Below are 71,129 nucleotides of genomic sequence, written 5' to 3' on the forward strand. Positions count from 1 at the left end.
CATGGGCACAGACCTGTTCCATTTCCACTTCCTTGCATCTCACAGGAAGGTTTGGCCGGTCAGAACGAGCCCTGGCTTCCAGAACCTGCCTCATCCAGAACCTCTGGGAGAGGGTCTCAGCAGCAGCTGAGAAACCACTTCCAAAAGCGCATCCCTTTCTGAGCCTGGGGTCTTTGTGAGGCAGAAACTCATCTCCTGATGGAACTTCTGGAGAAATTCTCCGTTGCTGTCATCCCACTGGATGCTGGCTCCCACGCAGCAGCAGTGCCAAGGCAGCGAGGCTGAAGGAGCAGCAGGAAGGGTGAAGCTGAGCTCACCACCAGCAGCCCGCTCAAGCTTTGTGCCCTCGCCTTGCTCCCGAGTCCTTACCACGTTGTTTTGACAGGAAAACAGCGAGGAATGAATTCCTGCAGAAGTAGGGACACAGAGGAGCTCACTGCCCGAACTCAATGGAGTTGCCAAAGCTGGTACAGAAAATTGAAACCCTTCTCTGGTGTAAAGCAAACAGCGGCAGGGAGTGCCCTGGGGGGCTCAGCACCCTGCTGAACAGAATTCAGAATGGTTTGGGTTAGAAGAGACCATAAAGCCTCTAATTCCAGCCCTGCCTTGGGCAGGGACACCTCCTGCTGTCCCAGGTTGTGCCAAGTCCTGGCCAACCCACCCTTCTCAGGCACTGCCCAAAATGCCTGTGTCCATGGAAGAGGCTCCCTGGGCTGCAGGAATGCCTTCGAGGCACAACTACACACCTGGGGCCATTTGCCATGGAGGTAATGCCTCTCAGAGAGGAGGTTTTGGGGCTGGGGGTCTGCAGAGTGGCAGCTGGGGCTGGAGCAGCGCGGGGACAGTGCAGGGACAGTGCAGGGACACAGAGAAGGGACACAGTGCAGGGACACAGTGCAGGGACAGTGCAGGGACACAGTGCCATCCCGAGACACAGTGCCATCCCCAGACACAGTGCAGGGACACAGTGCCATCCCCAGACTGGTTTCCAGCAGCATTGCTGGTGCCTGGGGATTTCTCCTGGGGTTAGAAGACAGGCACGTGTCAAACACGTCAGGCACGCTCCAGCACCGTCTGCTCCTGCAGAACAATAGTTACTCTTCATGTTAGTTCAGTTACAGATCAAATAATCTGAAAAATTCACAAGTGGCTGCGGATACAAATTAACTTAACAAAACATTTTGAAAATGGCGCAGTCCTGGGGAGAATACAAATGTGGCAGGCACCGGTGGGAGAGCAATCCAAGTGTCTGCACCGGACTCCTCCCATCCCCATTTTCCCCGCGTCAGATAACACAGAAAGCAGCTGAGGCTGGATGAAATATAATAACCACGCCGTCCAAGATGGAGCCATGCCATATGGAAGCCCAGGGAAGTTTTCTCCGCTCTTTGCTCCGCTGATGTTTTTCAGCTGTGTCATTGGTACTTTGCTTTATCAAGAACATTATGGGCTGAGTTCTGTCTGTGCAGTGAAAAATGACAGGCTGAGCTTTGCTCTCCATTGCACCAAAGTCATCGGTGTTGCGGGAAGGTAAAGGACACAAGTATTTGGCTTGTGGTCACCGTTTCGTAACTGCAGAGCAAAAGCTATAAAATCCTGATGAATCTTTTCAGCTTTGGAGCCTAAAACAGCTCTTTGGTTTCCAGCCTGGCTGGGTGCAAACGTGGGTGCTGTGGATGAGCCCTGATGGCCAGTGCTGGTGGGAACTTGTTACCCACAGGAATTGCTCTCCTGGGGCAATAACCCAACAGCTGCTTCCCCTCGGGGCTCACTTCCAGCAGGGATGTTCCCAGCCCAGCTGCTCAGAGGGGCTGCAGCTCACCCTCTGTGCCGTGGTAGCTGGATCCAGATCGCTTTGGTGTGGGGAGAGGAGACTGTGGGATAAAAAAGGCTTGGGCTAAATAAGGCAGAGCTGTGTGGGATGCTGCGAACAGCTCGCCGCAGATGTAACCCACTCCATATGGAAGGTCCAAATCACCCACGCTGGGTTTGGCTTTCCCCACGGTGAGCCAGAGCTGATGGGGAGCCACAGCACGGTGGGGGGACCTCCCAGAGGGACTTCCCCACCACCAGCTGGACCCGGTGCTTTATCCTCATCTTCCTGCTTCCCCTGGGCTGCTCCCAAGCCACGCTCACTTTCCCCGGCTCAACACAGAAGGATCCTTGAAGGACTGAGCCAAATCATTCCTAAATCCCTTTCCCCAGTGCACCCCGAGGTCCCACTGAGCTCCAGCGGCCCCATTCCTCCTGCCCTGTACTCAGGGTTCTGGAATCACAGGGCGGTTTGTGTTGGAAGTGATTATAAAGATCCTGCCGTTGCAGCCCCCTGCCATAGGCAGGGACACCTTCCCTAGACCAGGTTGTTCCAAGCCCCGTCCAGCCTGGTCACCCCACGGAGCTGCCTCCAAAATCCCGGCCCTGGGGCAGCCCGGCGGGAGCAGGAGCCGCCCCCGCTCCCGCTGCTGCGGGAATTGCGCTCACTGCTCATTATTCCCGCTCCTCCCCAGCCGGAGCAGGCAGCAGAGGCTTTTTGTCTGAATGAAATGAGAACAAAACTGGATGGAACGGTGCGGGGAGATTAGTCATTAGTCATTTCACCTTCCTCAGGAGCTGCTGCTAATTGAGGCACTCAGGTACTGCCGCGGCTGAGTCACCCCGGCCCCGCTGCTCAGACCCCCCTGCCGTGCCCGTGGGTGTCGGCACCACTTCGGGTCCGGTCCTCACGGGCCCTGGAAACGAAAAGGGGAGGAAGCAGAAGAGAAATGGGTCCATCAGTTCCAAAGGGCCGCGGCAGAACATCGCAGCTTGGCCGGGCTCAGCCCGGGAGGAGAGGAGAGGGGATCCCTGCGTGCCCGCGTGGGGCACAGCTGCAGATCCAGCCCCGAGGCTGCCGCCAGCCCTCACTGCCCCGGCACGGCGGCCGAAGGATGCCCGGTGCTCCTCCGGCCCCATCACCATGGCAGCCGCACCCCGGCAGGGCCGAGCCCGCCCGCAGCTCCCCGTGCTCTGCGGGGCTCTGCAGGGCCAGCTCAGCACCGAGGGCACGCTGATGTCACCCCCGGGCTGGCAGCTGGCTGTGGGCAGGAGCAGATGATGCTGCACCATCACCTCCTCCGTGCCTTTGGTCCGGCAGAGCTCTCTGATGCAGCTGGTGCCTTGGGAGGAAAAGTGCGCCCAGAGGAAATGTGTGTGTGCACATGTCCTGTAGGATCTGTGACCTGCAACATGATCCCACGGCTAAAAAAGCCCAGCTCTGATCCTAGGATTCCTCTCCGCGGGTCTGTGGCCTGTTGGAGTGTAGAGCCTGGTGGGGAACCGCTGTGCTTGGGGCAGGGAGAGAAGCTTTTGTTGGAAGTGGATTCAATTATCCAGAATATAAAATAGGAAACAATCTACTAAGGCTGGATGAGATGTGCCATATGGGACTCCGTGATCCCTGTGCCAAACAAATGAGGTCTTAATGCTCTGCCAGCCCTTGGGGAGGAAGAGATAACTTCATATATTTATAAACTTTATATATTTATATTCCTTCCTTCCTTCCTTCCTTCCTTCCTTCCTTCCTTCCTTCCTTCCTTCCTTCCTTCCTTCCTTCCTTCCTTCCTTCCTTCCTTCCTTCCTTCCTTCCTTCCTTCCTTCCTTCCTTCCTTCCTTCCTTCCTTCCTTCCTTCCTTCCTTCCTTCCTTCCTTCCTTCCTTCCCTCCTTCCTTCCTTCCTTCCTTCCTGGAGCTGGTGAGCAGTGAAGTGAAGGTTTTCCCATCCTGGAGGAAGTTCCTGCATCCCAGAGAGCTGCAGATGGGAGACAGGACCAAGCTCTCTGCAAGCAGCTCCTTTTCTAATTGAATTTCTCCCCGACGTGGGTCCTGACGCTTTGCTGGTGCACGGGGGAAGCAGAGTTGAAAAGGGAATTTCTGTCTTTTATTTCCCTGCCAGCGCAGGCGGGTGGGCGGGCGAGGCACTTGGAAGGATGTTTTCCTTTCGTTTTTCACTCTCATTGGGCCGCTATATTTAGGTCAGTTTCTAATTTTCTGGCCTTAATTAATGAGCTGAAGTTTTCACGCACAGGCACTCAAACAGCTTGGGAAGTTCAGCCTGGTCACTGAGCAGGAAAAAAAAAAAATTGTCTTTCTTCTGTGCTAGTGCTGGGAAGTGACCTGTGGATAACCCCAGAGGAAACATCTCTGTGGGATCACTGGGACACGCCAGCCCTGACCCTTGGGCACGCCGGGCATTGCCCAGGTTTGTACCTGTGATGGCACCTGGGCATGACACAGGTTTGCACCTGTGATGGCACCTGGGCATGGCACAGGTTTGCACCTGTGATGGCACAGTGCCCACCTGCATCCTGACGTGGGGCTGTGCTGGGTGTGCTCCCAGCCCCTCCAGGTGCCAGTCCCAGGTACCCCTGACCCTGGGATGTTCTCCCTGTGCTCCCACCAGGCACAGTCACACCAATACACCTGGATGCCATCAGAGGCACACAGGATGCTCTCCCTGGCACATCTGAGCCTCCAGAGCCCTGCAGAGGTTCCAGGCTGTTTCTGCCTCTCTCTGGAAGGGGCTCAGATGCCCCATGGCTGCACAGTGGGTACAAGCAGTCCTGCTCCTCCCTGGCACCCGGCCTGTGCCCATCTCTCCAATCATGTAAAAAGGTTTCAGAGTGCAGGGCGGCCGTAAATCTTTCGAGTTTTGAGCCCCTTCCCAGCCTCAAGTTGCCACCTGGCTGCTTGCCCAATGGCTTGGCTGATTTTCCTCTGGACGTGCCAGCTGCTCTTGGAGCAGCTCCCAAGGCCCATTGTCCATTTGTCCATCTCCCCTGCGTGGCTCTCAGCATTTCCTGGGCTGGGGTCACAACGCAGTGCCAAAGGCTGCTCAGGGGTGGGTGCACAGCCCTGCCCACCCCAGGGTCCCTCAGGCAGGCTGGAGATGAGGAGCCAGAGCAGAGCTACCCCTGGCATTTGCTGGTGTTCCCCAGCTGAGCTTCTCCCGGCAGCACCCACGGGGTTCATGCTGTGGCTGCCCTGCTCCCTGCCCGGTCAGCTCTGTCAGACCCTGCTCATCTGCCAGATGTGTTCTGGCTGAGCCCCCCACATCTGCCAGATGTGTCCCTGCCCCCTCTGCCCCCTCTCTGTGTCACCAGGGCCCCCGTGGCACAGGGAACACGCAGGCGCTCCCCCCCACCCCAGGATGGTCTTAAACGTCCTGGAAAATCAGGCTAAGACAGAGGGAAATGAGGACTGGCAGGGGCTTTGGTGGGGATTATTTTGTAGTTCTCTTCTGCCCTGGTGTTGCCTAAAAACAGCCATGGCATTCGAGGGTGGCTTTCCTCCTGGCCCTGTGAGGATGTCACCCTTCCCTGGCACTGCCATGGGCACTGACAGGAGTGTCACACAGGCAGTGTCACACATGCAGTGTCACACAGGCGGTGTCACTCTGGCAGTGTCACACATGCGGTGTCACACATGCAGTGTCACACAGGCAGTGTCACACATGCAGTGTCACACATGCGGTGTCACACAGGCGGTGTCACACAGGCAGTGTCACACTGGCGGTGTCACACTGGCAGTGTCACACAGGCGGTGTCACACATGCAGTGTCACACATGCGGTGTCACACAGGCAGTGTCACACAGGCAGTGTCACACAGGCAGTGTCACACTGGCAGTGTCACACATGCAGTGTCACACAGGCAGTGTCACACAGGCGGTGTCACACAGGCGGTGTCACACATGCAGTGTCACACAGGCGGTGTCACACAGGCGGTGTCACACAGGCAGTGTCACACAGGCGGTGTCACACAGGTGGTGTCACACATGCAGTGTCACACATGCGGTGTCACACATGCGGTGTCACACAGGCGGTGTCACACAGGCAGTGTCACACAGGCAGTGTCACACACGCGGTGTCACACATGCAGTGTCACACAGGCGGTGTCACACAGGCAGTGTCACACAGGCAGTGTCACACATGCAGTGTCACACAGGGCAGTGTCACACAGGTGGTGTCACACAGGCAGTGTCACACATGCAGTGTCACACAGGGCAGTGTCACACATGCAGCGTCACACAGGCAGTGTCACACAGGCAGTGTCACACACGCGGTGTCACACATGCAGTGTCACACAGGTGGTGTCACACAGGCAGTGTCACAGAGGCGGTGTCACACAGGCGGTGTCACACAGGGCAGTGTCACACTGGCAGTGTCACACAGGGCAGTGTCACACATGCAGTGTCACACAGGCAGTGTCACACTGGCGGTGTCACACAGGCGGTGTCACACAGGGCAGTGTCACACAGGCAGTGTCACACATGCAGTGTCACACATGCAGTGTCACACAGGCGGTGTCACACAGGCAGTGTCACACAGGCAGTGTCACACAGGCAGTGTCACACAGGTGGTGTCACACAGGCAGTGTCACACTGGCAGTGTCACACAGGTGGTGTCACACATGCAGTGTCACACAGGCAGTGTCACACAGGCGGTGTCACACAGGCGGTGTCACACAGGCAGTGTCACACTGGCAGTGTCACACAGGGCAGTGTCACACATGCAGTGTCACACATGCAGGGTCACACATGCAGTGTCACACAGGCACAGGGAGAGCAGCAGCTCGGGGCTGAGCCACCCCTCACTCTGCAGCCCCTGCCCAGCACAGCTCCCACACTGGTCCCAGTTTGCTTTCCCAGTCTGGGAGGCAGCAGGGAGAGCTCTCAGCCCTGCTGGGGGCTCAGGGATCACAAGCCTGGCCTCCAGGCGTTTCTGAGTGGCAGTGGCACAGATCCCCCCATGGACACACACACACACTCTGCCTCACTTCCCCTGGCACCAGCACCACCTTAAAATAGATCTGCCTTAAAATAACACCCTGCTAACCCCAGGCAGATGTGTAGTTTTTATTTTCCAGCAATCAGGAGGTTGGTTTGTTGGGTTTTTTTTTCCAGTGAGGAACTATTTAGCTAGAAATAGACACCGGGAGAGCGGGTTGGTGGCACCAGAACTACAAACTGCACCCCGAAGCCAGTGGCTAGCTCACCCCTGGCTGCTCCGACTGAGCAGCCCCCAGACTCTTTTGAGTTGAAATCACTCAGATTTGTGGGCAAGGAGGACATTTCTGGCACAGGAGGTGCTATAGCAACCACCTGAAGGTGCTTGGAAAAAACTGAGAGGGGAAATAAATAAAATAAAAGCTTTGGTGGAAAGCCTTTTGATGAGAACTTCCTCCATATCACATGTGATTTTATTTTTCCCTTCCCCTCCCAGCCCTTCCCTTGCTGCCAGGGTTTGGCAGGATTAGTTCAAGATAAAGTTACCCTGAGTGACGGCCTTTGCTTTTGTGTTCTCCTTGTCTATTTTCCACCTGGCTGAGCCCAGAAAAACTCCAGAGGAATCCTGCAGCTCCCGGGCCTGCCAGGGGGCCCCGGCTCAGCCGACACTCATCTGCCGGCGCGGCGCTGGAGCGCGGAGAGAGCCCCAGCGCCTTCTGACAAGGGTTATTTTTATTTCTAATGAAAAGCAGAGCCTGCTGTGCACAGGTGGAGTGGGACGGATGGCAGGAGCCGAGGTGCACACATCACAATGATTGAGGGCTCACATCCCCCGGGGAGGCTCTCGGGGCTCAGGGGGAGAAGCCCCAGGCCGCTGAGGTTTTGTGGTTTCTCAGCCTGGTTGGTGATAAAATCTCCCTTTTTTGGGAGGGGGGCAGGGTGAGGGGCTGTGGCTGCACCATCACTCAAGCCAAGCCTGTGGTTTGTATTTTGCAGCTTGATTGGTGACAAAATCCCCCGTTTTTGGGAGAGGTGCAGGTGAGAGGCTTGGCTGCACCGTGGCTCAAGCCAGGGCTCTGGTTTGTGTTCTGCTGCTTCCACAAGCACGGGTCCATTTGTGGCATAAATATGGGGCATAAATCACATTCCAGGGGCATGAACATGAGCCAGGGCTTGCTGTGTAAAACACAGGCAGGGGCAGAACCTGGCTGTCCCTCAGCAGGGTCCATGGTGGTTTTCCTCCTCGATGCAAGGCTGTCCTGACCTGCAGGGCTGTGTCCAGCCCTTAGAAAAGGATGAAAATAATTCAGTTTCAATAAGTGACTTTGATCTGTGTAAATGTCCAAGGCCAGGCTGTACAGAGCTTGGAGCAGCCTTGTCTAACAGAAGGGGGTAGATTGGGATGATCTTTTGGAATTCCAGCTTGTCCCTGGCCGGTTTCAGGCAGGGGATGGTGGCACACAGAACTGGAGCTGGGCTCCCATCTCATGAGCTCAGTCAGTTACTGAGCTCTGATATTACTTTTTTAACATTTATTTCTGGACTCGCAGCAATTATTTCTCCAGCAGGGTGGAGGTTATTAGGATAACTGCTCCTGTGGTTAGTTTAGATTGGTTTGAGATGGAGGAAGGCAGAGGGAAGCTGCTGCTTGGAAAGCAGTGTGGTTACCCATCGGAAAGGGCAGCTGGGGGAGAAGGCAGGGAAGTCCTGCTGCCCCTCCAGGCTCCACAGGGCCACGGGAGGGTCCAGTCCCCCTCCTCACCAGGGCAGGGGGGCACATCCTGACACACAGACCTGGGCAGCAAACCCTGCTGGCGCGGCTGTGGGGCTCAGCCCCCTGGACTGGCACATGTGGGGCTCAGCCCCCTGAACTGGCACATGTGGGGCTCAGCCCCCTGGAACTGGCACATGTGGGGCTGAGCCCCCTGAACTGGCATATGTGGGGCTCAGCCCCCTGGACTGGCACATGTGGGGCTCAGCCCCTTGAACTGGCATATGTGGGGCTCAGCCCCCTGGAACTGGCACATGTGGGGCTGAGCCCCTTGAACTGGCACATGTGGGGCTCAGCCCCCTGGAACTGGCACATGTGGGGCTCTCCATGCAAACCCTTGACCCCACCAAGGGGGGCTGCAGCCCTGCTTGCCCCCAGGAAGGCTCTCCCAGCTTTCTGCAGGTTTCCAGGCCCAGGAGTCGGGGGTGTTTGTTGACACTCCCCCCTCCCAGCTGCATTCTGCAGCCCCAGTAAATGCCCTTTCCATCTTGCTCTGATCATTAGCTGGGAGCATTCCGCTCCAGAGCTCTGCAATAATGAAAGGCACTGAACTTGGGGATCTCAATTAACTATAGCAAATGCTCCAGATCCTGGGAAAATACTTTGCTCAAATTATATTGCAATAATAATGTGTACATGCATTTGCTCCCGGGAGCGTGGGCCATGGATCTCAATCCTGCTCCCTCTCACACCCTGAGCTCCAGCCCTCCATCTCCCTCCTGCCCACTGCACTGAGCCATTCCCAAGCCCTGGGCTCCTCTGCCATCTCCCAAACCAAAACTGAGCCCTAATGCAGCATGGCACTCCACCTCCCTCCTGATGAATGCATCCCAGCCCTTAATGAACGACACCACGTTGTTATAATTAACGAGCAGACGTGCCCAGTCCTTGGGCTGCCAGCTCCCTTAATTGCAAGGCTGCCACTGCAGCAGTGAGATCCTCCCAGCTCCAGAGTCACGCTGCAGGGCTGGGGGTGCTCTGGGGAGGGGCGAGAAGAACCAGGATCTGCAGCCTTTGGATAAGAAAAGGGAAGGGGGCAGGGATGGGGAAGGGTCTGGGCAGCTGCAGGGTCCCCCCGTGCCAGGGCTGGGGTTCTCTGGGGACAAGGGCAGCAGATGGGTTTGGTTTGCCTGGATCCACGTGAGGCTGGGCTGGAGGTGGTGCCTGTGTGGGGTGTGATGGCAAAGCCCTGCCAGAGCTCTCACCCAGCCCTACAGAGCTGCCTTCCCAATCCCAACCAGCCTGCAGGAGTCTAATAAAACAAGTCCACACGTTACAAAATCAATTTCCTCTCTATTAATTTGGGTCTCTTAAGATTTATCATCATCTTTCATCACCAGATTAAAAGCAATTGGCAAAGTCTCAAATAACCTTTTAATTCTGAATTGGAGGCCAAGATCCAGAACCGTGGAGCTGTGTCCTCTGGAGGGGCACTGGCTGGGCAGGATGGGGCCCAGCACCCCAGTTTGGGACTGGGCATGGGCACATCCATCCTGTGAGTCCCAGTCTGGGGCTGGGCATGGGCACATCCATCCTGTGAGTCCCAGTTTGGGGCTGGGCATGGGCACATCCATCCCTGCCCTGCCCACAGTGAGTCTCAGCCTGGCTCTTGGTTTGTGGTGGAATTAATTACAGCTCTTCCTCTGCCTTCAATCAAAGGCTGCACTTTGATATTTATGTTCCCAGTTGTGGGCTGTGGCCTTGATTCATTAAGATTTGCATAGTAATTGTTTTCTTCTAACAAGCTGGGAGGATGGCACCGTGGGGAGACAAGTCCTGCACACGTGGGCAGAGATCTGTACCTGCATCACCAAACTGCCAATTTCTGCCCCAAAATGTGTCTGGCCTCTCCTGACCATGGCAAAGCGATTTGGGCCAGCCCAGCCACGTCCCTTCAATAATCAGTGAAGATCTCAGTGCTGCCAGCCCTGCAGAGTGAGATTTGATCCGTGCTGCTTCCCCACAGCCTGATCTCAGCTGCCTTCTGCTTTTCTAGCTTTTATTTATTTTCTTCTTTCTTTCTTTCTTTCTTTTTTAATAGAGGGGTTAAGCCTGGCCAGCAGCCTGACAGAGCAACTCCCAGGCTGCAATTTATCCACGGCTGTCACAGAATCCCAGAATGGGTTTGGAGGGACCTTAAATCCCACCCAGTGCCACCCCTGCCATGGCAGGGACACCTCCCACTGTCCCAGGCTGCTCCATATCCCATCCAGCCTGGCCTTGGGCACTGCCAGGGACCCAGGGGCAGCCCCAGCTGCTCTGGGAATGCCATCCCAGGGCCTCCCCACCCTCCCAGGGAACAATTCCCAATTCCTGTGGCAGTGGGAGCCATGCCCTGTGTCCTGTCCCTCCACCCCTTGGCCACAGTCCCAGTGAATGGGTCCCCAGCAGTGCAGGGAGCCCATGGGATGTGCCAGGGGCAGGGACAGGTGTGCCCAGGTGTGGCCATGGGCTCCACACCACACTGAGAGCAAGCAAGAGCTGCCCCAGAGCTTGCAGAGGGAAGGGCTGCACAGCTCTGCACCGGCAGGAAGAGCCCATTTAAACCCAAGCAAAGGTTAATGATATCCTGACAGCGGCAGAGGATTCGCAGCTCCCAGAGTGGGAAATTGCAGCTGAGTGGCAGCTGTGAGAGCTGGAATGGCAGGACAGGCCTGGCTGGGAATCCAACGCCCAGGGACAGCAGCACTGTCTCAGCTCTGTGGGACGGACAGACGTGCATTTGTGTGTTTTCCTGACCAAGGGGAGGGCACTGTGTGGGTTTGGCAGGGGAAGGGCAATCCTCCTCCAGGTGTGCTCTGCCTCCTGAGGGGAGGGTACAGAGCAAGGGCTGGAACCAGCTCTGCTTTGCTGCTGGAATCCAGTGGCTGCAGAAGAAGGGTGATGATGATGATGATGATGATGATGATGATGATGATAATTTTGTTTTCTCATCTCTGTACCCATCTGTTTGCAGATTTTCCCTCTCCCAGGGCAGTGATGGATGACCAGTGATCTCCTGATGGGGTCACATCCAGGCGGGAGCTGATGAGTTCCAGGCACCTCTCACCTGTGGAGCTGCTGCCTGGGGCTCTCCTCCCTGCCAGTGCAGAGGTCTGTCCTCCTTTTGCTGCTGCTGGAGGTGCCCACAGGTGCCCAGGGAACCCCAGAGCCTGCCAGGGCCATGGCCCCGGGTTTGGGGTCCAGGCTGGGCGGGCACTGCCCTCACAGGGGCACTGGAGTCAGCTCAGTCCCCAGGGAGAGCAAAGCTCTGGGTTCAGCGTTAAAGAGAGCCCCCAGCTTCCCCAGCCCTTGCAGCCCTGCCTGCTTTTCCCCAGGCTGGCTCCCGCCCTCCTTCCACCCTCATTAGACACTTGGCAGCTCCCTGAGCTGCTCCTCTCCAGCCTCCCGTGGGATCCCAGCCCGAAATTCCTCCTTTGAAGGGCCCACACCAAAGCCTGAGTGGAGCTTTGAACCTACCCCGTGCCACTGCCTGGAATAATCCGTGTTAAACATCTGCTGGTGGTGGCGTGAGGCCAGAGCTGCCCCCTCTGCTGGGACAGGGACAGGGACAGGGACAGGGACAGGGACAGGGACAGGGAAGGGCTGGGAGCGCCTCCTGTGAGTCTGTGGGATGGCCCTGGGCCTGCAGAGCATTTCTATTAAACCTTCCTATTCAACCTTAACCCTAAATTAAACTTTGGCAGGTAAAATTCTCTGCTAAAGCTGCACCAAGTGTCTCCCACAAGCTGTCTCGGGGCTGGGGGGCTGGAAGAGAGGAGCAGCAGAAGCAGAGTGAGAAGAATTCAATATTTCTATTTGTTCTTACCCAAATAAATTGAGATGTATTTGTGGAAGTGTCAGAGGAGCCCGCAGGAATGATACTATAAAATAACACAGCTGCTTCACGAGTGTGTGACAGACAGCACAGATTAATGTACCAGCGTTTTTATGGTCTGTTAACAACTGATATGGGTTTTAAATATATTATCTCCCATTGTATTGTCTGTCATTTTAAAAACTGCTCATGTCTATTGTGTTTGCTTTTAAGAGGTGCTTACGGAACAATCAGCCAGTTGCTTCCTGATCTCTCCTCTTCCCTACTTCCTAGATATATCATTATCTCACCCTCTTTATCTCTCTTTTTTTTTTCCCTAGATAGTTTTTCCCCAGCACTTTCATGGGCAATTTATTCCAAAACCTATCGAAGCCCCCTTGTGTTCCTTAATTTCAGGAGCTTGAAAAAGCTTTTCCACCTTCACACCTGGTTATCAGTGAGATGTGGGTGAGCCAGGGGAGGGCTCAGGAGGGTGTGGAAGGGGAAGGTGGGCACCAGGGCTCAGGGATCTGCTCTGCTGAGTGAGTTCTGGGCTGGGACAGTGAGGGTGGGTTTTACTGAGCTCTGAGAAACACGTGTGGGGTTCTGAGGTGGGGAGGAAGCCCTGCATTGGCTCTCAGGGCTTGCTGGCCCAGCAGAACCTGGGTTTCTTTCTGGCTGGGGCTCGGGGAGCGTGGGGCTGCCCCAGCAAGGAGGATTTCAAGGCAGACTCCCCTCCAAGCTCCCCAGGGACCCCAGGAAACGCTCCCAGGCAGAAGCTCCCCCTGGCTTTGCCTTTGCCTCCCTTGGCCACTCTGTCCATCCCTGTCACATGCGTCACCTCCTGCCTGTGGCCAGCCGCCAGCAGCAGCTCCTGCAGCTCTGCTGGTGCCCCCCGGGCCCTGCACAGCCCCTCACAGGGCAGACACCACGAGACCGAAGGCTGAAGATGGAAACATCCGGGAGGAAACAGCTGGAGCCTCTCCCGGCATCTGGAGGGGAGCAGCAAGGCCAGCTGAGCACATCAGCAGGGGCAGCGCTGCCCGTGTCCCCCACGGAGTCACAGCATGCCCAGCGATGCTCGAGGCCTCCCCTGCCTCATCCCCACCCTGCGCCCTCAGCCCCCAAAATGTCATTTCCCCCACTTTGCACCCCTTACAGCGAAATGGGGCAATGTGGGGGCGCTTCGCTGTCCCAGAGCAGCTGCAGGGCCCCTGTGGGGGCATTTCTGGGGCACTGAGGGACGTACTGCATGTGTGTTTGTGCCCATAACTTCTCAAAAGGCTCGGATTGCTGTATTTGGAATTGTATTAGATTGCAAGAACAAAGATGCCCTTTTGATGCTTTGTAGCAGCGCTGGAGATAATGAAAGGAGAGGAATTTTGATAAGGATGAAAGATAGCTTCCCTCAGCTTCCCGTGGCTGACAAAGTGCTGCCCAGATGAAGAGAGTTTAGAATTAAAAGAGCCACAAAAGTAAAACAAAGTAAACACTGCCCAGCGCTTCTCTAACAAGATAAAATTACAGGACAATGAAGAGAAGCACTCCAGGCAGCAGGGAGGGGGACGGCAGATGGGTTTGGGCTGGGGGCAGAGGCCCTGGCAGCTGTGCTGGGGCAAACAGCAGCAGGAATGTGCTGGAGGTGCGAAGGGTGGGTCTGCAGCCCCCCCTGCCTGCGCAGGGAGCAGCCCCTGGGGCTGGGGTGGGGGTGAGGATGAGGATGAGAAAGGCAGGGCCGGGGTCAGACCCTTCTCTGTGCCTGCCAAGGGGCAGAGGAAACCGAGGGATTTCCGTGCATGGTGGGTTTAGTGGGGTCAGGGTGCTGGGCAGGCAGCTGGGTCCAGCAGAGAGCCCTGGGCAAAGGCGGGGCTGGGAAGGGCTGGCCAAGAACCTTCTGGAAAGGGGAGGCCAAGAACAACCTGGGAAGGGCTGGCCAAGAACCTTCTGGAAAGGGGAGGCCAAGAACAACCTGGGAAGGGCTGGCCAAGAACCTTCTGGAAAGGGGAGGCCAAGAGCCTCCTGGGAGCTGGTGAGCAGAGACCTCCTCCCTGGAATCATCACAGAATCATGAGGCTGGGAGAGACCTCTAAGAGCATCGAGTCCAACCTGTGCCCTCACGCCTCAGCGAGAAGCGGCGGCCAAGGAGCTCTGGGAGCTGTGCTGGAGCTCCTGGCTGGGGATGGGGTGTCCCTGCTCACAGGCAGGGTCCCAGCCCAGCCCAGGGCCCCGGGTTTGCTCTCCCAGAGCCTCTCTGCAGTTTTGGGGCCGCAGTTTTGGGCTCTGGCTGGGTGTGGCCAGTGCTGGCCTTGCTGGAGGCAGCGCCTGTGCTGCCATGGCAACCAGGGATGCAAAACGGCTGCTTAAATCCCCAAACAAACAAATCCTGCACACCTCCAAAGACAAGGCATCCTTCCACCTTGCTCCCCACGCTGCTTCTTCTCCTGGGAGCTGCTGGGGAGCTGCTCCTGGCTGGGGACACGCTCACACCAGGGGTGTGACACCCCTGTTCCCCACGTCCCTGTGTCCCCAGGCCTCAGGCAGACCCTGCTGCGAGTGCATTTATCAAAAGTGCAGATTTTCCCCCCATGTTTTGCACTTTCCTTAGTGCAGAGGAGTATCCACCTTGACCACTGAGCTGCTACAGTTCGGGGTGTGCTCCTTGCTTTGAGAGCTTGAGAGGGGGAAAAGACCCCCCTCCAAAAAATGAAACGGCCAGTGACACCCTGACCAAGACTTTCCCGTCCAGGTCCCCCTTGCAGGGTCCAATTTCCCATCCCGGAGCCCCTCTGAGGGGCTCAGGCTGCCCGGGGGTGTCCAGGAGGGAGATGCAGTGAGCCAGGGCAGGCCCAGAGCTGCAGGACCCTCAGGCCTGCACACAGCACAGGAGAGCACTGGGACACCAGGGAGCAGGTGTCAGTCATGGACACAGGTTTTAGGTGTTTGGTCTGCGCCAAATCTGGTGTTTACACACATGACAACTCCTTGTTTGCCTGAAAATTGAGATTTGTTTTTCATAACAGGAAATATTCAGCTTTTCACCTTCATCAGTGCTCACTGGCTGGGTCCAAACACCCAGCTCAGGCAAAGCCAGGCTGAGTGGCTGCTGTCAGCTCACCAGCCTGATCAGATCTCCCAGAAAAACCCCATGTGGGGGCTCCAGGCTGCTCTGGGAGCTGCAGGGAGAGAGCTTAGACTAATATGAGTTACTCCCTTGGGAATCCTGGTAAGTCCTTATGAAGGAAATCCTGAGAGATGCTTGTAATATTTAATGGGGATAAAAACCAATGGGTGTCCATAGAAATGATCCTGTAGGGAAAACAGCCCATCTCCTGTAGGAAATGAATCTGTAGAAATCCTGGAGGATCATGAAGATCTAATTATATTTCTCTGAGTATTTTAAAACCTGAGGGGTGGGGTGAACACAAGGGTTTGCCTTTAATTGAATGAAGCTTTGGAAAAGAAGGTGGAGCAGCGACAAAGCGAGCACTGGAGCCAGAGGATCCCTCAGTCTGCAAGGGGACAAGTTGTGGTTGAAGGACTCTGCAGGTATTTTGGGCAGCTTTTAGGGAAAGGCCCTGAGAGGCCTCCTGGCTCCATCCCATCTCACTGGGACAGCAGGAGGGTGATTTCTCCAAACCCCTGGGGTGACACACGCTGCTCCAGAGCTTCCTCTGATGGCAAAGGAGCCAAATCCACTTTTGGCAGAAGATGGGGCAGCACAGGATGGGAATGCTTTTCCTGGTTTGAAGTTCTCTGGTGCATTGGACAGGTCTCCTCGGGACGGGAGGACATGGGGGTTGCTGCAGAAGGGAAATAAATATTTCCAAAGGCAACTTAGAAGAAAAGTTCTGAGCAGATTACAGTTTAATCATTTGATCTCCCAGGTAAATATTAACACTGGAAAGCCATTTGTTTTGTACTCTCCAAATGCCTGAAGCGTTCCCAACCAGGCAGGATTTAAACCTGCCCTTATCAAGCTCTGGGATCTGCTTTGGGTCAGTTCCTGCTGGGATCAGGAGCAAAAGGGCGAGGCATGGGCTGGTCCCCAGCCAGCCCTGGGTCTCTGGGATCCAGGGGACAGAAAGCTCACCAAGGTCCTCATTTGCCTTGGAGCTGCTCTCTCTGTGTCTCAGGATGCAGGTCCGGGGAGGTTTTGCTGCTCCCCCTCAGTGCTCCTGCTGGTGCCATGGCATCCATCCTAAATTTTGTGGCAGGGAAAGGACACCTGGGTCTCACCAAGGGATCAGCACGGTGGGGAAACCCTCTCCATGCCCTGTGTGCTGTGCACAGCAGGTTACAAAGCCCTTGGCAAATCCAAAGCCAAGGGATCAGCAAAGTGATGGTGACAGGAGAGAGGAATCCTGCAGAGAGGGACTGAGACTGCTCCTGGAGAGAAGTGATGCCTCCTTTGGTACCCATCTCCTCATCCAGCCCCATGATCCCACCACTCCCAGTGATGGCATCAAATGGAAAATGAAGTTATCAAAGCCTTTCTGCACTGATTTCTTCAGACTTGTCTCCTGAAGTCCCCATGTTCTTGAGAACATGTGAAAATGCAGAGGGAACAAACAGCAGAAACAGCCTAAACAAGCCCAAACAGATTGGAAACCTCAAATCTCACAAACCTTATGCAGCTTCACGCTTCAAATCACCTTAAGCATTTGCAGCACGCACCAGGATCTCCTTTCTATCATAATTAAACGTGTCTGTCTCCAGCAAAGGGAGGAGAGCTCAGGGGAGTTGTCACCTCCTTAATCTCAGCTGCCACTCCTCAGCAGCGCTGTCACAGCAGCTTCAAAACAGGGGCTTGGGGTAAAAAGCATCTTCCAGGACAGACTTTGAGAAATGTCCCATCCTTCAGTCTGCCTTGGTGTTTGAAAGCAGCGTGGATCCAGCCCGGGGAGGTGCAAGGTGGAATCAGAGAGGAGGAGCATTTTGTAGAGCATTTTGTGGAGAATTTTGTGGAGCATTTTGCACTGGTTGAGTTGGACTCCTGGGCATTTTGTAGAGCTGGGGTTGCACTGGTTGCACTCCTGAGCATCTTTGGGAGCTAAGGAGGGCGGAGATGGGATGGGGATGGTGAGCACGGGGTGCTGAGCCCCCTCTCTCCATGGGCGAGGAGCCAGTCCTGTGCACGCAGTGGGGAGCTCCAAGAGGAGCTGTGCTGGTGCCTCAGCCCTGGCCCTGGGCAGGAGAAGCTCCCCAAACCCTGGCACCCATCAGGCCCCATCCCTGGGCAGGAGAAGCTCCCCAAACCCTGGCACCCCTCAGGCCCCATCCCTGGGCAGGATGCCCCAGGCTGGGCAAGCCCTGTGCCTGAAGCTTCCTCCTCCTCCTCCTCCTCCTCCTCGGTGGGGCAGAAGGTCTCACCAGGGGAAGGCGCCTCTACACAGAATTTTCACCGGTAAAAAAACGGGGCTGGCTCGGAGCAAAAGTGCCACTGTGATTCCTCCAAATGGGAAATCAATAGGAGTCCAAAATTAATTAACCGTGCCTGCAGTTGGGGCAAGCGGTGAAATAAAGCTGAATGGAGCCTTTCAGCCCGCAGCTGGGGCAGGATCCTCCCGCCGGTGCCTTTGGCCGTCCCCCTGCGTGGCCCGCTCCAACCCTGCTCCCGCCGGGAGATGCCGGAGCCGATGCAGGGGAAGGGACCCGAGGGCCCCAGCAGGAGCTGCTCAAGGTCAGAGCTGCTGCTGCTTTCCGATGGGGCGGGCTCCAGAGAGTAAACAATAATTAACCTTAAATTAAAACTGCTTGTAATCTTTGATTACCCGCCTGGTTCTGCGATGTGCCAAAGCCCATTTTGTTTCTGGTTTCCTTGGAGATACCACCCGGTCTCCCCATCCCCTTCCAGCTCCGCTCCAGCTTTTTTTTTTTTTTTTTTTTTTAAAGCAGGTTTAAAAACAGCTATTAGGAGAGCTTGTTAATCATCATCCCAGGCTGCTAATAGCACTCTGGCCACGGTTAATCACAACGAGCTGCAAGGATGCTGCAAATGCTTTCAGTGGAATAATTGCCTCCCTGTTCCTTCCCCGCGCTGCATCCCCTTTTCCTTTCATGCAGAATTCTCTCCTCTACCCAGGTCGGGAAATTTGGATGCAGGACACTTCTGGCTTTTTCGATTTTGGCTTGGCTGGTGGTGACACCCTGAGGGAGCCGGGGAAGGGCTGTGGGGACCCGTTTGAGCTGCAGCAGCTCCTGCGCACCGGGTGTGCAGCAGGAGAGGGGATTTGGGAGCGTGGGGCAGGAGAAAGGCAGGGCCGAGCTGCACATCAGAGCTCCCCGGGGATGTGGATGCTGTCAATAACAGCTACGGCTGCAGTTCGGCCTTGCCAAACCTCCGAGGAGCTTTTCCACCCATCGGTGCCCCGAGGCGCGGATGCGCTGCAGCAGCCTCGGCTCCCGGACCGTGAGAGGAGGGGATGGACGGGAGAGAATTTCCGAGACCCCGGGCTGGCTGCATCCCCAGGCATCCCTCTCCCCTTCTGGAGCTGCTCCAGCTCCCTGCTGCTGTGGGTGGAGGAAGGTTTGACCTCCCGGCTCTTCAATTTGTAAATCAGCTCAGCACTTTGGTTTTTTCTGAGTTAAGCAGTTGCTTGAAGCCTTCCCTGTACCAGCCCAGGACATCGGGCTGGGGCAATAAATGAAGTTTCTTCTGTACCCGCCTCCGGAGATGGGGCTGGGGCTGTAAGGGAATGCCCCAGTTTCCTGTCCCTGCAGCCTCCTCCCCGAGGGGCGGCCCGGAGGGCCGATCCCCAGCTGGGATCCCCAGATCCCTGTCCCTGAATTCCCTGTCCCCGGTTCCCTGTCCCCGAGCTCCCGATCCCCTAATTCTCTATCCCCATTTCCCTGTCCCCGAGCTCCCGATCCCCTAATTCTCTATCCCGATTTCCCTGTCCCCGAGCTCCCGATCCCCTAATTCTCTATCCCGATTTCCCTGTCCCCGAGCTCCCGATCCCCTAATTCTCTATCCCGATTTCCCTGTCCCCGAGCTCCCGATCCCCTAATTCTCTATCCCCATTTCCCTGTCCCCGAGCTCCCTGTCCCCAGCTCCCGATCCCCTAATTCTCTATCCCCATTTCCCTGTCCCCGAGCTCCCTGTCCCCAGCCCCTAATTCTCTATCCCCATTTCCCTGTCCCCGAGCTCCCGATCCCCCAATTCTCTATCCCCATTTCCCTGTCCCCAGCTCCCTGTCCCCGCTGCCAGGGGCTGCTCCAGCCGGGCCGATCCCAATTAGCGGCGCTCGAACCTCGCCCCACCCGTGCGGGGCTTAATTGTGGCTCTGGCTGCTCCTGCTGAAATGACAGATAGGGGACAATTCTGCCGGTTGACAATAATTGTTCTCCTAATTACAGCAATGACATTTACTGGAAAGCCACCGCAATCCCATTACCTCCTTATGCTAAATTCTGTGACTTTCAAATTGCATTCCCTGCCTCCTCCTCCTCCCGGTGTTTATCCCTCTGGATACAGGAGTGTTCACCTGCAGCTTGGGGTGTCACAGATGGCGCTGGGGGCCCTGAAAGATGCCGTTCATTTGAGTTTGAATTTTTGGGGTTTTTTAAAGGGGGATTGATACTTTTTGCCTGTCTTATCCTGCATTTTTTAACCCATCACCTGGATGGGGGATGCTGGAATATTCAGCTGGCTGGGGAGGTGACAACACCCAGGCACTGGCACCCCAGAATTAATGCATTGCATTAATCCACCACCCCCAGAACAACAGGGGACACCAGGCAGAAGGAGTTTGACAACAGCATTTCTTTTTCTGTATTGCAGGTAGCGAACCTGAACATCCCCATTCTCCCCCACCACCAAGAGAAAGGTGCCTGGAAATAGTTACTTTTTAGGACCCTTAATATTTTATAAATGGTTCTAATGAGCCGATGTTCTGTTTTGTTTGGCTGTTTATGTGTCGTTAAGTCTGTGAACAAGATACTTTAATTTAATGGCTTGCCCTCAAAAATATCTTTTAATAAAGTACTATAGCTCTTCTCTGGAGAGAAGCTGGTTAAGCTGGATAAATGATGATGAAGATGATGTCTTTCAATAGCTTCTTCTTTCCTCTCTTCTCTACTTGCTTCACACTGAACCAGCTCAAGTTAATTATTTAAAAGGGAGGAAACTCCAATTTTCAGGGTTGGGAAAGCTGAAGTAGGGTCGTGCACAAGAGCTGGACAGAACCACTGCAGAGAAACAGGTCCCTTCCCTTTGTGCTTGGAGAAGCCAAAGGGGTTGGCCCACCTCCAAGGCAGAGAGGAGCAGGAGCACCATCTCCTCTTTGAATTATAGTCCTTCCTTTCTGAAATAAAAATAAAAAGAGAAAAAAAGAGCTTTTTTCTGTCTCCAGGATGACTCCTGGGAGGTGATCATTTTTCTTTGAGAAACTGAGGCTCCCTTGCAAAACTTATGGAGAAATAAGGTCATTTGTCAATTCAAGTCATTGTCTTCCACACATAAAAAACATGGCAAGTGCAGCTTTTGTAAAATCTAAATTGAAAGTAAATAAGGAGCGGGCAGTCCTTGGTGATAAAACCTCCCATTCTGTAGATTTCTGGTACAATATTTATTTTATCCTCTTTATAACTACAAGGGCTGTCTCTGTGTGTTATTAAAGTAATGCATTTGCTTAACCTGCACTTAAATTCCCTCCCAACCTTCCCTGATTGTACATCTCACTGCTACATGTTCCCAGCCTGCTGGTCTCAGCTGGACAATTATATTAACTGCTCCTATTTGCAATTACTATGAATCATAAAGCAAGTCTGAACGGATTGTTTTTCTTTATTGAAAATGTTTAAACTTAATGCATCGCAAATGTCACAGCCATGGGGCTGCTCCTCGGTGCTTTGGGAGGTGCCTGGCTGCTGATGGAGCACTGGGGATGGAGTTTGTCATTTCCTGCCCTCTGCCCACCCCTTCCCTGCAGTGCTGAGTGTTCCAGGCTGGGTTGGGGTGACCTGCTCCAGGGGAAGTGTCCCTGCCCATGGAACACAGCGAAATTTAAGGTTCCTGCCAGCCCAAACTGCCTTGGGATTCTGTGAACACACTGCAGCACAAAAAACCCCAAACCTACAAGCAGTTCCCCGGATATCTCTGTGAGAGGGGTGAAGGCTCCCTTTCCAAATGCCCCCAGGTGCTGGAGCGAGCTGCATTCAGAGCAGGCTCGAGCCTGAGCTCATCCTTTGGCTCTTCCCCTGGCCTGACTGCAAGGTGGGATGTGGTGCTGCGGAGATGTTCTCCAGGAAAGTTTGGAAAACACCAGGGACAAGCACAAGGCTATGGGCTGCAGCCACAGGGAACACTCCTGCTGCTTCCCACTGTTTGTTCCAGGTGTTCTTCAGCCCTACCAACCTCATTTGGGGTTTCCCTTCAATGTCCCCCCAGGGTGCTCCACCCCAATTTGGTAGGACAAAGTTTTGGGGGTCTTGGAGGCTCCTGAGCACCTTTGGTGTCTCTGGGCACAGAGGCAGGTGAGGACCAAGGGGATGATGGATTTTGTCCAGCAGGAATTGGATGATATCCCACAAAGCACTCTCATTCCCACAACTCATCTTGCAGCCTTCAGCTCTACTTCACTTTTTTTCAGTCCAGCCAGGACAAATTCTCCTTGTGCTGTGGCTCTGCAGTGGCTGATGGCCCTGGATTCCCTGGTAAGGGGATGGAGGTGACCCAAGCCCATGGAAAATTGGGATAGATAAGAACATTTGTGGTGATGGCAGGGCTGTGGGAGGGTTGGACAGGGCAGGCTGTGCCTGTGGCTGACAGGGACAATGGGCTGAAGGGGAGGACTTGATTTCTCAATTATTGTGAGAAATAAGGTTTGCTTTTCTGCATTTCTGACACCTCAGGACTTGCACCGAGGTGGAGCCGTGCCAGCCCTGAGCATCACGGTGGGCAGAGCTGCTCCTCTGAGCTCACTCCTGCTTCTGCCACAAACTGGGAGTAACTCCAAGGACGTGGGAGAGGTTGGACAGTGGAGAGCTCGTTCAGGATGAAGCAAGGCTGGCTGGAAGCCAAAGCAAATCCAATTTTCCTTCCACCCCTGAGACAGAAATTTGCGGAGCTGAGTTCAGATTCAACTTCGTGTTTTGGTTCAGCCCGAAGTGCTCCCTCATTTTTAGTCTCAACATCGTCAAAGTCCCCTTAATTAGATTTGTATCTCAGACACATTCCTTTGCAGCGTGTTGCCAATGCATCCAAAATGGCAACGTCCCACATCCCATAATACTCACAATTTTTAAAGAATTATATGCGGTTTTTCCTTGTTTTTAAATCACTTTTTAGGTCCAGACAGGGCAAGATAGCAGCAGAGATGGAATCAGTAGTACACAGGAATTACCCAGCCCTAATAAACGTCACGCGCGGTTTCCTACTGCAGCCGTACATCAGCCCAGACAGACAGACAGACAGACAGACAGACAGACAGACAGACAGAGGCTGTGCTGGGAAGGTGCTGCCTGAAACAGGGGGGCTCTTAAAGGGGTTACAGATGATGCAGCTTTCACTGTTTTCGGGTGCTCTGGCTCCTTCCTATGCTTTGATTGTGCTCCTGATGGTTTGCAGAAGGAATCTTTCCCCAGACAATCCTGCCAGAAGTCGCTCCCAAGCGCTGCTCCTCCTCTCAGGGCTGGATGCAGAGTCCCTGTGCCCGGCCCTGCTCTGGGTATTTGCGACAGTTTGGGAGGGATCAGTGTTGATATTCCCCCCAAAATGGGAGCCTCCATCTCCTCCCAGCAGCTGCAGCATCCTCCGTGCAGGCGGCAGACACAGAATCAGGTCCCTCTTCCCCTTCCCGGGGGAGACGTGGGAGAGATCAACGCACCAAAGCAATTAAAAAATAATAATCACAGACCAGTAGAAAAGGAAAAAGCATAAAAAGTGGGACTAATTTTATGACAAGAAATGAGGCTGTAAAACCAGGAGCAATTAGAGCACAAAGGCAATTAAACCATTTCAAAAGGCTCAGTGAAATTTATTTACTTCTTCCGTTTTTTTCTTTTTTTCTGGGAGGCTTTTGGGGACTGGGGACAATTTTTTCCCCAGTGCTGACAGGACCTGGCACCAGGAGTTTCCTTTTTGCCTCCAGACCTTAACTCTGTGTTTGTGCAGTTTAATTCTTTTTTGAGGAAGAGAAAAAACGGCAGGTGCTTCCCCTGGAGCAGCATCAGCCATCCCTGCTCGGGGAGGTTTGGGTCCTCTGCTCCTCCCAACACGTCTCCAGGCAGAGATTTGAGGCAGTTCTGCTCCTCACAAGGATGGATTACCAGGGAAGAATGCACCATGGTGGGGGCAGCCCTGGCACGGGGTGCCCAGAGCAGCTGGGGCTGCCCCTGGGTCCCTGGCAGTGCCCAAGGCCAGGCTGGACAGGGCTTGGAGCACCTGGGACAGTGGGAGGTGTCCCTGCCATGGCAGGGCTGGCACTGGCTTGTTTTAAGATCCCTCCCAACCTAAATTTCAAGAGAAATACAAGTTGGATATTAGGAAAAAGAGTTTTACAGGAAGGCTGATGAAGTTCTGGAATGGTTTTCCTGGGGAGGTGATGCAGTGCCCATCCCTGGGTGTGTTTAACAAAGCCTGGATGTGGCACTGGGTGCCAGGGCTCAGCTGAGCTGTTGGGGCTGGGTTGGACTTGATCACCTTGGAGGTCTCTCCCAACCTGGTCATTCTGTGAGTTCTGTGAATTCTGTGAAACCATCCCATGATCTTACAAGTGATGTTGGGGGGATAAAGCTTCTGTGCCTCCCCAAATCATGGGTTGTGTCAGGGTTTTGGCACTGTGTGTGTTGGGAGCCAAGGCGCTGGACTAGAGATGAGGACGTGGATTTAAACCCTGGATTAAAAACGCCAAGGTTCCAGAGGAACACCAAGAAAGTCCTCTGGTGCAGCCAGGGAGAAGAGACTCCCTCATGGAGAGCACTGGTCTCTGCATCGAGCATCAAACACCCTGGGAATGTGTCCTTGAGCCTCCCAGCCCCTATTTTGGGCATCTCATTACCGCAGCTACAGCGCCTAAAGTGCATCTCTGGATCTCACCCTAAATCCTGGGGAACTCAATAAGTGCTCACATGTGATGATGATGAGTTGCCCATAATTCTCCAAACACGTCTCTATATTTATCTCCATATTCCCTCCCAGGATGGAACCAGCTGCCTGCAGGATTTATTGCTGTGTTATTGATGCTCTGAGCTCCTGCAGGGGGACAGACCCTGCTCCCAGCCCTGGGGATTTGTGCTCCTTGGGGGAATGTGGAGTGCTCAGCTCTCTTCCACAGCCTGTGATTGGAAATCTTGTGGAAGATTTGTGGAAAGTCTCCAAATGACAGCCTGGCCACAGATTTCCCTCTTCAGCTCTGTTAAATGGGGACACTTAAATGCATTTTGTGGACAAGTGGATGGAGTGTCCCTGATCCCAGCGAGGTCACTAAGAGAAACTGGGGAAAACATAATTGCCACGTGTTTTAGGACCTCAGTGAGATTTCTTTTGCTGGAATTGCAACTTTTCAACTCGAAAATTACCTTGAAGAGCTTGAACATACTCGGCACGTCACTCTCCTTCTCTGCAAAATGGGTCAAACCACGGGGAGTGGGAAGACCTGGCTGGGAGCATCCTCAGGGCCCCCAGGGCGCTGCTTTATCACCCTGATAAGGACCCCTCATCACCCTGATAAAGATCCCTCATCACCCTGATAAGGACCCCTCCACCTCGGCCAGCAGACCCTAATGGCACAGAGGCAGCACAAACCCCCCTGCTCACTGCAGTTAAATCCTCTGCTGCACAAACCTCATGTCCTGACTTTGGCAGTCCCAAAACACCCCTCTGGCTGCTCATGAAGGTGCAGAGGTTGAAATGACCCCAGTTATGAGCACTGGTGCTGCAGGGGATTCCCTCTGGGGTGGGCACACAAGGGTGAGTGCCCCTGTTCCACATCCATCGGTGATAAATGATTAAATGCTTCATAAAGGAAAATGTCCCCCAAATTCAGGGCTGTGAGCAAAGAACCTGCTTCGTTCCTTGGTGCCCAACCTAAATTTGGCTGAACCTCTCCTGATTTCTCTGGATGATTTCCTGGTTCAGAACTAGAAGGAAATTAGGTTTTGAAGAGGCCATAGCCTGAGATTTATTCCATTTCTGTTCCCTTTGAATCAGGAGCCATCAATAGTCATGGTGTGTCACAGGGTATCCAAATTACAACGCACCATTTCAGCTGCCTAATTGGATGAATGAATTCTAGAGAAAATTAATGAATGGTGAAGAGCTCATTTTTTAGTCTTTTTTTTTTCCCCAGCTTTTTTTTTTTTTTCCCTCCCCATGCAAATTCCTGCCCATGTAAATCAATTGTCTGCGCTTGAAATTCATGAGGCATCGAGGGGATCCCCACAGCTTTCCCAGCTCCCTCGTGGCTGCCTTGGGAACTGAAGGATAAATACAGCCAGCCAGAAACGTTGGTTTGCTGGAACAGCTTTACAGATGGCTCTTTGGGCTGCTTCTCCTGCTCCTTTTCTGGCCCAGAGAAGGAGAATCTGCCTCCTCTCCTCCCCCAGGAGCCTGCAGCAGCCAAGGATGGGAGCGAGGTGGGTGCAGCGAGCTCTGAGCTCAGTTCATTGCTTTGGGCTTTTGCTGGGTGTAAAGCAACAGCCAAGTATATCAAGGGATATTTATATGTGTGATATATATATATATATATATATATATATGCATAAAGTAGTCTACCAAGTGGAAAAAGTAATAGAATGTAAAGTAAAAATATCTATATGTATATATATATACTTGAATATATGCATATAAGTGTGTGTATAAATCTATTACACATGTATATATAATATATATATAATATATATAATATATCTATTGTATATAATAGATATTATATTTCTATATTATATATTATACATTATATAAAATATATTATATATTATATTTCTATATTATATATTATATATTATATTTTATATATTATATATTATATATTATACATTATATATTTATACCTATAATAATTTTATATTTATATTTATATTTATATTTATATTTATATTTGTATTTGTATTTATATTTATATTTATATTTATATTTATATTTATATTTATATTTATATTTATATTTATATTTATATTTATATTTATATGATGTTGGAACTAGATGATCTCTGAGATCCTTCCAGCCCAAACCATTTGATGCCTCTCTCTCTCTAAAGAGCTGTGAGTGTTCACTCTGCCCACAGAGGGTCCATGTCTTGCTGCTTTAGGGCTGCTGTCCTGTCCTGTTTACCAGGGGGAGCAGGGGCCTCTGGGTGATGCTCAGTGCTGATGCACAGGGGGCCTGGATTATTTCTGGAGCTTTCTTCAAGGTTTCTTTTCTGCTTTATTTATTTTATCCTCCTGGAGAGAGGGGGGCAGTCTGGACAGGGCGGGAATGGGGAAACTGATGGTTCTGGGCAGGAATCTGACCCATTTCCCCAGTCATATTCACACACAGGGCCTGGTGTGCTTATTGCTTATTTCCTCTCAGATTTAATGACTGAAAGGGAAACAGGACCCAGATAACCGACCTGGTTTAAACCACTTTGTAGGATTTTTAACCAAAAAAAAAAAAAGAGAAAAAAGAAAGAAAAGTCCCTTTGGATTTAAGAAAGTTCAGCTGAAGTTTCACCACTTGGAGCACATTTGAATCTCACCAGGTAACTTCATTTGGTTTCCTTAATGAAGGCTGCACAGCGGGGTTAATTCTGCTTTCTATGTAAAAAGATTAAGTAGTAGTTGGGTAAAACACTTCATCACTGAAGTGATTTTCAGGATGTACTCACTCCGAAGGCACAGATGTAATACCTGCTTTTAAATTCAATTAGCTCTGACTCAGTTGTGTTGCCTGAATACATTACCACAGCTTGAGACAGTCAGTGTTATTCTTTAAAGCTGAAAAAAAGGGAAGCAGAAGAAAAAAAAGACAAGAAAAAAAAAAAAAAAAAAGGAAAAGACCTATTTGGAGATTTCCCTAAATGTGTTACAATTCCATCAATATGTCAGCTGCCTCCCCAGCTCTGGGTTTTCCCCTTCTCTGGCAGCAATTCCCACCCTGGCACAGAGCCATGGGGGGCCCCTGGGTGCTCAGATCCCTAATTCACAGCTTTTCCCCTCTTTTTGGACACTCTCACTTCTTACAAGTTCCAGGATTTGGGGCTTTCCCTCTGTGCTGGCCATCCTCCTGTCCCAGAGCAGGTCCCTGCCTCTCCCAGCACCTGTTTATTAAATCTTTATGTGGCATCAGAGGGAAGGGCTATTTGAGAGCTAAATTAATTAATGCTTGTAAAACCACGTGGAGTTCCAGGCATGAAAGGAGCAATAGAAATGCAATTTATTTTATAATTATCGAGACAACCCTGAAAGACAACGAGGCTCCTGTTGGCGTGGGATATTTTATTTTAATTAAATCCATGGACAGGAACCTCCTGGGGATGATGCCTGTCCAGCAAAGCACTGGGAGGATGGGGCTCTGGCAGCCCCAGGTGTGTGAGGGGAAGGATTTTTTTGCAGGACAATAAGGGCTGCACCCAACTTTCCCTGTAAAGCACAGGAAAGAGAGTGGGGCAGCCTGCTCCTCCATTTGGGATGGAAATAGGCAGAGCCTTCACGTGCTGAAATAGAGGGGAAAGCCCCAATTCATAGCAGTTTATGAATGAAAAGAAAAAGTGTATTTTAAGGTTATTTGAGCAATCCTGAAGGTCTGGCTTTTGCTGGCTTTCCCCAGCCCCTGCACTCAGTGTTTGCCTGTTTCTCTGGGCTATAAACCATCTGTTTTCTCTGTGAACACACCCATGCTCAGGCTGCTGCGCACTCCAGGCCTGCACTCCCAAATATTTCTGCAGGGATTTGAATGATTTTCAGGGACCCCTCACCCCCCTCCTGCCCAGGGCACCATGGGTGGGTTGCTCTGGGCCTGGCGGCTTTGTGGTTAATACAGACGGTTAATACTTGCCCTAAGAAAATCAGAATATCAGGCTCTGGACAAATTAACTACTCTCGGACAGAGTGTAGTTTAAAAAACCACCTTTTAAAATGTCATTTAAAAATGCCCCTTGTTGTGTGTGAAGCTGAGGCACATTCTGGGTGACACAGAGCTTTTGATGCACCCACTGCTGTGGGATCCAGCCCTGAGTTGAGCCTTGGTCCTACAGAGCCAAAGGAGAGCTGGAATCCACAAACACCAGCATTGCTCCTTAAAATGTTTCCTCTGGGGTTGATTTCTGCCAGCTCCCTGCCTGCCATCCTGATTTCCCCACCTTGCTTCCACTGCAGTGGTGGAGCTGGGATCAAAACCAGCTCTGCAAACTCCCCGAGACAGCCCTGACTCTGAGAGGGAGGCAGGGGAGGAGAAAAGAGAAGCAAAAACTCATTGGATTGCTGGGGAAGTCGAGGCAGGGAGAAACTGCCGTGAGAAAAACTCCATCAGAGGCAGGAGCTGGGGCTGATCCTCATCTCTTCATCTCCATTTGTTCTCACAGCCAGGCGGGGTTTCTCCTCCTCGTGCAAAGCTCCAGGTCCACCTCAACAGAGGGAGATACAGGCAGGCTTTTTGAAATCACTTCTCCCATCATCACTTCATTCCTCCACGTCCTTTCTGCCAAAGACAGCGGGTTCTCTGCCTCGGCTGGAGGAATTGTCATTAAAACTGTTTTAACAGCATTTCATTTCTGAGAGCCTGGTGGGGCATCCCAGATCAGAGCAGGGGCAGGGCTGCCTGCAGAGGAGGAGGCTGCAGAGCCCCTCGGCACACCCAGCCACGAGTGCTGCTCCTCTAATGAGCCTCCCTGGCTTTCCTGGCTCTGAGGATCCTCTAAAGCAGCACCACAACAGAGACACCCTGGTAGCTGTGCCGAGCTGAGCAGCACGCACGTTGGCTCATTGATTCGTGCAGCTTTGCTCCACACAGCTTTTACTTGGAGCTGCTCACTGGGGAGCAGGACTGGGGAGGGTGGGCAGGGATGGGGGAGCTGACAGCGCCCAGAGCCCCAGGGAGGGGGGCTGTGATGGTCTGTGATGGTCTGTGGCAGTAAATCCCACCTGAGGGGACACCTGCACCCCACACGGTCTCCACCCATGGATCTTCATCTGAATTTGTTCTTGCAACCAGGCTGGGCTTCTCCTCCTGGGTCTGCACGTTGTGAACAGCCCCAGGTCCAGCTCAGCAGAGTGAGGAGCACTGGGGACCCCCTGCCCTGAGGGGCTTTGGGCCCTGGCTGCAGTCAGCAGCCACTGCCTGGAGCTGAGTGAGGTGCTCAGGGACAAGCTCATCCCTTTCTGTGCCAGTGATTTTCCCTCACTGGGGCTGCTCCACTGCAGCCCCATCACCCCGGGGACATTTCCAGGGCCAGGCTCCTGGGCTGGAGGAAATGCCCAGATGGAAGGAGCCCCTGGGCTTCTGCAGGGCTGGGGGAGCTTGTGGCCCCAGCAGCTGCTGCAGGGGACATGTGCTGGGAAGCAGCAGCAGCTTTCTCTGCTGTGGAGAATCCAATTAAGCTCTTATTAAATTAATTTGCTTTTTTTCCCCTGTCCCTAAGTTGCTTTTAGAGCCTTGGGCTGGAATGTTCCTGAAGGAGCCTCTGGTGGTGGTGGCTGGGTCCTGGCAGAGGCTCGGCTCTGGGGCAGGGACGTGGTGGGACACGAGGCTCTGGTCACCTGCACGCCCCAGCACTGCACATTCACAGAGGGGATGGGGCTGGGAGGGACCTCAGAGCCCTCCAGAGTGAGATTTGATCCGTGCTGCTTCCCCAGCTGCCTTCTGCTTTTCTAGCTTTTATTTATTTCCCTCTTTCTTTTTTAATAGAAGGGTTAAGCCTGGCCAGCAGCCTGACAGAGCAACTCCCAGGCTGCAATTTATCCACGGCTGTCACAGAATCCCAGAATGGGTTTGGAGGGACCTTAAATCCCACCCAGTGCCACCCCTGCCATGGCAGGGACACCTCCCACTGTCCCAGGCTGCTCCATATCCCATCCAGCCTGGCCTTGGGCACTGCCAGGGATCCAGGGGCAGCCCCAGCTGCTCTGGGAATGCCATCCCAGGGCCTCCCCACCCTCCCAGGGAACAATTCCCAATTCCTGTGGCAGTGGGAGCCATGCCCTGTGTCCTGTCCCTCCACCCCTTGTCCCAGTGCTGCAGAAATCTCTTGGAGAGGGGACAGCCCTGTCCCCAGCTCCATGCTGGGGCTGCCTGGGCCCCCAGCCCCTTCCCCTCTGCTCATGCCAGGGATAAAGGAGGGAAGGGTTTGGGTGCCAGCCCTGCTGGCCAGGACAGGGTGTCCCCAAACCCTAATGGAAGCGTTCACAGCCTGCCTGGAGCTCCATGGAGAGAAATATTTGATTTATGCTATGAGTCAATGGTGCTTCTCTGCCAAAATGCATCAAAGGTACAGGCTGATGAGTCAAAGGCAGCTCCATCTACATAATGGATCTGCTGCTGCAGGGGGGAGGCAGGGATGGCTCCACAACCTCCCCAAAAGGATGGGAAGGAGGGGCAGAGATTATATAGACATATTTATATTTACCAACAACTAAATACATCCTTAACCCAGCACCTGAAGTGCCAAAGCAAACCTGCAGCTCTTCGGGGAGAAGCACAAGCCTTGGATTTACCTTCCAATGATCCTCCCAGACGCGGTTGCTGCTCTGACACCACGTGGGATGTGTATCAAAGGGTGCAATTTAACCTCTGCTTTAAAAAATAAAGTGGTTGTGCATCACTCTCATGATTCCTGGGTCCTGTCTAATGATATTTTATTTTTCTACCCCGCAGCACCGTGATGGACCTGCCAGCTTTTCTGTTGTACAAAGATTTCTTCTTTAAATGACAGGAAACATGATTTCCCCAATATTTATATTAATTCTATGCCATTATTGCTTTATTTCTGGGCTCTGAAAGCAGGAAGATTTGTGTTTCATAATCCATGCAGGAAGGCTGAGTTGATATATTGGTTGCAAATGAAGAAAAGCACGTGTGGCTCTTCCCCAGTAGGTTTAATTTTATCCATCTGGCTCAATCATGGCAGCAGATTAAGTAAAAATTTTCAGTGGAGTTGCGTTGGCATAACTTGGCTTTTTATTTTTTTTTACTTAAATATTGAGGTGGTTTCTGGTCTGGGGAGGAATCTAACTGCATTTCTTGCTTTTTCTTTTTTCACACGGGTCCCAGCCAGGCACCCTTCGCTGGCAGTTGAGTTAATAAATGGTTTCAAAGCAAACCCTGCACCAAAACAAGCTTTTTTTAAAAAATAATCCAACCCCCTTGGATGTGCAATGCTGGCACTTGGTCCAGCATCAGGAATTCACCAACACCTCTGGTGCCAAGGAGCTGCTCAGGGGAACACTGGGAATGGTGAAAAGTGCCCCAAAAAATCAGAGAACCACAGAATTGGGGTGGAGGGACCTCAGAGCCCACCCAGTGCCACCCCTGCCATGGCAGGGACGCCTCCCACTGCCCCCTGTCCAGCCTGGCCTTGGGCACTGCCAGGGACCCCGGGGCAGCCCCAGCTGCTCTGGGCGCCTGTGCCAGCCCTGGGCCTTTTCTGTCTGTCCCCAGATTGTCCTTTTGTCCCCTGGGTTTCACAGAAGGGGCTAACAACCGCAGTGGACGTTGAGTGTTTCTGTCAGCGGTCGTCACTGGAGCACAGAGCTGAGGTTTGGGATCCTCCTGCAGGCTCTGCACCATCCTTTGCTCCAAGTGGTTAAAGCTGATTGTTTGGGTGAGCTCTGTGGATTAGAGTATTTAGCCTGTTGTGCATATTAAATTAAAATATTTATTTTCATATCAGAAGCCAAACCTGAATCACTTAGTGCTGCGGAAATAAAACATCTCCGCGGCACCAAAGCCCAGGGAATGCAGGGGACACTTCAACCCTGCCCGTTGCCCTAAACCCAGGGCTCCTCCAGGTTTCCTGGCACTGCTCAGGGGTGGGGGTGGCACCAGGGGTCCCACACTGACCCCACCCAGGGTCCCCCCCTGCCCCAGCACTGCAGAGCTTCCAGAACCTTCCACATCCCTCACGGAGCTGCAGCTGGAGGCTCTCAGGGCTCCACAGCAGTTTATTGCCTTGCTGGGGGGCAGGAGGACTTTTTATTATTATTCCAGCTTCCTTTCCTTTCTCATTTTTGCTGAAAGCACAAAAACTTGTTATGATTTACCTCCTGACACAGCGGGCTGAGGGCCACAGCAGCCACAAATCAGCTGTGCAGGGAGAGCCCTGGAGCAGGGCCACAGTGCAGGATGCTGTGCTGGGCTCTGCCTCCCCTGGGTGTCTGTGGGGTGGCCAGGCACCCCAGGGACCCCAAAACCCCTTTTCTGAGCCTGTAGCTGCATCTGTCTTGGTTCTAATTGAGTTTAATTTAATTGTGGGGGTAACTGAGCCGGGGCAGGGGCTGGGGACAGCTGGCTCCGAGGACACTGCTGTGCCCACGGGGCAGATTGGGCATCTGGGACCCAAAACGAGCCCAAAATGACCCAAAAACGAGCCAGGATTGGGCTGAGCTCTGCTCAGGGACCCCCCTGCTGTGGGTAGGGCAGGGGGCTGTGCCTGGGACCAGTGGGGAAGAGCAGGGGCAAAGCTGAGCCCAACATTAACTCCTTAGAGCCCTTAAAGCTGAGCCCGGCTTTAACTCCTCAGAGCCCTTAAAGCTGAGCCCAACATTAACTCCTTAGAGCCCTTAAAGCTGAACCCGGCTTTAACTCCTCAGAGCCCTAAAGCTGAGCCCAACATTAACTCCTCAGAGCCCTAAAGCTGAGCCCAGCATTAACTCCTCAGAGCCCTAAAGCTGAGCCCAGCATTAACTCCTCAGAGCCCTAAAGCTGAGCCCAACATTAACTCCTCAGAGCCCTAAAGCTGAGCCCAGCATTAACTCCTCAGAGCCCTAAAGCTGCGCCCGGCTTTAACTCCTCAGAGCCCTAAAGCTGAGCCCAACATTAACTCCTCAGAGCCCTAAAGCTGAGCCCAACATTAACTCCTCAGAGCCCTAAAGTCTGTGCCAGGCGGTCTGGAGCGTGCCCTGGCTTTATTCCTCACCTGAGGGATCATTTCCACGGGCACACCTGGGGCACACCTGGGGCACACCTGGGGCACACCTGAGGGATCATTTCCACGGGCACACCTGGGGAACACCTGGGGCACACCTGGGGCACACCTGGGGAACACCTGGGGCACACCTGGGGCACACCTGAGGGATCATTTCCCCGGGCACACCTGGGGCACACCTGGCTGGGGGAGCCCAGCTGCTCCTCCCAGCTCACGGGGCAGCTTTGGCTCCTTGCCACAAACGCTGCCCAATCTGTTTTTGAGCCATAAAAGAGTTTTTTCTGGCCGTTCCAGTGCGCAGCTGGTGGAGCAGGGTCTGCTCCACGCCACAGCAGCCCTGCAGTCCTGCTGGATAGGGTGAGGTGAGGTGAGGCTGCCTCCAGGGCTCAGCCCCTCATCCCAAACTGAGTGTAAGGAGCCAGCCCGAGCCTTGGAGCTGGAGATGTAATGTGCAATGTGAAATGTTTGTTATAATTAATTATGATAACTCTGAAAACTCTTCACATAAATAGACAGGCCCTTTTCTTCCTAATTTCATTCAATTTAGCTGTCGTTCCATAAATTTCACAGTCAGTTTTGCAAAAAGCTGCAGTTTCCAGTAGAGGTTTTTTTTTTTTTTTCTTTTAATTCTTGTTATTTATTTATTTAATTAGTAATCACATTTTTCTTTTTTTTAATCAGTGAACTAACTTGATTCTTAGGGCAAAAAGCAAATCAGACGATGAAAGCTGATCCAGGAACCACGGGAGAATACATAAATATGGGGGCACACGCAGGAGTTCTGCCTTTATCAGGCAGTGGTGGAGGGCGTTGTTTCACCCCAAAATCCACCCAGCAGCTGAGAGCAGGATCTGCCCTCTCTGCTCAAGGCTGAGCACCCCCGGCACTGCAGATGTTGTGAAACAGAGATATTTCTCCTCTTTAAGGCATGAAATAAATAAAACCCCACTTCCTTTTCTACTTTCTCACCCAGTGAGCGCTGCCCCCCCTTCCCTTTCTCGGGTTGTTAACCAGCCCTGGGCTGGGATGGAGCCACGGCGTCCCCTCACTGTCCCCATGCCTCGCCGCCCCAAATAAATCACAGCAAAGTGGGGGTTAACAAGGCGTGACTCCATCCTCCATCTCCTGTCCCGAGGGCTGGAGTGAGGAATGGCCGCTGCTTGCCTGGGAGAAGGAGGCTGGAATGGGAAACCCAGGGAAGACAACGAGGCTGGGCTAGGGGCATCCCCCAAATCCCCCAAAATTCTGAGATGCTCAAACGCTGCTCTCTCATCAGCGCTCCTTGCTGGCCCTTTTGGCAAGATGAGCTAACAAGTCAGAAAAAGCAGAGATTGAACAAATATCTCAGTGACAGAGTTACCTGGAAAAAGAGGCTAAAACAACAAAAGACAATTACAGAAGAAAAACAAGGGCATGATTTTCCTAACGTAATTTCAGTCGCTCAGAACAGCCCTGGCCTGATAAATGAATCTTTTACTTCAAGTAGCCTTTAGCCACAGAGATCAGATATCTGTTTCTGCTGCTCTTATTATCAAAAGAAATCCGTATTAGTTCAGTTTTTGCTTGGAATTCAAGAAGAAAATGTTTCCTTCCCGACAATTTTATATATTTATCCCTTTGGCTAAAGCCTTTGATTCTGCAAAGTGCAATTAGCAAGTGGCTGGTGTGCAGTTTGACTTCTAACCAGAGAAACTCCCAGTGCCAATGGAAAGCAGGGCTTTAATGAAACACAACATTTCTTCTGTAATTTATTCCGACCCACAGACACCCGAGCCAGTGGCAGGCGTGCACGTGCAGGAGTTTATAATAATAATAAAATTAATAATAATAATGATGGTGTCCTTGTCAGCCACAGCCCTGAGAGCACCCCACAAAGCGAAGGCAAAGCAGAGCACAGAGCCATGAAATTCAGTCCTGTTTAAGGAGATAGTTCCTGAACACTTCCAGGGATGGGGCAGCCACAGCTTCTCCAGGCACCCTGTGCCAGGCCCTCATCACCCTCACAGGAGGAATTCCCTCTCAATATCCCATCCTGCCATTCCCTGTGTCCTGTCCCTCCATCCTTGTCCCCAGTCCCTCTGCAGCTCTCCTGGAGCCCCTTCGGGCTCTGGAACGTTCTTCCCAGACCCTTCCCTTCTCCAGGCTGAGCAATCCCAGCTCTCTCAGTCATTCTTGATAGGAGAGATGTTCCACCCTTCCAACCATCTTTGTGGCTCACCCCAGTTATTTACCTGAAAGACAAATCCTCTCCTGGAAGGGGAATTGGTGTTGTGAGACCCCCCTGCCCCTCGGTGTTGTGAGACCCCCCTGCCCCTCTGCAGACCCTGACTCGTCACAGGGCTGGGCAGGCACAGGGACCTCAGAGAAAACCCCTGAGAGCTGTGAAGAGCTCCCTGTTGAGGTGACAGCACAGCTTCACCCTCTGGGAGCACAGGCACCTTTGATTTAGTGAGAGATGTGTGAGACAGGAGCTGACTCAGGCAGGGAGATGCATTTGGGGCAGCAGCAGCAGCACGTTCCTGTCCAGTCACCTCCAGGTACCACTCTGAACCATCTCTAATAACCCCATCTCCACAATTCCCACTGCAAGGGAGGAATATGATGGATGAGGTCAGCCAGGATGATTGAACTCTCTCTCCTGGCCTTAAACCCAGGGATTTATTGAACAATTTCAGCACAGCTGATGCCTGTAACTCCGCTGGGGTCTCCCTGCGGGTGATGTCCTCGAGTTGTTCCCTGTCAATGCTGTCAACTTTATTTGTGGCATCTACAAATTGTCTGGGGCCCCTTGTGACAGCTGAGACCTTTTACCTGGGCAGGGCAGGTCTGGGTGTGGGTTTGTTTGGGTTTTTCTCCGGGAGAGCTCCCTGCACCATCAGGGTGCCCTCAGTGCAGCCGAGCCCTTAAATCTGCAGCAATGAACTGGAAATGGGGACTGGGCAGAGGAGATGCAAACCCAGCTAAGCAGCACCTCTGTGTCCCCTGTCCTCGCTCCCCACCACCTTTGCCTTCACTCAGACCCTCCCAGGGCTGTGTTTCATCCCTCCCCAGCTCAGCATCTGCATCAGGGACAGCATGGAGCAGCCCCAGGTGTGTGCTGGGGCTCAGCTCAGCCCTGACCCAGCCCTGGCCAAAGCCCACCTCTCTCCTGTGAAAAACCACCTTTCTTACCCGCAGCCTGCAGCGCTGCCACCAGGGGCAGGGTCAGAGCTGCTGTAGGGGCGGGATAATCACAGAGTCCCTGGCTTGGAAAAGCCCTGGAAGAGCATCTCACCCCAGCCCTGCACACACAGGTGAACAGAGCACACCCAACCTGCACACAGGTGTGAGTGGGAGCCTGGGGGGAGCCTGGCTCCTCTTTCCAGGAGCTTGGAAATCCAGAAAGGACAAATATTTTGGGGCAGGCTCACATCAACACCCAGCTTCAGCCTTTCCATGCCTGCTTTAGCAGAACAGAGCCCTCAGCCACACACAGCTCAGTCCCCTGTGCCTGTGCGGGGCACTCCAGGTACCTCCATCCCATGGCTGCCTTTGGGGAAGGAAAAGCCTCTCCAGGTGTACAATAACAACGATGTTGTGGCTCTGTATGAGCCATAAAGCAGCTGGAATTTTTGCCTCTGGGATGGGAGAGCAGAGCTTGCAGCAGCAGTGACTCAGAACAGGATTTAAGGGTCATGGCTGTATAACTCCCTCATCATGAGCTCCCAGCACAGAGCTGCAGGAGAAAGACAAGTTGATGTGACCCTTGATTGAGCTTTAAATAATAAATTTAAACAGAAAAAAAAAAAAAAAGAAAAGCAGAGATGTGTTCTGGAGTCTGCACAGCGTGCGGGGGAATATGACTGAGGGATGTGCTTGGAGGCTGGGCCAGCACTGCTCATCACACCAGAGGGCAAAGGGGCTTCCCTGGGCAGGGGAGTGCCCCAGGAGAGGTTGGAGAGCACTGGGGCAGAGGAATTGAATTCCTGTGTGTGTGTCAGGCTGGAAGCAGAGCCCAGAGCCTGTCAAGCCCAATGCTGGAGAAGCCCTAATTGCTGGAAGCTGAAGGCAACCTTGGAGGAGGACACACTGCAGGGCAGCGAGGCTGGGGAGGGCAGGGGACCCGGGATTTACTGCTGCTCAGAGCCTATCAAATGAGCTTTGATACTGCTACAAAGCAGAGGCTTTAATTCAGCTGCTGGAGTGGAGGAAGAGCTGCATTTGGGAGGAGCAGGAGGGAGGGTGGCTCTCCTGAGTGGCCCTTCCTGACCCCAGCGCATAAATCCCTCCTGCTGCGCCCTGGAGGAAAGGCTCTGTCCCTCTCTGCCCTCAACATGCTCCCAACACTCGGAGCTCTGCAGCCTGAGCCTCCTCCCGCTGCCTGCAGGATCCAGGATCCAGCTGCTGGGGCACATCTGGCCAGCTGTGCTCGCAGGTGGGAGCTGGGTGGGCAGCAGGCGTGGCAGGGGGTGCAGGGACCCCTCCCCAGGCCTGCCAGATCCCCCTGGGTGCTCCATTTGAGGGACAGACCTGAGGTGGGGAAGGGATTTTCCACAGTCCTCTGCAGGAGCCAGGGGGATTTTTGCCTCCCTCAGTATCAGGGAGAGGAAAACACCTGGGCCCATCAATTACCTGTGGCTGCAGGAGCCTGAGCAGGAGCCTGAGCCTCAGCAGCACCTCAGGCTGCCTCACACATCCCCGGGGCCCTGCACAGCCCCTGGGCTCACTCTGGGCCCCGCACCCACGCAGGGCTGGGCTGGGGATGCTCCACCCGCAGCACCTGCACAGGCCTCAGGTGCTTCACAGCACTGGAGAGTGGGGAAATAATCCCCAGGATTAACTAAATGGGGCTGAGCCTAGCTGCGTTTAGGTCCCTCCTTAAGGCTGTGGTTTGGCTTAGTGGAGCCTGAGTGCACTAATTGGCTTTAATTGTGCAGAGCAGCCTCACCTTGAACCCCACCTGCTCCCCCCAAGTGCTATTTTAGCCCAGCGTGGGCTGTGTTTTGGGTTTGTTCCTCTCCAGCTCTCCTTTATGTGTGGCTTGCCTTTTCTCCAGTCTCATCTCCTGCCTCTCAGGACCCTGGAGCTCCTTCCAGATGTGGTTGTCACCGTGCTTGGGTACCCACAGTGTGTCCTGTAGGTTTGTGTGCAAACCAGGCGCTGTTTGAAAACCTCTGCTGGTCACCATCAATGTATCTGATGTATCTGAGAGTTGCTGTCTGTTTCCCCAATTTATTTCCACCAAAATCTGTGCCAATTAGGGGTAAATTAACCTTGATATTCCCAGTTTCCAGCAGCCCAAGCCAGCACTGGCCTGCTTGGCCATGGTGCTCTTGTGTAAGTCATCTCCCAGCTCAGCGAGCACTGGCGAACGCATCAAGCAAGGGATGAGCTAAAATTTCCAAATCATCACTCGGAATAAAGTGTGACTTGTTGGAAAATGTCAACATGGCTGTTTTGACAGACTTTTTTCCATCTAAGCAGATTTGTCAAAGCCAGCCCTCTCCCTCTGAACATATCTTGTTTTCTGCTTCTCCGAAGGGAAGAAGGGTTTCAGTGCAACCCTGACCCAGCTTCTCCCTGACCCTGCCAAGGTCCCACCACATCCTCCTGAGCTCCAGAGTCAAAATTCAGCTTCAAGCTAGAACTGTGGCTCGTGGGGAGGAGCCTCTCTCTCTGCTGGAAGGATAAAAGCCAAGTGGAGCCGCTGAGGAGCCCCAGAGCAGAGAGGAGCAGCTCGTGCAGGGTGGGATCCCCAGCTGCTCCCAGCCTGCAGCTCCCATCTCCTGCCCCCTTCCAGCCTCCTGCCTTTAATTACGTTGTAGAAAAGTCTCACAACCCAGCGATTCAAGGTGGCATTTGAGAGAAATGATTCCCTTTAGCATAGCTGACAGCTAATTTGTGTAAAGTTTAATTACAGCTAGCATTAATTAACTGGCAGTGTGTTGCCATACCAAAGCACGGCCATCTGTTCTTTGAACTGCCTCCCCCAAATTTCAGCCCCAATAATTTTGGTGCTGGGGAGGTTGCTCTGGTGGAGCTGGGGTAGCCACAGCTGCTGTGGGAGGGTGCCACCCACTGATGGTGATGGAGCAGGGGGTGAATCACAGCTCCCAGCACTGCTGCTCTGCAGGGACCAGCTCTGGAGGATGTGAAATCAGGGATTTCAGGGGAGGATCAGCTCTTAGCTCACAGCAGAGGGAGGCTGGTGGTTGGCTGGTCCAGCAGCACGTGCCAGGGCTCCTTGCGGGAGCGTTTGGTGTGTGCTGTGTGGAGGAATGGGTGGGATCTGAGGGCTGGGAGAAGGGCTCCAGAGCTGGCTGCCCTGCTGTGGGACAGCAATGCTGGAGGGGCACCAACCCCATCCCTTCTGGAAAAGCAAAGCTGGCAATGTCCCCAGCCTGAAAAGAGAGCCCCAGCGTGCTCACACTCATGCCCAGGCCCCAGCTGTGTCCCAAAGGTGGGTTTGCAGTTGCTCCTGGTTTCAGGCTGTCCATCCCCTGAGCAGACACAAATGACCTTAGTCTGAGCCAAACCCAGGCCCCAGGAGCTCATTTTGGCACATTCTGCCGGAGGCTGCCCTGTGGATGCTGGGAGGTGAGCGGTGCTGGGGCACACAGGCTGCAGTGGGCTCCAGCAAACCCACCCAGCTCATCCTCCAAACGGGTCAGGACCCCGTGGGTGAAACTGGGATGGGGCAAAACTCTGCCACCAAATGCTGCCCCAGAGCTCAGCCCTCAGTAAACCCAGCCTAAGCTCAGTGCAGCTGCTTTGATCTCATCATCTCATCATGTAAATCTAGCTGAAAACAAATACATCTCCGGCGATAGAGGAGCTGGCCCCCAGGCCCTGGGCCAAGCCCTGGATTCGTGGCTTTGAACGGGGCTCAGCAGCTGCTGGTGGGAGGAATTGCTTTGGTCAAGCTGCAGCTCCCAGCTTGTGCCGGCTGCTGGTTTCAGGGTCAAACGGAGCCTTTCCTCCCCGCTGCCCCGATGGGGCACAGGAGGCAGGGCCTGGGAGGGTGAGGGACAAGCTCCGAGCGAGCTCTGCCGGGACGCAGGAGGGATAGCGGGGTCAGCACATCGGCGGGGTCCCACACTAAGGGGAAAATCGACACAACGGGCTGACAGACACCCAAAACTCAAGGTTTTGGAGCCCTTCTTCCTGACCGTGGCTGGGGCTGCCGCTGCATCCCGGGGGAACGGGGATGGATAAAACCGCCCCGGGGAAGGTGGGCAGCGGTTCCCACCCGGGCTGCTCGCAATTAGCCTAATGAAGCAGTTCGTGGGATATTGTTGCCCTCTATTGGGCCCAGCCTGAACGGCCGGGACGGTGCTGAGTGCCCAGGCTGGGTGGGGAAGGGTCGGGGGCTTTTCCCAGCTTTGGGGGTGAAGCGATGCTTCCCCAGCTGTGTGCTGGAGGTCCTTCCTTCCTTCCCCGAGCTCTCGTGAGCAGCGAGCCAGAGCTGATGCCAGATGGAGGTAATGAGCCTTGCTGGGGCTCCGCTGGAATTTGGATCAGAGCATTTGCAGTCTCCGGGGATGAGTCAGTTCTGCGTGGTGCTGGCGATGGGCTGGGGAGGAGCCCGCGTTATTTCAGGGGTCTGTGACTCCCGGGGACTCCTCTGGGCTCCCCTCTGCTGCCCTTGGCACGGCAGGAGAGGAGCCTTGGGCTGGCAGTGCCAGGCTGTGCTGCTGCTCTGAGCGTCCGGAGAGGGCTGCTGGGGCTGCACAGACACAGCAAAACACTGCACAGGCTGCACAGACACAGCAAAACACTGCACAGGCTGCACAGAGCACCAGCAGCAGCACAGACCCACCAACAGCACTGCACAGAGCACCAACAGCACTGTCCGAGCTGCACAAGCTGCACAGAGCACCAGCAGCACTGTCCGAGCTGCACAGAGCACCAGCAGCACTGTCCAGGGCTCCCAGGCTGCACAGAGCACCAGCAGCACTGTCTGAGCTGCACAGAGCACCAGCAGCACTGTCCGAGCTGCACAGAGCACCAGCTGCACTGTCTGAGCTGCACAGAGCACCAGCAGCACTGTCTGAGCTGCACAGAGCACCAGCAGCACTGTCCGAGCTGCACAGAGCACCAACAGCACTGTCCGAGCTGCACAGAGTACCAGCAGCACTGTCCAGGGCTCCCAGGCTGCACAGAGCACCAGCTGCACTGTCCAGGGCTCCCAGGCTGCACAGAGCACCAGCAGCACTGTCCAGGGCTCCCAGCTGCACAGAGCACCAGCAGCACTGTCCAGGGCTCCCAGGCTGTCGGACCGCCCAGCAGCACAGGGCCATGTGAAAGCGCCACTTTCACCTCTTCCCTGCTCTGCCCAGGCCTGGCTCTGCTGCCCATGCTGGCAGCGAGTGTGGAGGACCCCTGGCTTTACCCTGGGCGCGTGGAGCTGTTTCCAAGGGCTGGGTGTCACCTGCAGGCTGTGACACTGATGGAGGTGGCAGCAGAGCAGCTTCCCCTCCACTCTGCTGTGGCTCCCAGTGCTGCAGAGGCTCTGGGCTGGCTGAGGCTTGGATTTTGGGGGGTCTGTCATCTCAGGGAGGTGTGCATGGGCTGGCCCCACAGGGATACTGGCACAACAGAGAGAAAACCTTTTAGCAGATTGATTCAATATTGGTTTTGAACTCGTTCCCAGTGCAGGGGAGCAGAGGCTCACTTGTCAATGACAGGCTGCACACGTGGGGCACAGCAGGGCTGCAAAGCCCTGGCTGGGATGGGCAAGGTGCAGGCAGGGCCAGGGGGTACCCAGAGAGGTTCTTCTCCTTCTCCTTTTCTCCTTCTCCTCTCTTCTGGCTGTTTGTGCTTTCCCTGGCACTCTGTGGGATGCTGAGGGGTTACAGCACAGCTTGGCAGTGCTGCTCTGGACCAGGGGTGCCCCATGGAGCTGGGGAAACTCTGCAAACCCAAGAGCAAAGGCACCAAAACAAACAACATCCCCATGAAAATTAAATATCCGGAACTAGAAACAGCTTGCTGCTCTTTCTTCCTTTTAAGTGAGAGCGAGTAGGTAGAGTTGGAATAGCTGGGAGTGCTATAAATGATGACATGCCTTTGAGCTAGCAGCTGGGTGAATGTCTCATCCCACGCTGGCTGCGTGCTCCCCTGTCATCTGCTCACGGGGATAATAGAGATAAAACAGCCCAAGGATGGATTTCCAGCAGAACCCTTCTGCCAGGTGTCTCCTCGTGCTGTAGGAAGGGACTTCTAAAAGAAAAGAGAGGCAGCAGTGCCAAAATCTATCTGGTGAAGTGGAGGGAGTTAGAGCAGGGTAAATCTGAGGCCTGGGGAGGGAGGAGATGGATGGTCTGACCTTGTGCTGCAGAAGGACACTGCCCTCAAACACTCACAAATCCTGCCCAGAGAGGCCTGGATGGTCTGACCTTGTGCTGCAAAAGGACACTGCCCTCAAACACTCACAAATCCTGCCCAGAGAGGCCTGGATGGTTTGACCTTGTGCTGCAAAAGGACACTGCCCTCAAACACTCACAAATCCTGCCCAGAGAGGCCTGGAAACCCTGCCTGGTCTCAGGGGATGAGCTCAGGTGTGAAAGCAAGCAGGGCCCCCAGCCAGGTAATAACCAGCATAGACTCCACATATCACAGAGGACTGATCAATAATCTTTATTGAGAAACCCATTGCTTTCATAGACACGATACAGGTGCACCCAGTTTGTCCTCCAATCCAAACACCAGTGCCATTGGCTAATGGAGAAACCTCCCTTTGGCGAACACATCCCATAACACATTCCACAGGTGCAGCAAGTGAAGATAAGAATTGTTTCTCTTTTTTTCTCTGCTCTCCTCCCAGACTTTTCCCAGGACAGTGCCTGGAAAATCTGTGTTTCTCTCTATGGCCAGAGAGCTGCTGCCAGCTGATGGATGGCTTTGTCCTCCTGCCATCCTGCCTGGCTGCAAGGACTGACAGTGGCTGCAGAAGTTATTTGCTTTGCATCTTGCAAAGGCCTCTTTGAAGACCTGAACAAATATTTGTGCAGTCCTTGAGCACCATGTCCCTGCTCTAATCTGCGCCGTGGAGCATTTATTCGTGCCCTGGAATCCCAGCAGTGGGCAGGCACTGGGCCCCACTGGCTCTGCCTTTGCACCAAGTGCTTCCAGGACTGTCCTAGATAATCCACACCAGCAAGGATGTGAGGAAGGTTCAGCAGAGCAGTTGGGCTGCAAACCCCTGAGCAGAGGCCTCGTGGGTGTCAGCAGCATTGGGCAGTGCTGGGTACAGCAGAGCTGTCCTGGAAAGGTCAGGTCCAGATGAAGATTTAATATATTTATTTCACTGGCCAAAGCAAATGCCTCTCAAATACTAATTAAATGTGTGCCGCTCAGCTAGGGCTGTTGCTGGGGTTATTTTTCTTGCTCCAGTGACAAATATGGCCAATTAAATCAACAGTATCTCTTTTTTTGCATTCATTTTCTCTCTCCATCACATGCTTGAAGGAGAGCAAAATCAAACTGACAGCTGATAGGGTTTTCAAATCCAATAGGCAAAGTGCTTGGAGCCTCTTCCTTTGGACTGCAGGGCTCTGCTGGGCCCCCCCTTCCTTCTGTGAATCAAATCTCCATCTCAAGCCTTGTTTCAGCCCATCTCCAGTCTCCCTGTTTGATTTCTACCTCCTGACCTTGCATGTGGCTCTGTGCTGTGTCCTGAAGGGGCTGCACACCCAGTCCTGCAATAGGTGAGCTGCGAGACCTGGCCCTGGAATCAATCACTGCTGCTGGCCCTAGCTCTGATGGGGCCAGGGCTTCCTGCAGCCCCAAAGGTGAAATTTAACAGGGCTGAGCCCCTAGGGGTTATTTTTGCTGCATGCCCAAAGGGGATGAATGATTTTCTTTAGGAAATCCAGCAAATGGAGGGGTTAGAATGGGAAAGAAGCTGAGCTCTGTGCTGCTCAGGGTGGTCTGGGCTGATGCTCAGCTCCTTTCCTTATCTGGGTAAAATGTTGTGCTGATGAATGAGGCCAGAGCCACATATCAAAATCAATCAGGGTTCCAGTTAATTACAGCAGTCGGCACCAGGTCAGGTTTTTCTCCTCTTTCCTCCAGCCTTGTGGCAGAGGGGCACAGAGGTCAGAAAAAAATCCACTCAGATCTCCATCCTTGAACTCCTACAGTAGTTTACACTTAGTCAATAAACAGGAGTAATAAGGAGATGCTTTGTGGAATGGGTAAAGAGGGAGCCTTGGCTGTGCCCTGCTCTCCAAGCACCTCAGCTCCCTGCTGTAAAGTGGAGCCTGCATTTTTCTCTGTCCCTGCTGCCAGACTCTTGGCCTTCCCCACAGAAGCTTTCACAGCCCCTGATGTCTGGGAGAGAATAAGGCACCTGAGTCAGTAAAAGACAAGGGAAGGCTCTCTGCTGCTGTGGTGCTATTGGTGTCAATCACCTTGTGAGGCAGGGAAATTGGCTCTCTCCTTTTAATTACAGTCAGTATTAAACCTGAGTGCTCAGGGTTCAAATTCCTACCTTTGGCCTGCCCAGGGTCTGTAGATCACTCAAATCTCACATCAACTCTCACAGTAGTTTTTACATGCTGCTGTCAAGGCTCAGTGCTGGTTCCCTGCAAGGAGCAAAATGTCTCCAGTGGACAGGCTGCATGCCCACGGGGTGATCAGCCACCCCAATTGCTCCTGGTGATCTGTAAATTAAATAAGGTGACAATTAAATCCACCTTGGTGTGCTGGTGATGGAGTCAATGGCTCCCAGTGCTGGATCAGCAGCTGCTCCCCTCTGGGTCACAGTCTGGTGACTCTCCCAGCAATAAACTGAACCATGTTTGTGCAGGAAAAGCCTGCAATAAAATGTGCAAGAAACTGCAAAGAACTGCCTGATAAATGAGGTCTGTAAGTCACCCTTTGAGGCCATGCTGGAACCTGGTTATTGCTTAATAGAGTGGGTGCAGTGGAGCTTGGTTTATGGGGTAGGAACTTCCCAGGGGGAGGGAAGGCTCCTGGCAGCTCAGCTCAGCCCAGTGTTGGGGTGTTCCCCCGGGGCAGAACCAGCACAGGAGGTTCCAGGGGGCTGTTCTGGGGCAGAACCAGCACAGGAGGTTCCAGGGGGCTGTTCTGGGGCATAACCTGCAGGAGCAGCCTTGGCTCTCTCGGAGCAGCCTGGCCCACACCAGGGCTGTGCTGGGTTCTTTAGAGTTCTTTAGGGCTTTGGCTGCTCCAAGCTCCTGAGCCCACCAGGCTGCAGTCACTTTCCCCAGCACTCCCAGTTAATTTTCTGCACAGGGCTTGTATTGAATATTTCAAGTTATCCTTTTTTTGGCATAAATGTGAAGCTCTGCATATACCATTTCCCTTCTGCTTGGGCTCTGGGACATGGAAAAAAGAGGGCTCCTTTCCCAGTAGCTGCTGTCTTCTCATCTCCTGCTTTTCTGTGTGATTTGGTGACAATTAACTCACTGCCATTGCCTCATTTCTGCAGCAGCCATGAATCCTTCTGGAAGACTTGCCTGTTCCACCTCCCAGCATGGCCTTTTCTAGACCTCATCCATTCCTTAACCTGCCTTAACTTCCCTCAGCTTCTCTCCTGCTTGCCCAGCAAACTGCAGCTGAACTGGGACAGACACAGACGCGTCCCTGAGGTGCTGTGGGATTTATGGCATGTAGGATACTCAGCTCCATCACTGCTCTCACATCAGCAGCCCTGCCTCAGCAGGACCCAGAGCCTTTATTCCCCTTTTCCCCTCTCATGTATTGCGTGCTGGGGTTTATTTTGAAGGCTGGGATGGTGCTGCCTCCAGAGAAGTCAATAATGCTGCTCCAGCTGCCAGGGCTGTGTCCCAGGCTGGCAATGAGCTGTGCTGGCGGCGCCATCAGTGCTGATGGAGGGCTCTGGGTCTGACAGCCCCAGGCTGGAGGTCAGGCTCACTGTGCACGCTTTTCAGGTTTCAGCACAGAAGGCTTTGATAATATTAAATGCAGCAAAGGGTTTCTCCCTTACCCAGATCCTGTTCCCTTTTTTGTTCCCCTTTTTTAAATAAAGGCACTGCAGTGTTGCGTTGTAAGAAGGATCTATTTTTCTACTGACCCATTTCAGTAAAACTTCAGCCCATCTAGAGCATATGCTGCTTGTGAAGATGGAAAGAGATCCACAGATATTCAGGACACTGAGATCAACTCACCTTACCTCATGCAGAGCAGCCTGGAGAATTTCCCTCAGCACCCTGCAGTTGGATGCCACCCTGGCTTTGTGTGACATTACCAGAACCAGCTCCAGCCCTGGCTCAGGGCTCGTGTTCCCCCTCCTCAGCCAGGTGTGAGGCAGCATCCAGCTGTGGCCCTGGTGCCAGCAGCACTCAGGACAGGCTCTCAGCCTGCTCCCTGCGTCCCCAGCACCCTGCCTTCCCTCCCGGGGCTGCCTCGGGACAGGGCTGTGGACATGGGGAGGATTTCAGGCCAGCCCCGGATGCTCAGCAGTGGATGAAGATGATGCTTGTGCAGCTTAGCTAAGCCAGTCCTATCCCCTCCTAAGCTGCTGGCAGCAGTTACCTCCAGAAGGCAATTAAAATCACCAAATGAGTTTCCTGGCACTGAGCACCATCCAAAGGACCTGCTTGCTCAGGAGACAACAGCCTCTGCTTCCTCAGGTGCTTCCAAGGCCTTGTGCTGCTCTGGAAGTGATTCACAGCTCCCACCAGGCTGCACGCCCTGCAGAAGAAGGAAGTTTTCTTGTGAACTGACTTAAAAATAATTTTTCCCCGTTTGTTCCACAAATGAAATGAAACAGCTCAGTCTGAGGACTTGCAGAAAGACTTGTTTCCATCAAGCCCTTGGAAATGCTGTCATGTTTCATTCCAGGAGAAATTGGTTTGAAACTTCTCCACTGCCAAAAAAAAATAAATATCTGAAACTACATTTTCTTCTCTTCCTCCCACCTGAAGCTGTCTGGATTGCCTTGGGCCAGAAGTGATGGATTCAGGTCCACTTTGTCAAGGGCCAGTGCATGTATTCATGTCTCTCTTCCAAGCCCAAATAGCTCAGGTGCTGTTATTTTCAGAAGTCACAAAGGTTTCTGTGTTGCAGAGATCTTTCTTCTCAGTTGTGCAGGATGACATTTTCAGACTATATTTTTCTGAACTCCTGGCCTTTTGAGTACTAATGTAACCACTAAAAAAGAAAATATTTCAAGGCAAGAATCTTACTGGATGGCCATAATTGTGTCATCCTGTTGCATGGTCCAAAAGTGCTCTGCAGAGAGCTCAGTCCTTGGATGGTGCCCAGGAGAAATAGGCTGGTTTATGTTTTAGGAAAAGCTTTGATTTGGGAGTTCAGCCTTGGTGCAGCTGCGCAGGTTTGATGTCTTGGTCAAAGTATGTTGGAGCTGCTCATTTTCTTAATTTTTGGCATTTACTAAAGGCGGTTTATGCCTTTTATATGAGATTAAATGCTAATGGTGATCCCGTGAGTGTTTCCAGCTCTGTATCCCCATTTGCAGTTGGGACTTGGCTGCCTGCCCCATCCCCAGTGGGCGTTGGAGCCACAGGAGCCAGCCCAGGGAGCCAGGGCTTCCTGCAGCTCATGGAAATGCACCCAGAGCCTGCCCAGACAGGACTCCTGTGCCTGCTGTGTCTGGAGAAAAGATGCAGATCTGTTTGCACCGTGTTAGTACATAAATCCAGCTCCCCTTCAGGTGCTTAGGCATATTTGGATAATGACCTGGAACAACCTGGGTAGCAGGAGGTTCCATGTACCTGTCAGGGCAGCCTCTGTGAGCGGGGAGATTGCCAGCCAGCAGGCAAAGGCAGCCAATTATGCCACGCTTAGAAGCATTTCACTCTTTTTTTTCCCTCTCCCCAGCTCCACAAAGCAAATCGTGCTGTGGAGACCTGTGCCTCCCGCTGGCATCACCTCCTGTCTGAGGAGATAGTGTGTGTGCAGTGCCCTCGGTGTCTGCAGCCTGGTTTTTCTGCTGCTGCAGTTAAAAGCCGTGCTCCCTCCGCAGGGGCTCCTCTGAGCTGCCCTGGTGCTCAGGGACAGCCTGTGGCAGCCCCTCTGAGTGCTGGGGGCTTGGGGGCTCTGCTGGGACAGGAGGAATTGCTGGAATTTCTTCGTGTTTGCCCCACATCAGATGGCTAAAAAGACTTTCCCTTCTATCTATAAAAACCGACTTTAAAATTGTGGTAGTGGTGAAGAAAGCTGGGAAAGGAGGGGAAAGCATAAGGCACCAGTGCTGTCCCTCCCTCACAGAGTGTTTGACAGCAGAACTCCCATCCCTCAGGCAATTCCCGACTCAGATGGTGACTGCTCAGTGCCCAGAGGAATGCCAGTCTGCTGGGAGTGCAGAACTCCACTGCTTGTCAGAACAAAGCAGGATTGAATATGCAACGAACCCGGGTTGGTTCAGAACCACAAATCCCTAAAAACCTGTACCTTTTAACAAACAGCCCTTTTGGTTTAATGATCCATGTGAGACCAAACCTGTGGTTTCCAGTGCACTTGTGTTGGACCTGTAGTTAAAAAAATCACTTGTGTACCAGGCAACTGATTTGTTACTGGCCCCCTTGGGCTCTGTTTGAGACAGATTTCACTGGGAAAAGAGCTACAGAAAATGTCAGCAGACAGTGTGTGTGTGTGCCAGAGACTCCCAGCAGCTGGGATTTCAAATCGATTTTATTTTCCCCTCATCTAAAGAGTTTTACACTTACAGGGAGACATTTTGATGTATTGGGAAACAAAACAAGGAAAAGGTTTGTGGTGTGAGGAGAAGGCAAAGGCTTTCCAGTAGAATGAGGGATAAGGAAGACATTGGGGCGACCTTTTTGAAGGTGCATTTCTGCGTTGCTCTTGTGCTTCTCGTGATGGCATCCACCCTTCTGTGGTGCTGTCTAAAACCTTTACCTCTTTCCTTGCTCTCAGGGCTCTATTTCTGCCTCAGATCTGAGCTTTCTCAGAGGGGCAGCTCTGTCTTTGGGCTGCACAAGGAGCTGTGTGTCTGTGTGAGCTGGGACAGCAGTGGGGTCAGGAGCCTGCTGGGTCCTGGCTGCTCCAGCACCACCTCTTCCATCCCACAGCTGGCAAGGCAGCAGGGAGCAGCCATCCTGGGTGGCTTCTGAAACCCCTCAGATGGAAGGAGAAACCCAGGGTTTGCAGCTCTCAGGAGCTCAGATTGATGTGGGCAAAAGGGCAAATCCTCTCCAAGGGATTGGAGAGCGAGGGAGAAGGGAATGGGGTCCAGGGAAGGCTCCAGGTGTGAAGAAAGAGGGAAAGCTGGAGTCTGGATGGCCAGCAGGGCACCCATCTGCGGGGCACAGGCAGTGTGAGGTGAACTCACAGCCCTCAGCCTCCTGAGAGACCCCTGAGTGCTCCTGCAGAAGGACGGAGAGGAGAGCTGGAGACTTTGGCCAAGATGGTTTTCACTCACAGAGCCCAAGGGGTGCCCTGCTTGCTGCCATCCCCTCTGGGGTTTCCATCTGCACCACTGCTGCCCCCCAGCCCAGGCTTTGGCTCCTGCTGCTGGGGCTGGGCCAAGGGTCCCACCATGGCTCTCTCCAATCCATCACTGTCAGCACCCGCCCTCCTCCTCACCCTGCCCTCTTATAACCATGTGTTAAATACATCGCAGATGCTCCTGGACGTATTTTTGACCCATTTTCTCTGGAGTCCCTGCAATTTACTTTGTCGGAATAATTGCAATTTATTTAAATGTCAACAAGGCACACGTGGGAGACAGCAGTTGTGTGCAAGAGCAGAGCAATTACAGGGAACGGGTCCCATTCCAGCACTTGAACCAAGATCTGAGCCAGGAGAAAGGAAAAGATCATTTGCCTCTATTAACTGATCACTTAGCCCCCCACTCCCCAAGCCCCCAGGAGCCTTCCTGCCTCTTCCTTGGGCCACCACTCAGTGCACAGGCTGGGATAAAACCAGCTCTGCCTTTGGCATGCTCTCCACAGGAGCATCTGCTCAGCCAGAGCAATTTGGTGGTGATTGAGACCCACATAACTGCTCACAGAACCTGATCCTGGTGCTGCCCAAACAGCTTGAACTGAAGCAGAGATCAGGGGAGCCTGAGCCTGACCCGTGTGGAATCATTGCCGGGACCAGGTGTGACCGTGTTCTCAGGGGTCCCAGGACCAGGGAAGAGACGAGGATCTGACTCCATGTTTCAGAAGGCTTGATTTATTATTTTATGATATATATTATATTAAACTATACTGAAAGAATAGAAGAAAGGATTTCATCAGAAGGCTAGCAAGCAAGAAGAAGAATGAAATGAATAACAAAAGCTTGTGACTGACCAAGACAGTCCGAGCCAGCTGGGCTGTGATTGGCCATTAATTAGAAACAACCACATGAGACCAATCACAGATGCACCTGTTGCATTCCACAGCAGCAGATAACCATTGTTTACATTTTGTTCCTGAGGCCTCTCAGCTTCTCAGGAGGAAAAATCCTAAGGAAAGGATTTTTCATAAAAGATGTCTGTGACAATCAGGGGAGCCTGACCTGTGTGGAATCACTGCAGCCCCAACAGCACAGGCCCTGCAGGCCCCATCCAGCAGGATTTACTTGAGCACTCAGTGTGGATGGCTTTCTTCCCTCTGCGGGTTTGGCAGCAGCCTGGCAGGGGGATGATGGCCGTTTGTACATAATCAGATTTCTTGTCCTTTTCCTGTGTGAGGTCAGGGTCCCTGTGGCCCTGGCACTGCCCAGACACACTCCAGGCTCTCCTTCCCTGCACAGCCAAAGGCCAGGAGCAGAAAAGGCCATCAGGGGGGTAAGCGCTGGGCTCAGGACACCTTGGCAAGCACCCCTGGTTCTCAGGGCACCTTTCCCAGCAGGACATGCTGCTCCTTTGGCCCAGGCTGCAGCACCAGTGCAGCCCAGGCTGCAGAGCTGCAACGCTGCTGGCTGCAGCCGAGGAAGAGCTGGGGCCATCTAGTGACCTTCCCCTGCAAACTTTGAGCTCCCAGTGCTCCCAGTTGCTCTCAGAAGCTATGTGGGACACGTTTTCTCCCTGCTGCTGACAGAGCAATCCCCAGCTTGGCAGTGAGCTGGCTGCAAGGCAGACCTGCACCCTCTTAATGATTTATTTTATTTTTTTTTTTTGCTAGGAGCTGATTTAGAAACCGGTGCATGTAACCACCTCCTTTCATCTAGGATGAAAGAGAAGGATAACCCACGTCTTTAGAGAACAGGAAGCTGAAACAGTCAGAGCCCCCTCCCAGAACGTGAGCTGGGGAGAGGAGAAATGGGGACATTTGTGGCCCAGGGTTTGTCACCAGGGCCAGGGTGGGCAGCAGGAGCTGGGCCATGTGCACCATGCCCTGCACGTGTCTGGGCACCGTGTGCTCCTCCAGGTGCCTCACCTGGATTTCCCAGGGGTGCAGGCAATCTCCTCTCTGTTATCATCAACTACAAGCACGATAATCTGGACCCTAATGCCGACAGGAGATTACAAAGCAGTGTTTTATGGACCTGCTGCAAAAGGACCCGTAATCTGCTAATGCCCACAATTAAAAAAGGCAGTTGGGCAAATCTGGGCCCTTGCAAGTCAGTGCCCATGTCTGGAAATGGATTCCAGCTCCAGCTGTTGGCCTTGCAATAGAAGATGACATCTTTATTAAATATTGGTTCTGGAAATAATATCTTTTCTAGTTTTGGCAAAATGCCTTGCAAAGCTTGGACATAAAGCAAAGCCATCTCTGTTTAGCAGGGTTTTTTTCCTCTTTTTAAACTATTTCTCTGAAAAAAAAAGTGTAGAGATTGGTACTTATTTCATAAACCCAGGTCTTGTAATAAAAATGAGCTAGTAACTCTGGTAATGGATTCCTTTGGAGTAAACCTGTCTGTGCAGCTTTTGTCAGGGAAAACATTCCTAATATCCTACTCTCCTAATATTCCTAATATCCTATCTCCTAATATAATTCCTAATATTCCCACTCCCTCTGTGTCCACCGTGCTGTGATGTTCACCCTCACAGGAGTGGGGGTATAATTCCCAATAGAATATAATAATATAATTCCTAATATTCCTAATATAATTCCTAATATTCCCACTCCCTCTGTGTCCACCGTGCTGTGATGTTCACCCCTCACAGGAGTGGGGGTATAATTCCCAATAGAATATAATAATATAATTCCTAATATTCCTAATATAATTCCTAATATTCCCACTCCCTCTGTGTCCACCGTGCTGTTCACCCTCACAGGAGTGGGGTATAATTCCTAATAGAATATAATAATATAATTCCTAATATTCCTAATATAATTCCTAATATTCCCACTCCCTCTGTGTCCACTGTGCTGTTCACCCTCACAGGAGTGGGGGTATAATTCCCAATAGAATATAATAATATAATTCCTAATATTCCTAATATAATTCCTAATATTCCCACTCCCTCTGTGTCCACCGTGCTGTGATGTTCACCCTCACAGGAGTGGGGGTATAATTCCCAATAGAATATAATAATATAATTCCTAATATTCCTAATATAATTCCTAATATTCCCACTCCCTCTGTGTCCACTGTGCTGTTCACCCTCACAGGAGTGGGGTATAATTCCCAATAGAATATAATAATATAATTCCTAATATTCCTAATATAATTCCTAATATTCCCACTCCCTCTGTGTCCACCGTGCTGTGATGTTCACCCTCACAGGAGTGGGGGTATAATTCCCAATAGAATATAATAATATAATTCCTAATATTCCTAATATAATTCCTAATATTCCCACTCCCTCTGTGTCCACCGTGCTGTGATGTTCACCCCTCACAGGAGTGGGGGTATAATTCCCAATAGAATATAATAATATAATTCCTAATATTCCTAATATAATTCCTAATATTCCCACTCCCTCTGTGTCCACCGTGCTGTGATGTTCACCCCTCACAGGAGTGGGGGTATAATTCCCAATAGAATATAATAATATAATTCCTAATATTCCTAATATAATTCCTAATATTCCCACTCCCTCTGTGTCCACCGTGCTGTGATGTTCACCCCTCACAGGAGTGGGCACCCCAAGTTTCCCAGGGCCATCAGCCACACGGGTGCCCTTCACTGTTGCCACCTCCCAGCCCAGTTTCTCCCTGCCCTGTCCCTGCAGCCCCATCCCTCTCGGGGTACCTGGCAGATGTGTGCCTGCCCTGTGGAGCCAGTGGTGCAGCAGAGCCAGGAACGTGGCTCCCTGGGGGAATCTGCAAAGTACAAGTTGTTATTACTCACTACAGCAGAACAATCAGCACGGGCTCTGTAATGCAGAAAGATGGATTGAAGCTGCTTAAGACCAGAGGAAAATGGAATCTCTGCTTTGCAACAAGGAGTTTAACTCCTGCAATCCCCTCCTGATGAGCGAGGAAAGCCGAGCAAAAGCCCAGATTTGACATTGCTGGGTTCAGGGGTGAGATGGGGCCGTGCAGCAGAGCCAAAATCCAAGCTGGAGCTCAGCTTGGCGCGGTGATGGGCACATCCTCCTTGTGAGGGTGGCTCTCTGCTCCTGCAGCTCTCTCCCAGGAGTCCTGGGGAGCATCCTACACCTCACACTGCTCAGGTGTGACCAGTGCCAGCCCTCAGTGCCCTCTTTTCCTTCTCCCCTGCAGTGGCCCCACTGCTCCTGCAGGGTCAGGCTTCTTTCTCCACGTTTCCATCCCAGACATGGGCCCTGCCAGCTGGAGAGTCCTGCAAAGAGGACACAGCAAAGAAATTCCAATGGCTTTACAGTCATGAGGGCACTGTTTTCTTCTGGTGGATCTTAGGTTGTGCAGTAAGGAGCTCTTGGTTATTACACATTCCTCATTTCTTCCCACAGACGTGTGAGTCCAGCTTTCCCCTGCTTTGCCTAAGATGAATAGCAGATCCTCTGCTGTTACACCAAGGCAGCTTTAAACATATGATAAACTAGCTATACAAACCTTTGTCATCCAGGGCATAAAACAACCTCTAACTGCTTAGGATTAAGGAGACATTTGTCTTAAATCAGCCAGTTATTTTAAATACTTCTCTGTTAGCTGTCAGTGCCCTGCCTGCCTGTTATCACACCAGGGGATTTGTGTTAGACTTCAGTGCCAGACTCTGCTCTGAGGCTGGGCCTGGCTGAGGAGGAGCTGGGGCTCCCAGGTGCTTCTCAGCAGCTTTCTGGGGCAAAGCAGGATGAGTCTGGCATGCTGAGCGAGGAGTCAGGCTGCAAGGACTGGCCTGACAAACTCTGATACCTCAGACGGCTTCCAGGCTGCTAAGGGATCTCTGATTTCATTATGCCAATGTGAAATTTCCCTGCACATGGCAGGCGGTTGGAACTGGATGATCTTTAAGGTTCCTTCCAAACCAAACTATTCTGGGATTTTAAATTCTCTGAGAAAGGTGGAGAGACAGCATTAAGGCTTCAGCTTACCTGCTGGACAGGACTTGTGCTCTCCAGAGCCAGACATCTGCAAGCACTGGTTGCAGAGGTGTTGTGTGGCCAGCACAGGCAGTGCAAGGTACCCTGCTGAGGAGGATGCTCTCACACCCGTGAGATTTGGATGTTGCTGATGCAGCCCTGAGGCAGCTCCTTGTGCTTTCCCTGTGCGCCAGGACCCTGCCCTGCACCCCTACAGTGGCCAGCCCTGCTCCTGGCTCACCAAAACCTTGGTGTTTTGTTTTTTGGTTGGTTTTTTTTTGGTTGTTTTTTGGCTCCCACGCTGTCCCTGGGCAGCTGGAGAAAGGCAGAGCCTTCTGTGCTGCTTTCCTGCCCATATAACCTGAAGAATCTGACTCTGTCAGAGGGAAAAAAAATCATTTGGATGTTTTACTGCTACTGTAAAGCTGTTACTTTTTCCCCACCCACCCTTTAGGGGGGAAAAAAAAAGAGAAGCCTTGTTTAATCTGCCAGCTTGCAAATGGCTCCTAAATAACACAGTTGTCTTTGGCTCAGTCGATCAAAGGCCTCTGCCCATGAGGATGGGGACACTTTGCAGGCTCAGATTAGTGTTGTTTCAGAGGAATTGGATGCTTCTTTGTGTTGTTTTTAAATGATTCTCTTTCCAGCTGAGTCTGAGCCAGATAGCTGAATGCATAGAATCGATATTTTGCAGAACTGATAGAAAATTAGCCAGGTTTAATAAACTTCATGCATGGCTTCCTATTGTAGCTGTATATCAAAAGGAAAATAAATATATTGACTGGATCTGCTTACAAGAGCATCTATAAGTCACTCTGGGAAATAAGGCAATTGCACAAATGGTTATGGGAGGCCGTGCCTCGTAGGGGAGGAAGGGATCATGCTCAGGACATCTGGGTCTTCCTGCTAATTTACCACATGACCTTGAAATTCAGGCCAGATTTTCATACATGCCCACAAAATATGTTTTTCTTTTTGACTCTGGGATGTTATTTCAGATGCTGAGGGAGCTCCATGCTTGGCCCTCCTCACCCTGCACCAGGTGAAGTTGCTGGTGGTGCTCCATTCCTAGGAGGAAGATCCTCATCGCTTTCCCAGGTTTATTTTTTTATCACGGATTTTTTTTTTTTTTTTGGTGGGAATGCCACTGCTCCTTTCCCATGTGGAGATTAGAGTTGATAAATGCTCTGAGATCCACCCCAGCAAAGTGATGGAGAGGTGGAACCAGGCAAGACTCAAACCTTGGGTTTCTCAATGTTTCAGATCTGTGGCTAAACACAACATTTTCTGAGATTCAGGAGGAAATTGTGACTGTGTTCTCCTTGTGGTGTTTCCTGTGTTCCAGAGGTCAGTGCAGTGCACAAACAGAGGCAGATGGAGCATCCAAACTCGCCTTCATCCATCTGCATTGGCCTGGCTGCAATGAATGGCACAGAGCTGTCCTGGGGAAATCAGGAATGGAGGCTGTGGCTGCTGCTCCAGCCTGAGAGGGACAAATGGACAGCCTGGGAGGGACAGACAGACAGACAGCCTGGGAGGGAGAAATGGACGAGCCTCGGGGTGCTCTCCCCAGGATCTTCATGCCCAGGGACAGACGGACAGCCCTCGGGGTGCTCTCCCCAGGGACAGACGGACAGCCCTCACCACGGGGCAGCCCACGGTGCAGCTGGAGCAAATCTGGCTCAGAATCACAGAAATCCTGAGCTGCAAGGGAGCCACAGGGATCAGAGTCCAGCTCTTCAATGAACAGCCCACAGAGGGATCAAACCACAACTCAGCACCGTGCTCCAACTCACACTGCCCCGCTCTGAAAATCACAGATCTGTGTTTGGGGCAAACCTTGTGTTCATAACGTGAAAATGAATGTGGGGGTTTGATAATTACTTTCCTTCTTTTTCTTCTCTTTTGGTTTTTCTGACTCTGCAATTCCCAGCGCAGGAATGCTGATGGGCGGATGAAAGCCTGGCTGCTGGGAGCTCCCCAGCTCAGCTTCACAGCCCTGATGCACGTCAGCTGCTGTGCCCTGCCTCAGAAACCCTTCCTCTGTCTTGTCTTGCTGGGAGCTCTCTCTGGTTGCTGCCCTGCCTCTCAAGATAATAACCAAGGCTCTGGAACAGTGGAATTTCCCTTCTCTCTTGAGTGGAGATCAAGGGCAGCGTTGTGTCCCTACTTGCAGGATAATAGGCAGTGCAAGTTTACTCTCTGTCTACACACAGAGTGTGGAAGTTGGTTGTTATCTGTGTTTTCCAGAGGAAATGAGCCAGTTTTGTAAGGCGAGGAGTGGTTGGGGTGATGCCTCTGCAAGAGCAGCTGGATCAGGGTCACAGCTTTGATTTGGGCTCCCGCAGAAAATGTTCAGTTCGATGCAGCTCGTCCGTGAAACAAAAATTCATTGTCCCAAAGGTATTCTTTTCATTCTCCCTGTTTGAAATCCTTTTAAATTGGGAGAAGAAAATAGTTATAAGTTTCAGTACTGACTCATTTCAAAATCTAAGGCATCTTTTTTGATCTAACATTTTGACTAATTAAATAGGAAACCCTTTTGTCTTACATGTTACAAAACATCAAGGTCTCTTTTAGATCCACTGGTGTTTTTATTAGTCTCTGAAATTCTTGAGGAACAGATAAAATATCTGCCACCCAGCTCTGCTGTGTCAGTTAATGTGTGAGCAATCACAGTATGACATATCCACAGAGGAGTGTATACAAATTGAATCTCTACGTGTGGTTGTCAGGAAACAAAACATGCTCGATATCTGTTTCAAAGACAATTTTGATTTTTTTTTTTAAGCAAAGCTTTTGTGGAAAATGTAGCAGCAAAGAAATAAAAATGACTCCTGCAATTTGGAAACAGGTAAACAAGAGGTATTAAAAGTCAATGAAAACACTGCGTGGTCACCCCTAGGGATGATTTCTCACATGTAAACACGTCTTTGGTGAAGGGAGGAACGAGAGCAGATCCCAGTCCCCAGGGTCCCAAATCCCAGTGATGTAATTTGCAACTGGATCGGGCTGGGGGATCATCACAGGCTTCGAGTTTGATGTAGGCACCAGCTGAGGCCGCAGAGCTCAGCAGCAGCTCCAGCCTCTTTCATCTCCTGGGTGGTCCCTTAGTCTGAGCCCTCATCTCCACTGTGCCCCTCCTTTCTCAAACGAGGCATTTGCTGATGCCATTGTTGAATCCAGCCAAGGATCTGCTCCATTTTCCATGCTCCAAGGTGATTTTGGCAAGGCTGCTGTGCTCTTCCATGCCAGTTACAAAACACTCTCAGGCAGGTCCTTCCGTGGGGCAGCTGTAATCCTGAGAGATTTGTGTGTAATAAATCTCCTTGCCTATCTGGTTTTTATTCTGGGCGAGGCAAATGGTGTAAAACCCCAACCCCAGCTCTGTGTGGAAGCAGCTGACAAAAAGCTCCTCTGGTAATTCCTTCCAGATGGGCCCAAGCTGGGGTTTCCCTGGCTCAGGGCTCTGCAGATGGAGCAGCCCCTTCCCAGCTCTCCAGTGCCCACAGAGGGGTGGGGAGAGGTCCCACCCTGGCATTTCAGGGCACAGGGACTCAGCAGAGCACCACTGCTGTGAAGGGATGCACCTGGGAGCCACCATCCTGCAGCCAAGTGATCCTGGGCACTGTGGGATTGTCACTGTGGGATTGTCACCGTGGATGATCACAGTGGGATTGTCACCGTGGATGATCACAGTGGGATTGTCACTGTGGGATGGTCACTGGGGGATTGTCACCATGGCATTGTCACCGTGGGATTGTCACCGTGGCATTGTCACCATGGCATGGTCACCCTGGGCTGCCTTTGCCAGCCGTGGGTCTTTTCAGGTCGTGAGAAAAGCAGGTCAAGGCTGTGAGCATGTGGCTGCCTTTCAGGCACACGCTGAGAACTGCTCTCCACAAAGAGATTTCCCTTTATCATGGGGAGTTGCTGGAGTGGCCAGAGCTGCAAAGCAAGGATTTAAAAGCATCTCTGAGTGTTGGAATTGAGGTGAAGTCCTCCTGCTTTAGGGCACAAGCTCAACTTTAAAGGAGGGGACAAGATGGAAATTTTCTTTTGAGAAGATTATGTTAAAACTTTCAAAAAGGTGTTTGATTTGATAGGAGAGGATTTGCATCTTTGCCTGCAACAGCTGATAGTGTGAGGTGTTGGAGATGGACCAGCCAAGGGAGTCTCAAGTACCTGCTGCACTCAAAAGCTGTGTCAGGAGCACAGGCGGGGGAAAGCATTTCTTGTTCTTAGCAGGGTTCATTTTGAGGATGCCTTTTTATGAGATGGGGGGACTGCACTGCACTCCCCTGCTGCCTCTCTCTGTCCCTACCGCAGGACACACTCCCAGGGCAGCCTGGCTCCCCCCGTTTGCCAGAGGGGCTCCGGGTGAGCAGGAGTCCTGGGGCTGCCTTGCAATGGTGCAAAGTGCCCAGGCAGCAGGGAGTGCAGGGCTGCAGCCTCATGGCCAGCGTGGGAGGCTGGCCCTGCTCCAAGGCTGGCTGTTCCCTCATCCCAGTGTTCCAGGAGGACCCAAGATGGCACAATCTCAAGGCACTCTTCAAAGGCACTTCAGTAATTCTCATTATCCCCCTGCAAGGACCACGGGCCAGCACTCAGCAGTGCTTGGCTGCTTTTCAGGCCAGAATTTCTGTCTTCTGTTGATGTTTTCTTTCAGCTGAAGGAAGAAGGAGGTTGAGTTTTGCTTGGATTGTCCCTGGCAGAAAAAGAAAGCACCCACGCTCTGCCTGTGCTCTGCAGGCTGATCCAGAGCCTGGTGGATCCATCCCCTCTGACTTGGGCGCAGAACAAAGGGGGATCTCTGCTGCACGGGGTGGCTGCTGCTGCTGCCAGCAGTGACCTCATGGTTCTGAGAGCTTCTCCCATTTGTTTCATCTGCTTCCACCTCCAGAAGACGGCTGAGGAGCTGTACCTGTTACCTGGAGATAGGAGGAGAGGCAAACACAAACACAGCCCCACCAGGGTCCCCCTGAGCTGCTGAAATTCCTCCTGCCCAAGGAGGGAGAGCAATGCAGACTCACCCACACAAATTCTTGACCTTTAGAGTGTGCAGCTGTTCTCAGGCAACTTGAAAACTTATTCTTTTCCCCCACCAGCTCACCAGTTGCAAAAGCTTCCTCCTTTCTCCAAACCTGAGCTGTAACTTGGATGGTTTTGCTCCAGCAAGTAACAAAATGAAGAAGGTGATTTGCCACCAGGATGCTGCTTCTTGCAATGCTGCTCCAAGCAAGGTGATGATGTTTGATAATGTTTGATAATGTAGGAGAGGCTTTTCTGCAGGGCAGTGGGAAGGATGGCAGCCACACTGGTGTTCTTGGCTTTGCCAGCTCCATTCTCTCTGCAGGTTTGTTGTTGTGGTTTCCCCCAGCAATTCTCCAGGCACGTTGAATTCCTCCAGGCTTGATCTTTCTGCTTGAAGGGATGGGATTTTGGCAGAGTTTTCTCTTGGAGCTGGAGCTGGCAGAAAGGACCACATGTGCCACCCATGCTGCACCCTCCCCAGCGTGGGAGTGATGTTCATCAGGATGGGGTGGCCCTGGGATGTTTTTCTGCTTGTGGCAAACAGGGGATATCTGCCAGGCTGCCTCCTGCCTCGAGCCACTGTGTGCATTTTCTGGCTCTCAGCAAAGTTATTCTTGGTCCATGCTGCTCTGAGGTGATGAAAAATAGGCCCTTGTGGGTATAAAACTGTTTTCATTTGTGTCTGGAAAGCGGCGCCAAGGATGACAAAAGCAAACACCCACCCCGAGCAAGGAACACTCCCAGGAGCACCTCCAGGGTGCTTTGAGAGCTGGCTGGTGCTGGGAGGGGAGTGCTGGCAGGGAACCATGGGGGAAGGTGGGCTGGGGGAGCTCTGGGCAGCCCGAGCACGGCTGCTGGGCTGGGCGCAGTGGGGCGCTGCACTGCTTGGGCTCACAGCATTGTGGAAAGGTTTGGGTTCGGAGGAACCTTAAAGACTATCTTGTTCCTGGGACACCTTCCATGAGGCCAGGTCACCCCAAACTCCATCCCAGCCCCCGGGATGTGCAGCTACCTTTTTGAAAGTTTTAACATAATCTTCTCAAAGGAAAATTTCCGTCTTGTTCCCACTTTAAAGCTGAGCTTGTGCCCTAAAGCAGGAGGACTTCACCTCAGCTGGACCACGAGATGTGGGGGCCATGGCTCTGTCTCTGGGGTTACAAACACAAGGCTCCCCTAACACACTTTGTTTGCTGTGCCATGCCTGGAAACACCTCCTCACTCTCCCCCTGCCTCAGTTTACCCTTTTCTTCTACAAATTAGATAAACCCACCCCAATAAAGCCCTCCTATTGACTGCACCACGGTGTTTTGAGACTTAATTAACAGTCTGCAGAATGCTCTGAGATCATGGGATGAAAGCAGCTGTAGATATGCAAAGCAGCATCATTATGCAAAGATAAAATTTAGACCCTTTGTAAAATAAGTGTTGAAATGAATGTATCGCAGCGTGTGCCTGCCTCTGCTCAGCTCTGGGCCCTCCTGTTCCTTCACCTGATAATCCCAAGGGAAACAGGACAAAAATGAGATTTATGAGAGAAGTGTGAAAATGCACAGGCAAGGTCTTAAAATCAGATTAATGAAAAAAGAGAAGCTCTGAAAGAAAAGAAAGATCTTTTCCTCCTTATCTCTTGGAGGTCTCTAAACTCCTGTGTACACATTACAAGCTGCAAACGAAGGGAGAGCCAGAATCAGGTTTCAGATTACTCATGCTTTATTTATTTCCTTTATTATTTTGCATTGGGAAAAATGAAAGTGGGGGGGATAAGGAATAGATTTCAGCTATAACTTTAAAAGAAAAATGTCTGAGAAGGGACACACTCCATCAACTAATTAAACATGTATCAGAGGTGCAATATTCCCAATTAACTACAAAGTTGTGCTTCCACTTCTAATTGCTGACAGTTTCTTTTGGTGGCTGTGTGCAGATTAATTGTCTTCAATGGGGAGCTGGTTGGTTGATAATGTAATGTTTGAAGTGGAGGTAGTAATTGCTTTGATTACATTTGTGGTTTATTTTCTAAATGGCAGCTGGAGGTTGGGCCTGAGGTTTAAAGTAGCAGCTAAAAAATGGAGAAGTGAGGGGAAAAAAGCAAAGTTTCCTTAAGGAGTCTAAACCTGGTGGAGCAAACCTTGGGGGCTTGGACTAGATGACCTTGGAAGAACCAAAACTGTTCTGCGAGTTTTCTCCCCATGAGCTGCTTTGTTCAGCAGGGAATGCACAGACCCCAGGAGGGCAGGGGAGCTGGGAAGGGGCTGGAGCCCTGCTTTTGGCAGCTGAGAGATCTCCTCCTGGAGCCCAGGGATTGCCAGGCTTTCATCCTCTGCTGGCTGTCAGCTCTCTGGTATGAGATGAAGTCACCTCCTTCCTCCTCCTGCTCCCAGCCCAGCCGCTGGCAGCAGCCACTGCAGCCCCCCTGCCACTGCTCTGCCCCTTCATCTTTGCCTTCTCTCCTCCTTTCCAGCTCTGGAGCCATCAGCAGAGCTGAGGCAGGTCCAGGAGGAGCATGTGCAGGAATTGGACGAGGAAGAGCACCCAGTGGCCTGTGAGGAATGCGAGCAGTGCCTGTGCCAAGTGTGTCACTCAGGCGGAATGGGCAGCAGGGCAGCAGCTGTGCCCATCCCTGCGGCCACACAGCCTCCCCTGCCTGCCTGCAGCTCCCTCCTCTTCCTCCTGCCCCCCCTGCCCTGCTCTGGGCTCCTTCAGCTCCCTCTGTCCAGCCTGAGCTGGGCCAGAGTGTGCAGAGGGACCCAACCACACCACGGTGCCTTTTCCTGGAGAGTGAGATTGTCCTGGCATCACAATTCCAGCGAGGCAGGAATGGATTTCCCAGGGGCACAGCTTTGACAGAGCCTCTCTGTGTGCTCCACTCTGAGCCCTGCACACTCCAGAGAGCTGCAGGGGCTGAGGCAGCAGCTCTGCCCTGTCAGACCACGGGGATGGGCTGGGGGAGCTGGGAAGGGGCTGGAGCTCCAGGAGGGGCTGAGGGAGCTGGGAAGGGGCTCAGCCGGGAGCAAAGGAGGCTCAGGGGGCCCTGGTGGCTCTGCACAGCTCCTGCCAGGAGGGGACAGCCAGGGGGAACAGGGACAGGAGCTGAGGGAATGGCCTCAGGCTGGGCCAGGACAGGTTTAGATGGGTATTAGGAAACCAAGGCATGAGCTTTGCATTCAGTGTTTGCCAACTAGAACCTTTTCTGGTTAATTTTTTCCCCCAAGTTTTCCTTTTTCCTACGTTGCCTTCTTGGGCAGTAGGAGCACATCAGGACATTTCTTCCATGGGCTTTGCCACAACCTTCCTGTCCTCCCAGGTTTGCCAAGTTGTGATGGACCCATCACGCCCCTGGGATGGGGACTGTGACCTGCACGGGGCACCCCAAGCACAGCGCACCCTGTGCTTGTGAACACAGTGTTTTGTGGAGAGAACACCAACAAAACCCAGCCTGCATCTTGGTGCATGTTTTCCTGTCACAGTTGGGGAAGATGATTAGATTCTCTGGTTGGTGGTAGTGCTCCTGTATCCCTCTTCCTGAGTTTCCGTGGTTACCAGGTCCAGGGCTCTGAGCAGCAGAAAAATTAGAATCATTAAAAAGAGGGGCAAAAAAAGCCTGATCATAATGATCTGAAATATCTCCTTTTGGAAATCAGGCACTCCCAGTTTTAAGGTCTTCAAAGAAATCTGTCAGTGAGGTGTTCTCCCAGAGCCCCTTGCAGCAAGGCTGAGGTTACAGGGAATTTCCTCCATCCCTGACACTGTGATGGTGTTGCCACCTCTGGGCAGGGTTTCTCATTGAGTGGGAGGCTCAATACCTTTATTTTTTTATATATATTTTACTTTTTAATTGTTTAATTTATTTTATCTCTTTTTTATTTTATCAAAGGTTAGACTCGATGATCCAGGAGGTGTTTTCCAGCCTTAATGACTCTATTATCTACTTCTTAAGGGGAAACTCTTCATGGCATATGGAACAAGGGAGAGCTCCCGCTCCCAGAGAGCTGGGAGGGTTTTGGGGGGGATTTTGGAGAGAGGCAAGTGAAATCTGAAGTGGGACTTGATTCAAGGACATGGAGTGATGGGATGGCTCCCACTGCGAGAGGGCGGGGATGGATGGGATTTTGGGCAGGAATTGTTCCCTGGCAGGGTGGGCAGGCCCTGGCACAGGGTGCCCAGAGCAGCTGGGGCTGCCCCTGGATCCCTGGCAGTGCCCAAGGCCAGGCTGGACAGGGCTGGGAGCGCCTGGGACAGTGGGAGGTGTCCGTGTCCCAATTCCTGTCCCTGTCCCTGTCCCTGTCAGGGGTTTGGAACTGGATGGGTTTAAGGTCCCTAAAACCCAAACCATGCTGTGATTCCACGCGGGCCAGGTTTGGACCCTGCAGCTGGCCTAAGCCCAGGAGGAGGAGGAGGAGGAGGAGCTGCCTGGGTGTGGGGAGCACCTGCAGCCCCTTCCCGTGCAGAGATCAGCCCTGGAAGGAGCGGCTGCTGCTGCGGGGCAGAGCTGCTCCCCTGGCAGAGAGAGAAGGGCTCCAGCCCAGCAGGGTGCAGGACCTGCCCATGGCCCTGGCCTGCCAAGGGCTGGGATTGGGATGCCAGGGCCAGCCCTGTGCCCTCTCTGACTCGTGTGGCAGCCCCAGGCAGGAGCCCTGCAGCTCCTCAGCCATTGCCATGGTTTCCTGGAGCATCCCTGCTCCAAGAGCTGCAGAAGAGGGATCTCCTCACTACAGGAGCCCTGCTCGGTGTTTTTCTTCTGTTAAGAAGCAAAAAAAGAGGCTTTTTTATTATTATTTTCGGTGACATCTGCAGTCATGAATTGAGCCTATAAAACACTGTGTAGGAGACTGTTCCTCCTTCACTTGATCTCCTTTCATTCCCAAGAACATTTTTCTCATCAAAGCTTGCAGATTTCAGACACGCCATAAGATATTTTTAATCATCTTCTGTCACGAAGTTTCCAAGTTAAAGGAGCCTGTGCCATGCAGAGGAAAGTCTATTTATTCTCCCTTGTTTAAAATACCCTGGCAGTCATTTTAATTACAATGCCTTTTCCCTACCCCTCCTGGGATGTGCAAGTGTATTTACACAATTTACAGTAGAGGTGGTTTCCTTCCCCCATCCCCTCACGCCTTCCCCGTCACCTCCCTCCTTCCCCCATGTGTGTAACGTGCACAGTTCCAAATATCACAACTTGGCAAATAAATATTACAAGATTCAATAAGAGGGAGATGCATTTGCAAGTCTGAGGCTAATTTAATAAATGATGGCAGCAGCTTTAAAACATGTCTCCTATTTAAAGAGCACAACACCGATCTTTGGAAGGAGCTGTGAAGTGGGCTAAATTTTTTAAAGGCTTTAAATGAATCCTTTTCATCTTAAGCTTGGAAAATTAAGGCCTCCCAAGCTGGTTTTTGTGCAGCTCCATCAGAGCAGGAGCGAAGCAAAGCCGCGCTCGGCAGGCTCCGCGTGGGACAGCGAGGGACGCCTCACACTGAGCCTTTTTGGGGGAAAAGGAACTCAAACTGGGGTGGGGGAAGGTGTAAAGAGCCTTGGTATTTATAGGACAAAGGAGGCTGAAGGATGCCTTGCTGCTGGGCTGGCGGGCTGGCGGGGCTCCTTGTTGGGTCCCAGTTTGTACTGGGACAAAGTCCTGGGACACAGGACAGACAGCTGGGAGCAGCTGGTGAGGACAATGGGCTGCTGTGCCAGGGCTCAGCCAGGCGCCCCCATCTCGTTACCATTCCCAAAGCCCACGCTGCCGTTATCTCCTGAGCCTGCCTGCTCTCACAGGGCTCTTCAGGCACCCTCAGCCACCTCTAATCCCTCCCTGCCTCCCTCCATGCAGAAACACAGCTTTAGAAGATTATAATGGAGCCTTCTGGCCTTGAACTCTGTTAAACAAACTGTGCAAGCAGGAGATGGCTTTGACAGGCTGCGTTGGGTTGGATTACCTCTCTTCAGATCTTTTGCTTGTGAGATATTTCAAAGACCCCCTTTAACCAGAGCTTGCTTCCTCCAGAAGCCTGCGTTTGTCCAGCTAGGATCTTGGCAGGATTTGATCAGAGGTAACCAGATCTCGGCAGCAGAGAAATAAACAAAAAGTCGTAACCAGCTTGGTATGTTTGCACGTCATGCATGGTCCTCCAAGCTGGGGCCAAAGTTTTCCTGGTGTGATGTCCTCGCTCAGGAGCCTCACTCAGTGTCCTTGGAGGTGCTGAAACCCACACTGGGCCCCTGGGCTGGCTCTGCCCAAGCAGGAGAGGGCAAAGCAGCTCCCAGTGTCAGAGAGGGCACAGAGAACTTTCAAACACCCGTGGGGTGATCCTCTGAAAATCCTGGTGGGCTCTGAGCTCTCCATCACTGCAGAGTGCCCAGAGGAGCCCTGACTGCCACCACAGCACCCTCTCCTTCTCCTGGGAAGTCAGGTTATCCCCCTTCCCTCTCCCAGTGCCAGCAGAGTCCTTAAACAACTCCCTTCTTGGGAAATCTTGGATTTCAAACTCTTCTCTTTGCTCAGCAGGGTGTAATGAACTCAAAGTTCTGCTTTGAGCAGTTGGAGCTTGGAGGGGGTAGTGGGGTAAGAGAGGACAGAAAATATATATAAATCCTTCTTCTGCGGACTCTTATCCACAGTGACAGCTACAAAAAAAGCACTTTATGGCTCCAGTCACATCTCATGTCAGCGTGATGTGCACCACGGGGAAACCCACCACACGATGGCTTGGAAATGGCAGATTCTCTTAAAATTTTTAGGGTGATAAGCAAAAAGAAAATGGGAAAAAGACACAGAAAACTCCTAAAAGACTGATATCATTCTCTTGAAGAGAGAGGGCACTGGAGAAACAAGAATGGCCTGTACTGGACGGGGTCAGGACGCTGGGAAGCTCATGCAGCTCCATCCTGAGCCTGCTGGGCTCCCCCTCGGCCATTCCCCAAACCAAACCAAACTTCTGCAGGGAAATACCCACAATTATTTATTCTCCCCCTCCAGCAATTCAGGAAACCCTTCAACACAGCAGGTGAGAGGGGAGGAGAAAGTCTCCAACAAAGCCAAGCTGCTTTGTTCTCGTGCGCCTGAGCTGTTGGTGCTGGTCAACAACAAGTGCCCAACTCGCCAGGACTGGGAGATGCTTGCAGGCTCTGCCTGAGCTGCTGTTTGCTGAGAGGCTGAAGAAACCCCCCTGAGGTGGCTGCTGACCAGAGCTAAGGAATGAGCAGTTCCTTTGCCTGAGTTTGGAAATTAGAATGACACCACTGGGAAAGAAAATAATAGTTGAGAGAGAGCTTGTAAGGAAAAGCAAATCAAAGTACACCAAGGATCTGTCAGTAAAGAAGTCCTTTCATGCCATGTTTTAAAATGTATTTCTTCTTTTGAATTATGCTTTGTATTTTTCATTATATAAAATGAGGAATAGGAGCCCCTGCAGCACATGGTCTGGTTGGATGTCTAAGATATTAACTGAATATTTTCCTGCCTTAAGGGTCTAGCAGGAACTTCAGCTGTTACCTCCCGTGTTTCCCAGGTATTTGAATAAAATTAATGTTACTCAGAAGAATTGTAACAGCTTGCACAAAAATCAGGTTCCTGGAAGGGCTGTGCTGATTTTGGGGGTATTGTTGGTGTGATAAGCCGTGCAGTGAGAGCAGGGACAGTGCAATCTCCTTGTTAATCATGGGGGTTGCAGCCTGGGTTAGGTAAGGGCTGCTCTGAGAGGGAGTTTATGGAAGAGCATTGGGATATTTGGTTCTGCACTGCACAAATGGGAAAGGAAGTGGTGTTTGCCTTGTGAAGGCGTCACAAATGGCTGTTCCCCTTTGTGGCTGGTCAGGACCTTTCCACCAACACCAACACTTAGCCAGATGTGGGGTTTTGCTGCAGTTCAGTTTGTGTTTGCACAGATGCTAGAAGAGTTTGGGTTGGAAGGGACATCCAGAACCCATGCCTGCACTGAGCAGGGACAGTGCCTGCTGGTTAATGGGAATCCCTGGTGAGGATGGGGCTTTGTGAGGATGGTTTTGTTTTGATGGTGTTAATTTTTGTGTTTTGGTGACTCTTTTCTTTACTCTTCATGGCCAGGAGGCAGGGGGAGCCCCCAGTGAGCCCAAAATGGACATTTTCACACAATCCTGTGTTGCACAAGCTTTTAAAAGGCTTTGGCCTGTGGAAGGAAACAAATGCAATGGTGAGAAGTTCTGGGAAGCAGCTGAGCTCCCTTGAGCTGCTCTGGCTGTGGCGGGCCAGAGGCAGATGCCACATTTGTGCTGTTCTTGGGTCAAATTTCCAAGCAGGCTCTTTCCCACGGTGTCACTTTCTGCACCCTCCCCAGGAACAGGATTCCACTCTCTGCCCAGCAAAGCCCAGTAACAAAACAAACAGCCCTGGTTTTGCTGCAGCCAGCAGCAAACCTGCCTGGGGAGCTCAGCTCAGCTCCCCCCTCTGCTGCTGCTGGCTCTGCCCTGCAGACCAGTGCGGAAATCACATTTTCACCTGATCCTGTATCATGGACCCCACCTGCAGGAAACCTGCTGCTCACACAAACATTTCCCTGCTAAGCCACGGAGATGGGACTGGAGCAGTTCCTAGCTGGTCCCAGTTTGTGCCGTGCCCCCGGGGCTGAGAGGTGTGGGGTGGCTCCCGTAGGAGATGGAGCAGGGCGGGCTGTGCTGGTGGATCCCTTAGAAAGGCTGGGAATCTGCTCCTGCTCTCCCAGAGAGCTCAGTGGGGCTGGCAGAGCAGAGCATCCCTTGGGAAACAGCACCCAGCTGCAGCTGGAGGAGGATTCTCTGCAGGAGGATTGGAAGCACCATTCCATCCACACGGAGCCCCCGCCGTTATCACATCCCACCCCCGTCTGGCAGCTCCTGCCTGCTGTACCTGCTGCTCTGTTTCAGCATCTCTAATGTGATTTACACAACAACCCCAGTGGGTGCAAGCAGCCAGCCCAGCCTCGTGTGAGACCCTCCTGCTCCAGATCCACTCCTGAGAGCAGCTGGAGCTTGGCTGCCAGGGCAAGGCGCAGATCCCCCTCTCCTGTGTGTACCAGGGCAGGAGAGGTCAGCCCCAAGCCTCTTCAAGGTGTTTGTTCAATGCTCTGAGCAGTGAAAGAGAGATCAGGGCTGGCCAGGGGCTGTGACAACAACGGACAGTTAATGATCCACGGGTGCATTCATTAAATGTATTTATTGAGTGTGCACCCACTGTCCACTGCTGCTCCAAAGGCTGGTGACATCACCCTAATCCTGGCTGCTCCAGGGCATATCTGGCTTTGCACAAGTTGTTTTGTCCCTCCAGCCAAAAGTTTTGTCAGGGAGGAATTGGGGATCCTGCCTGTCTGTGGGATTTCTCCCCAGGGTGTCAGACTTGCTGTACAACCGCAGTGGGACTCACCTCCACAGACCATCTGCTTCCCAGGCTAGCTGTGCTGCATTTGGTGCTGCATGTTCCCTGATGGGAAAGCCTTGGCCACAAATAGAACAGCCTTTCCCCAGGCTCCCTGCCTCAGGGCTGCCTCATCGATACCCTGAGATCCCTGGGCATTGGGAGAGTCCCTGCAGAAACCCAGGGGCTTTCCCCTCTGTTCTCTCAGCCTTTGTTGTGGTCTTGGTTTGAGCAGACAGGTGTCAGCTGAGGAAGGCAGGAGCCTCCCCTGAAATGGAAAATATAAACCCTCTCCCTATGAATTGTTATAATTTCGAAATTAAAAGGCTCTCAGGTAAAGATATGGCAACAGGAATAACAGTTCTTTACTAGGAGAATTAAAAATGTACAAATTTTTATTTTTTTTACATTATTATTTATTACATTATTGCTTATTACATTTATATAATATATTACATTATTTATTACAATAATATAATATAATATAATATAATATAATATAATATAATATAATATAATATAATATAATATAATATAATATAATATAATATAATATAATATAATATAATATAATATAATATAATATAATATAATATAATACAATATAATATAAATAAAATATAATATAATATAATATAATATAATATAATATAATATAATATAATATAATATAATATAATATAATATAATATAATATAATATAATATAATATAATATAATACAATACAATATAATATAATACAATATAATATAATACAATATAATACAATACAATACAATACAATACAATACAATACAATACAATATAATATATTACATTATTTATTTATTACATTTATTACATTATTACAAATGTGATAGTACAAACAAAACAAAGCCCTGCCAGGGTCAGACCATGCCCTGCCCCCTGTGTGTCAGGGGGTGCACAGCCCCATCCCATGGGGGCTCAGCCCTCCTGCAGTGCCAGCTGTGCTGCTGCTGGAGCAGGGATCCTGCACAAGGGGGGAGTTTTCCTCTGCAGCTCCAGGGCTGCTGCAGATGGGCCTGGTGTTGCTCTGGGTATCCAATGGAAAGGCTGTTCTGGTGTCCCAAAGCTCAGATTGTATCCAGGTAGGAATGCTTGGCTCCTCCCCTGGGCGGAGCATCTCCCCATGGGATGCTGGAATTGGATCAGCCCTGCAGGGATACTCACTGGCCAGGAACAGAAGATAATTAATAATTAATGGCCTATGAACAGAAGATAATTAATAACTGATGGCCCATTAGCAGAAGAGATGTCCTGGAAGGAGGATTGGTTGTGGAAGAGATAAAGAAAACTGCCCAATGAACAGCAGAGAACTGCCCCGGCTCTGACAGATGGGAATGGAATATGCACCCCCATTTTCAACCTGCTGCAGTTGTGCAACCCATCCTACCGGTGTGTGGATGCTGGCACTAGTGAGACCTGCCCCACCTGTGGCAGGTGAGCTGATCCCGAGTTCTGGGAGCAGAGCAGGCTGGGATGGGGCTGCAGCTGCTGCTGGAGCAGCTGGGCAGTGTTGCTCCCCCAGCCATGCCGTGGCAGGGAGATGGAGCTGGAGAACCCAGCGGGAGCAGGGCAGAGCCCCTGCCCATCAGCAGCCAAACCAGGTGTGTGTTTGGCCCAGGGGACCTGCGTGCTGAGCAGAGATTAAAAGCCCAATCAGCACCTTCTCATCTGCTCCTGGATAACTGCTGTGAGCCGGCCAGTCACTCTGCATCTCCTCCCAGACCTCTCCTCCACCGCCTCCCAAAGCCCTGCGTGGGATGTTGATATATTTTTATTGATCTTTTTATGTAAAGCTCATCCCTGCCGTTCACTCCTGAGTAACACCAGGGCTCTTTGTTCCCAGCACAATGGAATGTCCCTGGACAGCCCCGGGGACACCGGGACATGCTTTCAAAGGTTAACGTCTCTGTTAGACTGCAAATCACTCCTCAGCATCTGCTGTCACTCACAGGAGGTGGGGAATAATCACCTGCATCCTTT

The sequence above is a fragment of the Camarhynchus parvulus genome, chromosome 28 (genome assembly GCF_901933205.1).
Source record: "Camarhynchus parvulus chromosome 28, STF_HiC, whole genome shotgun sequence".
NCBI classification, from domain to species: domain Eukaryota; kingdom Metazoa; phylum Chordata; class Aves; order Passeriformes; family Thraupidae; genus Camarhynchus; species Camarhynchus parvulus.